Source organism: Oenanthe melanoleuca, chromosome 7, assembly GCF_029582105.1.
Source record: "Oenanthe melanoleuca isolate GR-GAL-2019-014 chromosome 7, OMel1.0, whole genome shotgun sequence".
Taxonomy (NCBI): domain Eukaryota; kingdom Metazoa; phylum Chordata; class Aves; order Passeriformes; family Muscicapidae; genus Oenanthe; species Oenanthe melanoleuca.
The window spans coordinates 35169565-35223250 of NC_079341.1; the positions used below are offsets into that span (position 1 = coordinate 35169565).

Sequence of the window (53686 nt, forward strand, 5' to 3'; positions counted from 1 at the left end):
CACTTTAAATTTATCTCCCAGCAGAGCCGACCCCGAGGGACGCTGTATTTCTGCTAAAATGAGGAAATTCGGTAGCACGGGATGAAGATCCCCGGTGGTCACCTGGATGCGCTCCGATGGAAAACCGACGCGTGGGTGGCGGGGAGGGGGTGTGGGGGTGGTTTGGGTTTCAGGGAGCCCCGGGAGGTTCGGGAAGCTCCCCCTGGCTCCCCACAGGTGTCCGGGTCCCGCCCTGCCCGCAGGTGCCACCGCCCCGGGGCGGGCACGGCGTGTCCGAGCCGCCCGCTCCGCCCCGGCGCCTGCCGCGCCCGCCCCGCCGCACGGCCGGGGAGCAGCCCGCTGTCCTGTGTCCTGCTGTCCTGTGTCCTGCTGTCCTTCTGCTCCTGTGTCCCCCTGTCCCGGTGTCCCGGCACGGAGGGTGAGTGCGGGAAGGGTCCGGGAGGGGAACGCGGAGCGGGCTCGGGGTGATGCTGAGCCCCGGCGGGAGCGGGCACGGGGAGGTGGCGCCAAAATCTGTGTCCCCAGCCCCACTGGGAGAGCAAATTGGCACCAAAATCTGGGTGTCCGCAGCCTCAGAGGGAGAGCAAAGCGGCACCAAAATCTGGGTGTCCCCAGCCACACAGGGAGAGGGAGGTGGCACCAAAATCAGTGTGTCCCCAGCCACACCGGAGGGTGAAGTGACACCACAATCTGGGTGTCCCCAGCCACACCGGAGGGCGAAGTGACACTAAAATCTGGGTGTCCCCAGCCACACCGGAGGGTGAAGTGACACCAAAATCTGAGTGTCCTCAGCCACACCGGAGGGCGAAGTGACACCAAAATCTGGGTGTCCCCAGCCACACCGGAGGGTGAAGTGACACCAAAATCTGGGTGTCCCCAGCCACACCGGAGGGCGAAGTGACACTAAAATCTGGGTGTCCTCAGCCACACCGGAGGGCGAAGTGACACCAAAATCTGGGTGTCCCCAGCCACACCGGAGGGCGAAGTGACACTAAAATCTGGGTGTCCCCAGCCACACCGGAGGGTGAAGTGGCTCTGAAATCTGGGTGTCCCCAGCCCCACAGGGAGTGGGAGGTGGCACAGGAATCTGGGTGTCCCCAGCCCCACGGGGAGAGGGAAGTGGCATCAAAATTTGGGTGTCCGCAGCCCCGCCAGAGGGAAAAGTGGCTCTGAAATCTGGGGGTCCGCAGCTACACCGGAGGGCGGAATGACAACAAAATCAGAGTGTCCCCAGCCCCACGGGGAGAGGGAAGTGGCACCAAAATCTGGGTGTCCCCAGCCCCACGGAGAGTGGAAAGTGTCGCTGAAATCAGGATGTCTCCAGCCCCAGCGCTTTTGGGGAGTGCAATGTGGCACCAAAAGAGGGTGTCCCCAGTCCTGCTGGTTTTGGGGAACAGGAGGGAGCACCAAAATCAGGGTGTCTCCAGCCCTGGCTGTTTTTGGGGAGCAGAACATGGCACGTAAACCCAGGTGTCCTCAGCCACTCAGGAAGCAGGAGGTGTCACCAAAATCAGGATGTCCCCAGCGCTGTGGCACTGGCAGGAGGAGCCAGGCTGTGGGAAGAGCTGGGTGTGCAGCGTCAGGTGCCTGGGACCCGATTCCCAGGCTGTGTTTAACAGTTCCCTCGTAAAAGTGCAGTTATTACACAGCTCCTGATGATTATAGAGCTGTAAAAAGAGCTGGGCTCCGTGTTCCACAGGTGTGGACGCCAACCTCGGGCTCTTTAGCAGTGGGGCTTCAGCGTAGGAAGTGACAGAGCACCACAAAAATGTACTTAGTGCAGCAAAAACTGAGTGGGAAATACAAGCTGCCCACCGTGAAGGCTGCAGAGGGGTTTTGGATAAGGGCAGGGCTACATGGGGTACTGGGATGGAATTCCTGGCTGGGAGGGTGGGGGATCCCTGGAAGTGTCCAAGGCCAGGTTGGATGGGGTGTGGAGCAGCCTGGGCTAGTGGGAGGTGCCATGATGTGCCATGTCCATGGCTGGGACATGTTTCAGGTCCCTCCCAACCCAAACCATCCTGTGATCCTATAAAAGCACATCAGCAGGTGCTGGGCTGGCCCTGGCAGGGTGGAAAAGTGCTGATTTCAGCGTGGTGTTTTTCTTCAGAGTGGACACAGGCTCCTGGAACCTATTCCAGATATCCAGCTGCATATCCTTGTGCTGGATCAGGCTGTAAATCCCTTGGGACAACAAGCAGCAGTGTTCTGGGGGATTTTGGGGGTCCTGGGCACTGAGGGCTCAGTTCTGTGTGAGGCTCTGGGTGCTCTGCCGATGCAGGGAATGAAAACAGTGCTGGGCTTGAGGAGTGCACGTGGTTGATGCAGATAGAAGGTTTGCAGGAGCCAGCTGGTTGATTCCTGAGGGCAGTCTCAGGAAAATGGACTGTGTGATTTCTCATCTGTCAGAGGGTAAGGCGGGCAGAGATCACAGCAGTTGCAGAGCCATGTGCTGCAGCCTCCTCCAGAAATGCCCTGCTGCTAATCCCAGATGCTCAGAGAATGAGTCAAGTTTCTCTCCCTCAGTAAACACGTTTTTGTTTAAAATCATAAAATATTAAGTGTTGAGATCTCTGTTTCTCAGGTCAGTTTTGAACCTCTAAGTTTTGACGTTTCCCCCGTGACTTGTCACACCTCTGCTTGGATGAGCTTTTAAGAAAAGGACAAAAAAATGAAAATATTTGTGCTGACAGAGAGCAAAGTTTGAGAACAGATAGATCAGCTCAGAGGAGGAGAACTCAGAGCTGGCTGTGTCCCTGTTTTGTGTGCCTGTGTACCCTGTACCTGCAGTGCAGGTGAATTCCAGAGGTAATTGCACAGGGATGTTTTATGGCACGGAGCAGGGGAGTTGTCCAGGTTGTTGCACAGCTCGGTGATTCATCAGCCTGTGCACGGTGATATTTCACTCCTGCAGCCAGCCCACAAGTGACTCAGTTAGCAGAGCTCCCCCTCTTCCCTCCCTGCCTTCCTTGCTTTAAGTCAATCAGTGCTTAGAGCGTGAGGATTGCTCTGCTGCAGCCACATGCTCTGGGTGCCCTCCCTTCCAGAGGGGACCATCTGCAGCCTCCAGCCCCCGGCAGGGCCTTTCCCTGAGCTTTGACATCTGAGTGATGTTCACTGCCAGCAGCTGGGAGATCCCATAATCAGCTTACATGGATCCCAGCTTGATCCTGGGGACACTTGGGATGAATTCCCTTTGTCTGGAGGCCAAGGTGGGGGGATGTGGTCTCTGGGTCAGGCAGGTGATTGCCATTGGCACCCTGAGGTGCTGCAAGGAAAAAAAAAATCCATTTTAGGCACCTTTTCCTGCACCCTTGGGAGCTCTACAGGGGAGACACCTCAAGGTTGAGGCAGGTTATCCCAACCTCTTGCTGCTTGGTTTTCCATTTTCCCAAATTTCAGGTGTGAGAGAAGAGAGAGGGAATATTTCCTTGTATCCTGTTTTTATGGTTGTGGTAATTACATTGGAGAACCTGTCCAGAATCAGGAGTTACAAACTCAGGGTAGAAAGCAGAAGTCACCAAGTGAAGATTCCCAACCCATGGATGATTCTCTACCCATAGAAGGGCCTTGGAAGAAGATGAACTTTAAGATCCCTTCCAACTCAAACCATTCTGTGATTAAAAATTAAAATAAAAAAAGCTGCATTAATTGTGATACTTCTGAAAATTCCCCTCTTGTTTTTTTCAAAAATCTGTGTTCCTCAATACTTAATTCCTTCCTCAGCTCCATTGGCTGGATCTTGTGGGCTCAAAGGAAAGGAATGTTTCTGTTATTCCCATGTGTGCCCCAAAGGCCTCCTGGATGAGGTGCATGTCCAACAGCTCACAAGTGCTGAAAATCCACCTCTGATGCTCCATGCCAATAAACTTCAGAGGGAATTTCAGGTGGCAGCTTTCCTGAAGGATTGAGGTGGATTGAGTGATGCATGTGATGTTGGCAGGAATATTCCCAGTAATTGCTGGGAGAATCTTTTTAGCCTAAATGAGGAGGTTTCACTTGGGCTTTGCATGTGACTTTTGGCAGATAAACATCACCAGGATGGTCATTCCCAGTGCCAAATGAGCAGCCTGGGATGGTGGAAAGTGTCCCTGTCCATAGCAGGGAGTAGAATGGGATTAGTTCAAGGTTCCTTCCACCCCAAACCATCCTGGAATTCCATGATTTTAAGTCAGTGCCTTGGCATTCCTTGTTTTCTTGCTGTGTCCATGAGCAGGGAGCACAAGCCACCATCCCACAAAATGAGATTGGGATTTCTTGCCTGAAGCCTGGGGCTTTTTGATGTGCCTGGCTTGAACTACAGGACCAAATTTGGGGTAAAATAGTTTTCATTTTGGGTTTTTGCTGGGTTTTGCTTTCTGAACTTTTGCCTGAAACCTGCTTGGAATAAACTTACAAACCCCATTGATGATATCATCTTATAGGTGTGGAAGTGGGGCAGTAAAGGATTGGAACCTGAGGTTTTGTGTTTAAAAAACCCCCAAAATCCTGGAAGAGTTTGGGTTGGAAGGGCCCTTCAAGCTCATCCCATTGCCAGAAATTCTCCTGGAATCTGTGCAGGTGGCAGAGGGAGAACCCAGTCCTGCCCTCACTGCTCTTCAGGGAAATTGTGGTTTCTTAAATTTAATGTTTCCACTCCCCAGCTCTCAATCCAGGGGAAAATCCACTCCATCCTTCATTTTAATCCTTCATTATCCTGCTTTTTTTTTATAACAGGAGTACACACTAAAAAACAAAGTGGGAAGAGATCCTTGCAACAATGGGGTGAAAGATTGGGCATACACACTGGGTATAAATAGATTGGACATTCTGCTCCTTCAAAATGTTGAAATAGAGTTGTTCTCACACTCTGAATTAATTTTGCCTGTAAATTAGTGTGTCTATGAGAAGAGTTGTCTTTCTTATGTCCAAATGTCCATGTTTTCCTGTAAAGAAATGTTTCTCTTCCTCGTAGCCCAGTTATAGGATTATTTCAAATGTTAAGGAAGCTAAGACTGAAATCTTGGTTTATATGGATTGAGAACTAAGAATAATTCTAGGAGCAGACTTGCCTTCAGTTTAAGTGCAAGATGATGTAATTTTTGTCCATTCTTTCCAATTTAACAGGCAAAAAACCTGCACAAAGCACATTTCAGTGGCATCATAATTCCTTCAGAACACCTTTCAGCCCTGAAATCCCTGCCACAGTGCAGAGGTGAAGGTGGCTGGGGTTGGAATAGCAGCAGCCATCCCAGGAGCTGCCTCTGGTGACTCCCTGCTGCTCCAGGGCACTTTTCTACCCTCCCTTCCTCAGCAGCACAGACAGACACCAGATTATCTCCCAGCCCTGGGGATGTGCCCTGGAGGGGGTGATTACCCTGCTCAGGAGTCTAAACACGCAGATGGGAGCACTTAGCACTTCGAGTCATCTAATCCTTTTTTTTTTTTTTTTTTTTTTTTTTTTGGAGGGGGGAAAAATGCTGCCCCGGTTTTGTCCTGATGTGAAGAAACCTGTTCTGGCAAATTGCACTAATTCAGAGCTCAGCTTAACTCACTGAAATGGAGCTAAAAGCTTTGGAGAGAAGCACAGGCAGGAGCCTCGAGTGCCCCCAGAGTGCCTCAAACTTCGTTTCCAGGGGCTGGTTCAGCTGAAATGTCATTTAAGGCTGGACTTGAGGCGTTTTGGTGCTTTGGGTATGGGGTGTGAGGTGTGGGCTTGGAGTGTGTGGCAGCTAAGGAAATCCATTTTATGGAATATCAGAGCTGGAAGGGACCCACAGGATCATGGGTCTGACTCCTGGTGCTGCACAGACACCCCAAAATCCCACCCTGGGAGTGGTGTCCAAACACTCCTGGAGCTCTGGCAGCTTTTCCCATTCCCTGGGCAGCCCCAGCACCCTCTGGGGGAAGAGCCTTTCCCTGAAATCCACCCTAAAATTCCATGGCCCAGCTGCAGCTGTTCTTCCTCTGCTGTCCCTCTGGAGGAAGCTCCAGACTGGGATCCCCCCCCTCAGTTTTTTCTCCAGGCTGGACACACCAAATGACCCTGTCTGTTTTTGTTTTTCTGGCCATATTTTCATTGGCTTTTAGTTTCAGATCACCAGGTCCCAGCACTGTTTTCTGGCTGGGATCATCCTTTTTCCTTGGAAGTTCACTGTCTCCATCTGTTGTGCCTGGCTGGAGTGAAAACATCTTCCCAGGCTCATCCTTGTTTCTGTAATTCCTGCAGGATAATCCCCTCCCTGGCTGTTTCAGGACTGAGCATTTTCAGCTGCAGCATCCCAGCTGGCCAGGGAAACGTGGCTGCTCCAAAACTGGAGTTTGCTCCCAGGACAGATCCTGTGCCCATCCTTTCAAACTAACCCTACACATCAAAAATCCCAAAATTAAGATTACAGTGGTGCCTCACTCTTTGGGAAGGTTCAGGGCATCTCATCTGCTTCACATGGATGTAGAGACAAATCAGAGGGTGTTTATATAAATATACAAAAATGAATTTCAGGTTTATTAATGAGACCCAAGAGCAGGGATTCTGCAGAAGTCCAGGAAGCAGAATGTCCAGGCAAACCCAGGGGGTGCTGGCCCTGCAGCTGCTCCTCTGGGATGTCAGGTTTTTACACCATGTGGGTGTAAGGGCTGGGGAATCTCCCCGTGCTCAGCTAACTCCAGCCTGGGGCTGCTTTCTGTTCCTCATAATTATTTTATTTTTCTGACATTATTGCAACACTGCCTGATATCAATCTAGTCTGATAACATTCAAAATACACAGCACAGAAGGGAAAAATTCTTTAAGTTTCAAGGAGGACTTTTGCTGTGGGCTTTTATGTTTTGTTTTCTTGTTTCTTTATTTCAGCTTTTATTTATTTGTGTGTGTGTATATATATATATATATATATATATATATATATATATATATATATATAAACTGTCTCTATAACATTTCAGTATTGACTATTTGGCTTCTTTCCCTTTCCCTTTCCCTTTCCCTTTCCCTTTCCCTTTCCCTTTCCCTTTCCTTTCCTTTCTCTTTCCTTTCTCTTTCTCTTTCCTTTCCTTTCTTCTCACATTTGGAGAGATCATGGCTGAAAAACTGACATTGGCACTGTTGTTCTCTAGTGGAGAAAACCCTAAAATAAGTTGTTTATAAAATTCATGAGGTATCAAGGAGCTGCAGAGTTCCAGCTGATCTGCACAGACTTGAAAATGTCTTTTCAGTGAAGCAATAAATGAAGTTAATAATTACAGCACAATTAGACAGGAGGGTGCTGTGAGGAGGATTTCTCCTTCACTGGTTGCAGGAAATGAGAGATTTGGGGTGCAGGGCTGGGACAGTCCTTTGACCTGCACTCTGCTGCTGGTGGGTAAAATCTCAGAGTAGTAAGGTTTTGGTTGAACCAACCTGCTAGTTTAGCTAAAATCTGCATTTTTTTTCCTTTTATGGGGCAGAGGTGAAGGGCTGTCACTGCCTGAGTGCCCCAGGCTCTGTGAGCTCTGTGCTGAATCAAACTGGAATTTGGGGCATTCCCACCTGGAAGGGACCTTAAAGCTGATCCCATCCCTCCCCTGCCATGGGCAGGGACACTTTCCACCATCCCAGGTTATTCCAGCCTGGCCTTGGACACTCCCAGGGATCCAGGGGCAGCCACAGCTGCTCTGGGAATTCCATCCCACCCATCCTGAAGCCATTCCCTGTGTCCTGTCCCTCCATCCCTTGTAAATCATCTCTCTCCAGGATGAACATTCCCAACTCCCTCAGCCTTTCCTTGTGGATCCCTTCAAACTCAGGATATTGTTCCCAAACAGATGAAATGTTCAAAATCAGGACACAGCAATTTATATAATTTATGGATTTGTAGAGAATCAAACAACTCCTTTTGTTTTTATTGTTTTTTATCCCAGCTGCAGTCACTCCTGATTGTTTTGTACCAACTCCTCAAATTTATTTATCCCTCCCACCTGCCAGCACTGGGAACCTCAGTTCCTGAGCTGTTGTGAATTCCCAGGGAATGCTGGAGCAGCCTTGAATCCCTGACTCAGAAATGCCCTGGTGGTTTAACAACTGGTGGCAAAGTCTTGTTTGCTGTGCTCTGAAACCAGATTTCAGAGGTAGAGAGAAATACATCATTTCAAATCCCCAGAAAGGCCTTTGCTCACATATTTCAGTGCCACAGGATTTATTTTTCCCTGGCAGAACTCAGTGAGCCCCCCAGGCTCTGTGAAAGGATAATATGAGATGTGGATTTTTGATACAGAGAAGTTTCTTTCCTCTTCTTTTTTACCAAAAGGCACACAGGGTAACTGAAGTCACATCAAATACTTGAAATGCATTTTTGCTGGGTTATGTAACATATGAAAGGAGCAGAGTTTGTCTTTCTGCATCAGAATTCTGTGCATTGACTGCAGCCAGCTGGGACAGAGATCTGATCTGATCAAAGGCATTTTCCACTTCATTTCCAAGCCTTATCACATCTCCCTCAGCAATAAAACCTGAGGGTTTGGTCTTTCCAAAGAGGGTTTTGGTCAGGCTGGTGGGAGAAGGTGAGTGATAGCTTTTGCATTATTTATTAAACTGCCTTTTCTCTTTGTTTTATTTTAAATAAAGCATTTTTTAAAGGCGCATTCTGCATCGGACATCCCATAATTGATCACCTGAACCTCTCACTTGGGTTTTCAAACCTCAAACTCTCACCCCTTCCTTGCAAGAGAAGCCTTTAGGAGTTGCAGCTGTGGGGTGGGACTGCCCTGGGATTGAAAGGAGCCGTGTTTTCCCTCCTTTTTCCAAAATCCCAGGGCAAACACTGCTCCTCTTTTCATTCCATAAAAACTGCCCCAGGAGCTGCAGCCTGGCTCAGGTTTGAACCCCAGGTCAGCAGCTGAAGTCAGAGCTTTGTAAAATCCGTGCAGGAATAGAAAGGGAGGGGAAGCACAAAGGAGCAGCCCCACTTAGAACTGGTTTTAAGGGTTGTTCTGCCTTAAAAAAAAACCTGTCCTGTGCTGTCCAAACACCTAAAAATGTCACTGGACACGTGGATTCCTTTGTGTGCTGGGGTGTTGCAGTTGGTTATCAGGTTGTGTTTAATCCAAAAATCCAGGATGTTTCAGGCTCTGTCTGGGTAATCACTCAGATTTGTTCATAATGTTGCTAAACTGCTTTTTTTTTTTTTTTTTCTGATTCTGTGAATGGTGTTAATATCCCACCTGGGTATTTTAATTGTGGAATTCTGTGGGTTCTTGATGGCTTTTCAGAATAGATGATGTCATTTTTAAGGTTTGGGGATTTTAAACCCATATCCAAATTTTCTTTAGTGTTGCCTCTGTGAGGATGAGAAAATTCAATTTGTAGCTCTCTTCCCACAGAAAGTTTTCTTTATTCTGTGTGGATAGAAACCTTTTTATTTTTCTCAGTTAATATCCACCAAGTGCAAAGTATGTATTTATTAAAAATACATTTCTCCACGTGGCTTTGGGAGTAGTTTGACCACCACAGAGAACCAATTTCACAATAAACTCTTTTAAAAAGAGCATTTAATTGCAGAAGGAATTTTTCCTTGTGTGCTTAGCTGCCAGAATAAAGGGAGCTGAGATCTTCTCTGAATTGTCAGGATTGTCTTCACTGGTAAAATCCATGTTTACAACCTTGCCTGTGGTTAACCACCCCCAGATAAGATCATGGACTGTCTCCTTGTGAGTGTAACAGGGGTTGATGCTGCAATTCAAGCACAAATAAATTGTGCTTTATTTTTATTTTTTTTTCCTCTGTGGCTTTGAGAGTGACTTGCAACGTTTCCAGTTTATGAAGTGTTTCTCCAGATAATCCATGGTGGCTGGGGAGGGGATGATTTGCCTTCCCTGACACTGCAATGCCCCATTTTCCTGCAGTGCTTCCATAAAAAAAAAAAAAATAAAAAAATAAAAAAAAAGCTCTGGTGGTTGGGGATAATGTGCTAAACCACATGTCTGGACACATTGGAGAGGTGAAACCTGAAACTTGGCACTTCAGACACTTCTTAAGTCAACACAGCTAAAAGCAGCCACAGCACAACTCTTGCACTGTTCCTGTTCCTTAGACAGAAAAGCAGAAAAAATTTCATCCAAGCACCACTTTAACCCCAGCTGTTACTGTAAGGATTCCTCAGTTTCCTCTGGGGTTTGTCAGGTAAAAGTGAGATTTGAGCTGGAGCAGTTGGGTTTTGTCACCAGGGTCGTGTTTTAGTGCTACTTGTTTTACACCAGCTGTGTCTGCAGACTGAAATGTTGTTTAAAATTGGTACAGAAGTTGAGTATAAAATCTGTTAAAAATCAATTCCCAGGAGGCAGATTGGGGGGGGACATAAGAAAATTGTCCTCCACCAGGATGGAGCCCACTGCAACTTGTTCTGCAGAAGAAATCTGAACAAATAATAAACTTTGCAAGCCTGGAGTAAAGTTCTGGTGTATTTCCATTTCAGACTGGGCATTTAAATCAAGGATTTTGCTCTGGGATTTGATCATCCCCCCAAACCATGGCAGGAATAGGAATTGTGTGGATTGTGGCAAGTGTCCTTCATTTCCATCTCCCCACCTGCTCGTAGCTTTTTGATGTTTTCTTGATGTGCTTTGCCAGATCATTTGATTCAGGCTGAGCACAGGATTTACATTGCTTTGGTCAGCAGCTGATTCCTGGGCAGAGGAGGAACAGCTGGGCTGGGATCTGTTCCATAACCCCTGGATGGAGAATGCTCCCAGTGGGATGGGAATTCTCTTTATTTTTAAAAGTGACCACTGGATTCTGCCCCAGCTTCAGACATGCAGAAAATTGACTTATTTGGGGCTACTGAAGGAGGAGGCTCAACTCTCCTGGCTGAAACAAAACTGATTTATTTCTGTGTTAATATGGGATAAAGCAATCCAAAAACCACAAATCTTGTGAGGAGCAGATGGGGGAATCTTTTTCCTCTCTGGAATTCCCTGAAGGAGGGGACAGCCAGGGGAATTTGGGATTTGCTCCCAGGGAACAGGGACAGGAGGAGAGGGAACAGCCTCAAACTTCACCAGCAAAGGTTTAAATTGGATTTTGGGACAATTCCTTCATGAAAAAGGTGCTCAGGTGGAGTCCCCATCCCTGCAGGGATGTAAAACCCTGGGGATGTGACACTTGGGGACTCGATGGTCTGAGAGAGATTTTCCATCCTTAACCCTTCTAATCTTTATTCCACATCCCCAAAAAAAAACCCTGGATTTCCTGGAGCACCATTCCCTCAGTGGCTCCTCTGCTGTGCCTTATTCCCATCCTGTTTTATTTCTCCCCATGATGGGTTTGGACCCGATCCTTGTGGGATTTGGCTTCCTGATGGGAGATGCTTGGCAACAATTCCAGCTGCTGCTGTTCCCACAGCCAACCTGGAAATGGGTGGGGCTGAGGAGAACAGATTGCCTGCTGGAATGGCAGCTCATCAAAGGCCAGGGAAATCTATAAAATCAGCCATAAAGTTCCTTTGAAAGCTTCAGGTTTGCTGGTTTTACTACTGCAGGGAGATGCAATGTAAAACACGGGTTTGTGTGGGGAAAATGGGATTTATTTTAAAGGAGATAAGGGGAAATCCCTTCAGGATCTTTCTAACAACTCCTACAAATGGGTTCTTTTCTTCTGGGAGAATTTGAAAACTCTTGTTTATGTGGGTTTCTTTACCTGAATTGTTTCCTTGCTGTATCAAGGATGCAGTGGTTAATCAACTTCTGAGTCTGACTGGAGGGGAGTTAATTGTTAATCAGTGTCAGAAGTGCCTGAACTCTTGGTGAAGTGAATTTTCCCTGCATGTCTTCCCCAATCTGCCCTGATAACCATTGATTATCCAACTCTGAATCCATGAAAGCAGCCCTTAAAATAGCAGTGAAATCCAGGAAATGCCAGTGGAGCCCTAAAATCATATTTTGGATTTCTGACTGATAGAAGGGAATTCACAGCAGCTGCCTGGGGCTGTGGGGAGGGAGGAGAGGGAAACAACCTTTAAAACCTCCATTCTCCTGGAAATAGGGAGCTTTATTCTGGTTTACCAGAGGCTTGGTGTTCACTGGGAATGCAGAACCTTTTATGTGCCAAAATCACCGGGTTAAAGCCAAAAAGAGCTTTATTTAAATAAATAAAAAAATAAAGATATTTATTTGCATATAACTTATATATGCACTTATATACACTACACTTATGTAGGGTAATTAGTGTAAAACAGAATAGAAAAGGTTTATTGCTTTAAGGAGGGAACACTTTTTCTGAAAACATGTTTTTCGTAAAAAAAAAAAATTTGTAAGAAAATATTACTTTTTTATGTCTTTAATAGATGTTTAATCATTGTTTTATTTTCTTGTCCATGAGCAGCCTGAGGAACTTGAGGCTTCAAGGCTGATTTTTCCCTGGCTCCCAGCAGTATCCAACAAGTGTGGGGCTTTTTGGGGTGTGTGTGTGTATTTTTCTGTGAATGGTGTTTTTCTGGGAGTCTGGGTGTGAGTGTGAAATATTTTTTGGGATGTGTGTGAAGCCTTTCTGTGTGTTTTTTTTCTGTAAATGTGTTTTTCTGTGTGTGCAGGAAATTATGTGTGAGTTTAGAATCTTTTTGGGGGTGTGTGTTTCTCTGTGTATCTTTCTGGAATTTTTTGTGTTGTGTGTGTGAGTCTGGAGAGTTTTTTGGGTGTGTGGAGTGTTTTTGAGGGTGTATGTGAGTCTGTGTGTGAGTGGAGAGTTTTTTGGGGGTGTGTGGAGTGTTTTTGGGAGTGTGAGTCTGTGAGTGGGGAGTTTTTTGGAGGATGTGAAGTCTGTGTGAGTGTGAATCTTTCAGTCTTTGTGTCTTTCTGTCTGTGTCAGTTTTTCTGCACGTGTGACTCTTTTTGTGTGTGTCTCTTTTTGTTCCTGTGACTTTTGGGTGGTTTTGTGCCTTTCTCTGTGTGTTTTTCTCAGTGGGGCTTTGTGTGGATCAGTGCTTGGACTCCATGGTTCTGAGAGGGATTTTCCATCCTTAACAATTCCAATTTTTATTCCACATCCCCAAAATTAGCCTGGAGCACATTCTCTGCTGTATCTCATTCCCATCTCTGTGTTTCTCTCTGCCTGAATATTTTGTGTGTATTTTTGTGTGACTTTCTGTGTGTGTCTTTTTGCACAAATCTTCCTCTGTCTGAGATTTCTGGGCTTTTCCTGTCTTCAGGATGGATCTTTGTGGTTCCAAAGTTGTCTCACTTCCCATTTTAAATAAACCCATGGTGACAGAACACTTCCTTGGAGAGCAGATCCAGCAGGAATTGCCCACATCTCCACCCCTGGGTGTTGTTTAACTCCTTTGAGTGGAGCTCCCAGTTATTCCCTCCCCTCCAAACTGGGATTTGTCCCACGGGGATGGAGCCTGTGAGTACAAGAGTGAGGCTGAGCTGGGAGAGGAGGTTAAAGCTGCTCAGACCTGCCAGGTCTGGGTGTGCCCCAGAGCTGGATTTGGTGTGATTACAGCATGGAAAACTTGGGGGTGCCTGGGGAATCCTGGTAGCAGCTGAGAGGGTGAAGGTGAAATTTGCACTTACTCATTGCTCTGATTTTTTTTTCCTGTTTTTTTTTTTTTTATAAACATAAATTCGTAAATTGTGGTTAATAAATTCATTTTGTGGATATATAAAATCAAGTGCTTGGAAGAAATTGCTGTTTAATATCTGTAAAAAAAAGCCCATCATGTCAGTTTGGGCCATTCACTTAGAGTTAGTCTTGATGATCCTGGCAGGTCCCTTCCAGCTCAGAATATTCTGTGATCTCAAGATCAGCTCCACTCTGCAAGGTCCAACCCCAGGAATGATTTCTGAGGTGGATTTATGTGTGGCAATGCCATGGAGCTCATGACTCACATCAGGAATGGCTCCACTGGAGTTTGGTTTAGGTTTTTTTTTTTTCTCTGTTGGTGGAGAAGGACTGAAATTGGAAAGATTGGAAGGTTGTGTATGTGCTTTTTTACACCCTGGGTGTGAAAGAAACACCCAAATCCTTTCCCAGTGACCAGTGCTTTGGAGAGCTGGGATTTTTATTTTCTGCCTGGGGCTGTGAATTTGCATTGCGCTGCAACCCCCCAAACACAGGCAGAGAAAATTCCCTGTGCCTGTGGCTACATCAGGATGTTAAATACCAGGGTTATTAATCTTTCCTCACCTCAGCAGCTCTTAGGCCAGGCATTAATGTGTTTTTGTGTGAGATTTAATTGCTCAGGCTTGTAACAACTCCAAGCCCTAAGATCCTGTTTCCCCCTGTGACTTCAGCACTGGGAAATTGGCTCTCTGGAAAAAGCAGCAGAAGTTGTTTGGATTGTGTTCCATTTTTCCATGGCATATGGAGGCTCATCTGTGGGTTATGGATCAGTGGAGAGCAAGGCTCAGACTGGGGCAGGGATTTTCCAAAAGTAAACAGCAGCCAGGAGTGATGCTGGGAAGGGAATTCCAAAGTCAGGGCTTGCTGCACTGAGCTTGGATCGTGTCAGCACCAAATTTGCTTAGAGAAATTACCACAATGAAACACCTGGATGTTTATATTAACTTAATAAAAAAAAAGGTGTTCCTATAAATAAAACATGAATAAACTCATGAAATAAGAAATAAGAGTTGCTAAATAAGCCTCAGATGAAGGCCAAGTGTGTCTTCTATTCCATTCACATTGCATAAGCAGCCAAGCTTATTTTAAAGAGTTTAAAAAAAAAAAAAAAATAAATAGTTGGGAAAAAATGTAAAAGGTCTTGACATTCAATCTGTCATCATTGTCTTCTCAAGAATGCACACGTTCAACAAAGCAGGCAAAAGGTTTTGCTGAGTGACATTGATCTTTGGAGTTCTTGTTTGGTTTTCTGCTCATTAAGCTCCTGACATGGAAACAGACTTGAAAAGGCCAAGAGCTGTGACACTGGATGCAGATTTTAGCATGTCAGCAGGTCTGGCAATAAAATATACCCTGAACTTGATTTTATTACCTTTTCTTTTAACAGCAGGAGCCAACATTTGGAAATGATAGACCTGAGTGCAGTGATGGGAGAGACAGCAAAGGAGACATAAATCAAAAAATCTGTATTTTCCTGCTTAAAAAGGGCTCTTTTGGAATTATTTATTAGGGATTCTATTTGTGAATTCCAGGCCTTAATTTATATTATGGGCATGGGAGCAAATTGGGGCAATTAAAATATTTTAAATGTGCTTATTATTTTTGGAGGGCAGGGAAAAAAGCCCAACTCAAACCACCACAACCTTTTTGTTTGGAAATCTTTACCAGAAATTAAATTCCAGATTTTTTTTTCTTTAATAGAGTGAGACCCAGCCAATGTGTTTGTAGTGAAACTTAAATTTGAGTGCAGAGGAAGGACCAGGAGAATTCCCTGGAAGTTGCCAAGGAGCCTCAGCAGGTGCCTGGATGGAGACTGGGAAATCTGAGAACAGGAGAGGTTGAAACCCTTTTTTTAAAAATTAACTTGTACCAAGTGCAAGGTTCAGACCATGTTTGAAGCAGAATTTTCGTTTTGGTTATAAATCCAAGCATAGCAGCTTCTGGGGAAAAAAAAACAAAAAATCCAGAACAGTCCCAGTGCAATCCTGCTTGGATCTGCTGATGCTTTTTTTTAGCTTTCTGTTAATCTCAACATGTTTTCCTCTTGCTTTCATCACTTTCAAACCCACTTTTAAACTTCTTTTTTCTAGGTAGCACTTTCAGAAATGCCTTTTTTATTTTTTTTCCTCCACTTCAAAACATGGTTCCCCTTTTGAAACCCAAAGCAATCTTTCCCTAGGGATTAGCTCTGCTCCAAGGACTTCTCCCATTCTTTAATCTGCAGTTTCTATTCTCTTGAAGTGTCAGGAATTGATGTGGAGCATGGATTTGTTTATTGTCTCTGTCATCAAGAAATAGAGGAGTTGTTTATTTTAAAGTGTGGGGTTTTCTCCAGTTGTTTGCCTGCAGTGAGCATTAAAACCCCATAAAACAAGTCTGTGGTGTCTTCCACTGCACAAAGGGAAACAATTCCTCTTGAATTCTCATTATATCCTCCTTGTTTCTAAATACACCCCATGCACTTGCTCAGAATGTTCCCCAATTAAAATTAAAATGGGCTTCAAATGAGATTTTTAAGTGGGGAAAAAAAAAAAAATAAATAAAGAGGAGCCTTGGATGTGCTTGGGGTGCAAAGTGTGACCTCCAGGTGTGGAACACAGAAATTCCCTTGGCTCCAGGCCATGGAATCAGCCACCCTGCTTTCCCCAGGCTGGGAAAATTGCAAATTCCAGCCTGGAGTCTCCTTGGCACTCAGGAGTTTCTCAAAGTCCTTTTGTTCATCATCAGCTGTGCCAGGAGTTTATCAGCTCCTGTGCAATCAGCCCCCTTGTCCTTGGGATTATGACAATTATGGACTTTCATCCTGTGGCTGTCACCTCAAAAGGGGGAAAAAAACCTCGATTTTTAATGGTTTTAATTGTTGAGTGGGAGCACAGTCATTAAATGGTCAAAAATTAAATTCTCACCCTGGGTGTTGCATTTCCCAAGGGGTTGGGGGTTTTTGGTTTTCTCAGCACTGCAGGGATGAGCTTGGTAAGAAAATGGATCTGGTTAAAAAACAGAAAAAAAAAAATGGTTACACTTTGAGACACCCAATTCACTCAAAATCTTGGAAATCTCATGTAATTTTGTCAGTGTGGGCAATCTCTGAAAGCTGATTAAAAATCTGAATTTCTAAACTGAGCACACCCTGGGCAGGGAGACAGAAATAGCAGAAATTGCCATTTGGAAGGATCCAGCCATGCCACCATCCCCTTGAGGTGCTGTTTGCATCAAGCCTTTTCCCAGCCTTAAACTGAATTTTTAAATTATTCTAATTTATTTATTTATTTATTTATTTATTTATTTATTTATTTATTTATTTATTTAATGCTTGCCTGGGATTGAGGGATTTTTTGGATCCTTTCAAATGGCAATTTCTGCTCTTTCTGCCTCCCTGCCCAGGGTGTGCTGAGTTTAGAAATTAGATTTTTTTTTTTTATCAGCTTTCAACAGGATTACAAGAAATTTCCAAGATTCTGAGTGAATTTGGCATCTCTTCCTGAAGTGTAACAATTCACTTTTCTCAGATTTGCTCTGTTTTCTCTAAAATGCAGCAGAAGAGAATTTCAAGTCCTTATTTGAGGCTCTGGTGTAGGGGAATTAATTTTAACCCCAAACCATTCTGGGATTTCTTTAAAAACCCATCTTGAAAATTATTTTTGATTTCCTATAAGAAACATTATTTAGGAGTCTTCAAAATTGCTGTATTTTGCTGTGAAAATTCCTTAATTTATTTATTAAAAGGAGATAGGAGGGGATTAGAGAAGATAAAACACAACCAAGCAACCTTTGTATCCACTTGGAAAAATATTTGAACTTGTAGATCCTTTCAGGGAAACCCTGATTAATGTCTCCTGAGCAAAGAAAATTAATCTAGAGTGATAAAAACCTCATTGGTCACATCACCTCTCTTAATTCCTGTTAAAACCAGAGCTGGGCTGCAGCAAGGGAGGGCTCAGCTGGATGTCCAGGGCTGTGCTGGTTTTGTTGGCAAACTGGGAATTGCAGAATTTCTTACCCCAGCAGTGCTCCAAGCTTTGTTCTTCCCAAATTCCCTTCTCCTGAGGCACAGCCTCTCCTCTTGGATTTTTTCACGTGGTTTTTCCAAATCTTTGAGTTCCTGAATTGTTTGATTGCTCTGTCCCTCACCTTTTCCTTTGTCTACAGACAATCAGGTTTGGGTTGGGAAGGACATTGAAGATCTGCTGATTCCAGCTCTTCCATGGGCTGGGATATCCCAGGGTGTTCCAGGGTCTATCCTGGGACACTCCCAGCATCCAGGAGCAGCCACAGCTTCTCTGGGAATTCCCAATTCCCAAAATCTCTTCCATCCCTGAAGCCATTCCCTGTCTCTCCATCCCTCTCCTGGAATGTGTCAACAGCAGAACCAGGTCAAACCCAGCAGCCTGTGCCTCCCAAAACTGGATTTTTTTTGGGACAGATCCCCACCCTGGTTGCATTTTGGCTGTAGGAGGGGCAGAAAAGATAATGCAACAAAGTTCTTTGTGTAATGGAGAAGCAAAAGAGAGAGAGAACTTTATTTAAATAAACACCACACTTATACAGGGCAGTGCCATACAGAATAGAAAAGGCTCGTTGGTCCAGGAAGGCAACACCTTTTTGAAATCATGCTTTGTGCCAAACATCCCATCTCCAGCAGGTGTTTAACCATTCTTGCAATGAAATTATAATTCTTATGAGCAGCCTGAGGAACCCTGCCACCTTCCCCCCAAAGCTTTTCCCACTCCTCAGACCCCCCCTGCCCCAAATCCTTTGGGAATGTTAATTGCTGCATCAGTGCTTCAGCTGTGCCCTAAATAATTCCCCATCCTGCCACTTTTTAGGCAAAAAAATTCCTTGTGCAGATCTTTGGGAATTTGTGTGGATTCAGTTCTTGCATTTCCTGTGGGAAAAGCTTGGGGTTCTGCCCCTGCACTGCAGAAATGTTAAAAGTGTGGTGTAAGGACAGAGATTTTGGATTTTTTTTTTTTTCTTTCTATCTTTTTCCCAAATCATGGAACACTTTGGGTTAAAGGGAACTCCTGGATCCTCTTATTTGAACCCCCTGCCATGAGCAGGGACACTTCCCACTATCCCAGGGTGCTCCAACCTGGGACAATTCCAGGTCACAGCTTCTCTGGGCACCTTTCCTCACATTAAATAATTCATATCATTCATATTTTAATTTGTTAGAAAATGCAACACAAGAACCATGTGCTGTTTGTTAAGACACATCAAATAAAAAGTAAAACCCCAAAAAATGGTGATGACATTTGTGGGAATATTGAGAGTTTCTAAGGGATTTTTGTACAGGGATTGGGGGAAAAAAAAAACAAACCCTTTTCAGCACTAATGGGAGGAAATGTCAGACACACAGCACAGATTCTGATTTTTCACTGAGTGTCAAGCCTGAATAAGCAAAGACTGATGAGGTAGAGCAGGTTTTATGTTTTACATCCAAGATTAAGACAATGGAAGGATGTGTCCCTGAAAGAGAAATTTTTCATAAAGCCCCACAAGGTTTGGGATCCAGCAGCAGAAATCTGGTGAAACCAGATTTTTGTTTTGTCTCAAAAAAAAAAGTGAGAATATTTTTTCTTACCTCCTGTGTGAATTGTGCAGAACTCCAATTGTCACATTTTGTGATTTCAAAAACTTCTAGAATATTCCAGTGTCTTCACTCAAGCAACAGTGGCTTTCAATTAAATAAAAAAAATCGAATAAAGGTTATTTTTTTGTTTATTTACACTTCTATCACAGTGGTCAGCTTAGCACTTTATTATTGTTATTTGTGACAATTTTCAGTGTTGGAATAGCAGTTGACATTTCAAGGAGTAAGTTAATTTTTTTTTTTTTTTTTTTAAAGTAAATGCAGCTTTGTGCAGCACCTTTAGCTGCTCCTGTGTTTTGTAGAGTGGCTGCAGTGATCTTTGCTCTTTATTCCATGGTCCATTTATTAATTTATTCTCTTCCTGCTGAGGTGTCAGGGGTCACACTAAACCTGAGGGGGGAATTTAGATGGAGTGGGAATAGGGAATTAGAAAATCAGATTTTTTTGCAGCTCAGAAAAAAAAAATAAAAAAGGAAATAGGCAACACAAAAAAATTCCTGGATTTCCAGGGATGTCTAGGAGAGCTTTTTGTTCAGGAGATCTTGAAGAATTCTATTTAAAGACATTTCTGCTGTGAGAAATGTAATTTCATTTCAAATTTCAAATTTCATTTGTTCTCTGGAGGCTCACCTTGGGTTTTCCACCCCTGATTTCTGCTCCTTCCTCTCACTGTTTCTTAAAGGAGAAGGCAAAGATCTGACAATAATAATGAGGAGAATAAAAATAAATTATGGATGACCCCAAAAAACCACAAATCAGGTAAGAAAGGGAGGAAATTTTTTTTTTGGATGACACTTCCATCTCCCTGTTTTATTCCAGAACCTCCAAGCTGGAGCAAAATAACCCAAAATTCCCCCAGCTGGGTGAAGAGGAACATTCCAGCTCCTCCTGGTGCCAGAAATTCCTGTCCCAGCTTTCTGAGCCTGGGGGGTGCTTGTGGCACAAGGCAGGAGAATTTCACGTGGATGGGATTCTGCAGCTCTATTCATAATTAAATTGGGATTTTTTTTTTTTTTTTTTTTTTTTTTTTTTTTTTTTTTTTTTTTTTTTTTTTTTTTTTTTTTTTTTTTCCACCCCACCCTGTTTTTCCCCACCCTGCCCTTCCAAACCTTTGAAGAGAGGCCAGATGGCTGCAAAGGCTGTCAGAGTTCTGGTTCTGGAGCCATTCCAGGGCCAGGGAATTCTGCCAGCTCAGAGGAATTCATCCAATAGGGCCAGGAGATGATGACAACAACAGAATTGCTGCTTGTTGGGGTGTCACAGTGAGGGGAGTTGTGGAGATGGCACTTATTTTCTAAATTTTTAATTTTTTTTTTTTATATATATGGTTGTAAAGAAGGAGAAAGAACCTTGTTTTGGTTTACACCTTGGTTTGCATCCAGTCCTAACTGAAGTTCATCCTGGTTTATCCTGATTTATCATCACCTGGATGCTTTTCCTTCTGCTCTGCAGGAATTCTTAATTTTTCATGGACAAAAAAAATTCCTTTTTCCTTTAATTTCAGCACTGAGTGGATAAATCCTGGCTGTTTCTGTTCTTTAGGAATGGGCATAATCCCACTAAGTTGTATATTGGCTTTTGAAATGGGGCTGGTATTTAACTTTTTTTTTAACTCCTTCTTTTGAGTTATCAACTATAAAATTTAATGTGTGTCTATAAAATCACAACATTTCTGGCTGCCAGCAAACACCTCCTAGTCTGGCACGGATTAAATATGATTAATATGTGCTATTATTACTTAATATGGAAAAATATTGGAAAAATGGGAAAAATTGGAAAAATGGGAAGGCTGGGACTTGCTTTTCATGGGGGATGTTTGCAAGTGGGAAATTTGGCCCATCCAAATCTTAACCTGGTAATAAATGGACTTTTCCCCTTCCTTATTGACATTTTGGAGAGCACTTAAACCTTATTATGAATAATGACAATCACTCATTTGCCTTTGGAATAATTTCTGTGGAAGCTCTTCCAGCAGTTAATTAATTTTTTTGTGCCTGGTTATTGATTACTCAGATTATTTTGATTAATTTGCTCTTGGTTCAGCCCTTTCCATCTCTCATCTCTTGCCTTTGCCTCACTTCTCACGTGCCCCTTTCTTGTCTCCAAATCTGGTTTTATTCTGGAGGGTTTGAGCTGTAAAACCTTGAGTTAACTTTTTGACCCCATTTTTGATAAGAGCAGCCACCCTCAGCAGATGGAGAACTTTATCTTGCTGCTGTTTTTATCAGTGTCTGATAAGAGCTGGAGGAATTCCACCCAGGCCAAATTGCTATTTTTATGGCTGCAAAAATCACAATATACATGAATTTTTAAAATTCCAGATGCATTCTTTGTCCTGTGAGGGAAAAGCAGAATTTTTTATTCTCTTTTGGTCAATGAGTTTATTTTTTTTACCTAAAAATCCTTCCTGCCACAATTATTTATTGTGGTGGTGCAGAGTGTGATTTGAGTTCTTTGGAACAAGCTGGTGAATATTTTAATGGGATTTTTGCTGTCAGGACTGTTCTAAATCCATTAGATGAGCATAAGTTTGATACTAGATTTTATTATTCATATAATTATGGATTTTATTCTTCATCCTGCTGTAGGTTTTTATAGGGAGAAGTGAAGGATGGGTGTGGAGCTGGTGGGGTAATAATTGCTGTGTTTTCACAGCTGAATTTTGCAAATTGAATTTTTTCTTTTGCATAAAACTTGCAGAAATTTGGGATTTGCCTGGAAATGTCCAAGGCCAGGTCCAGGGATGTCCAGGATGAGCTTTAAGGTCCCTCTCAACCCAAATTCCATCATTTACAGGACAAACCTAGAGGAGGAAATTCCCAATTTTTTCCCAAACCCTGTTGTGTTTTCCTAAAGGAATCCTTGGAATTCCCAACCTCCATCCTCATCATGAATAATTCAGATTAAAGGTCAGGCTGCCACACCCAGTTTTTGGGGTGGAGCTGCTATTTTTGGTTGAATTCCAAGCTCTGGAATATCCAAGAGGTTTTCCAGATCCCTGAATCCTGAGAGTTTTGAACTTTTCTCTTAAAAAAAAACAACTTTGACTTCAGGCCTTGGGGAAGGCTTCCAAAATTGAGTGGTAAAATTAGAATCACTGGTGTGATTAGTTAGAATAAAAGTGTAATTTCACATGGTGAAGGGTTTTGAATTTGGGATTTTAGAATATAATATTGGGTATGGAACAAAATGGATGTTTGGGTGTTGTCTTTTCTTCCTTCTTGTTCTTTCTTTTTCATGATTTCAGGTTGTAATTTTTGAATTAGAAAAATGCAGTGCAGGTCACAGGTGTTTAGTTATTGAATCAAAAGTATAAATAATATAGATGTTAGTTTTTAATTAAATAATTAGCCTCATAACTAGCAAGATACACTTCCATTTTCTCACTTTTAACTGAAAGTGCTACAGAGCTCTCTGTACTTTAAATAAAATTTAATAAACAACCCAGTCCAAACAAAAAAATCTCTTTCTCAAGCATTCAATCCTGACTGTGCAAAAACAAAAAAATAAAAATCAACTGAGCACTGTCAGTGTGGATCCAAACTGGGAATGAGCATCGTGCTCTTGGCCCCTTCTGGCACCTTTTTGGTCCAAGCTGGGAGGGTTGGGGGACATTCAGCATTTCACACATCCTGGATAATTCTGATTTATTTATTTTATTATGTGTTTAACCCCTGATCTCCCTTTGCATTCCAGACATCACCCCCTTTATCTCCTTGTTCATTGAATGCCCTGAAGCCACCAAGGATTTGGGGAGATGATGAGGGAGGGAGACAGGGCAGGATGAATTAATAACTTAAATTATCTTTTAAAAGATGGAATTCTGTCCTGGCAGAGGGAGGGACCGGATGCACAATTCTCCAATCTGTCCCCTCCATCCATTTCTTTGTAGGTGCTACAATATTTAGAATATTTTTAGAATATTCTTAGAATATTTTCAGAATATTTTGAATATTTTTAGGCTATTTAGAATATTTTAAGATTCTTTCTGCAGGCACTGAGGAGGTGTTTTTTTGGCTTTTTTTTGGAGCAGCATCCCTTTATCCTGACAATTCAAGTGGTGAAACAGCACCTGAATTGCTCAGGAATGTTGGCTCTGTTTTTTTTTTTTCCCTTTTCAGTCCCCAGTTTCATTCATGCTGGATAAGTGAGAGCCCAGAATTGCAGCATCAACTTCTCTTATTTCAAAAGGTTGTTAAAGTTCTTTTTTTTTTTTTTTTTTCCCCTCTGTAATAAACTTTATTGCTTCCTCTATCTTTCTCTCCATTGTGGAAGGGGGAGCTTTCCTCTGCCTGGCTAATTTTGTTCTGTAGAATCCTCCAGGCTTAAAAAACCCTGAAAAAAAAAAAAAAAAAAAAATCTAAAATGTGCTGATTCAGCTCTTTTTTTTTTTTTTTTTTTTTTATTTTATTCTCCATTAATTAATTTATCCCAGCCCTTGTGTCCATATTTTTATTTAATTGTCCCATGGATCCAGCCCATCCTGCTTTTCTCTTCCCTGTTTTCCCTCCTCAGTGCTCACCTCTAATTTTCAGTGCAGGAATAATTAAAGATTTTTTCAAGTATGTTTTTCTTTTTTTGTTTTTGAACCTTTCCATGTTTGGAGGATTTCATCCAGTAGCTCAGACTCAAAATTTTGCTCCAGGCTGACCCTTGGGATTGATGAATTTGGGAATTTTTTTGTTTATGTGCTCTCCTGGAAGGAGAGAATTGATGTTGTGTTTTGGTTTTATGTTTGGAAAACCCATCCATTCACAATGAGGGATTCAGAATTTTAACCTAATTATCAATTTGAGCTGAGGAAGGAATAATAAACTTTTCATTCCATGTTTTCTCCTGGCAAATCCTTCACTGCAGTGATGCTTCCTGTAATAGTGGTGGGAGTTTTATTTTATTTTATTTTATTTTATTTTATTTTATTTTATTTTATTTTATTTTATTTTATTTTATTTTATTTTATTTTATTTTATTTTATTTTATTTTATTTTATTTTATTATTATTTTATTCTATTTTGTTCTATTCTATTCTATTCTATTTATTCTATTCTATTCTATTCTATTCTATTCTGTTTTGTTTTGTTTTGTTTTGTTTTATTTTATTTTATTTTATTTTAATTTTTATTTATTTTATTTTAATATTTATTTTATTTTTTATTTCATGTATTTTATTTTTTGTTATTTTATTTTGTTTTGTTTTGTTTTTACTTAAGAGTTAGGATTAACAAAAATTAGATGGATTTTTTTGTGTTGGGTTTGGTTGTTTATTAAATTTTATTTCAAAGTACAGAGTGTTTGACAGCACTACTGCTAGTTCAACAGTTTAATAGAGAATTAACACTTCTATTATTTATTTTTTTATTAATAACTAGATTTTATGACTTTTAGTTTGAGTGACTAGAAACTATAACTTAAAATTTATGAAGAAGAAGGAAGATGAACACTGAGACAAAATTTTTTTATGGTTTTATATTTATTATTATAGTATAAAAACTTTAAATTTAAAACTCATTATCATGTGAAAATACACTTTTATTTTACCATACACTTGTGATTTTAACTTCAATATTTAAATTTAGCAGCTGTTCTTAAGGCTTTAAGTGTTTTTTAGGGGCTGAGCGATGTTGTACTTTATTTTTACAAGATCTCAGATAAAAAATTTCGTAATTTCTTGTAATTAAGGCCAAATTTCATTCCACAAGTGGTGCAGCCAAAGGAAATGTGTTTAAAATGTGGATGATGAGCTCAGTTTGATTCTGTCACTGTTACTCCTGTAATCCAAAAATCCAATTTTCTGGGGTGTGTTGTGCTGACAGTAACTTGTTGTGTGGTAAAAAGTGAAAAAATAGAGACTTAACTCAGCAGGGGGGAAAAAAAAATAAAAATTTCCATAGCAAAGAGTTTTAAATTTGTAGATCTGCAATAATTTTTTTTTTTATTAAAATACTTCCTTTTCCCCCATTTTTTGATTTTAAATAAAAACAAAATAAACACATGATTTGAAATGTATCTGCTTGTTTCCTAAAGAAAATTATTTTTAAAAAATTTCTTCTGTCCACTTCTTCACTGGCTGAGTTTTGCAGGAATTAAATGCAGGAATTAAAACATGAGAATGGGGCAGCCAAGGAGCTTTTTTTGCCCTTTTTAGCCAAATTGAATTTCCTTTTTGGCCTTTGGGATTTGTGGTGCTGTCAGAAAATACTTTTCTGTGTCCTCACCTTTGCAGGAGTGGAAATTGGAATTTAATATGGCTCTGGAGAAAAGAGATTACAGCAATAAGCAGCTTTTTTTTTTAATTCCTTCAGATTTGGTTTCCACCATATTAAATGCACAGAATATTTTTTTTTAACAGTATTAAATGTACAGAATATTTAGGTTTAACTATATTAAATATACAGAATATTTTAACAGTATTAAATTTACAGAATATTTAAGTTTAACAGTATTAAATGTGCAGAATATTTAGATTTAACAGTATTAAATGTACAGAATATTTAGGTTTAATTATATTAAATTTACAGAATATTTTAACAGTATTAAATGTACAGAATATTTAGGTTTAACAGTATTAAATGTACAGAATATCTAGGTTTAACTATATTAAATTTACAGAATGTTGAGGTTTAACTATATTAAATTTACAGAATATTTAGGTTTAATAGTATTAAATGTACAGAATATTTAGGTTTAACTATATTAAATTTACAGAATATTTAATAAAATAGTTCAGTGGATCTGGCCATTAGTAGCCAGTGAGTGAACACCCAGCAGAGGAGAGAAAATTCCCAAATTCCCAAAGTGCTTTTTAACAAGCTTGACAGAAGCATTTGCAATTATCCAATAGCACCAGAAAACTGCTCCCTAAATGACAGCAGGAAGTTTCATTTGCATTCCATATCTGATGTTCAATCTGCTAATCCTCCTCTGGAGCCTGCCAGGAAAAACAGCACAGACAGACTCGAGTTTTATTAAAATTTTGGTGGTTTTTTTTTTTTTTTTTTTTTTTTTTTGGATTGTGTTGCCTCCCCCAGGAAAGCTGGAGCTCCCTGTTTGCTCCTGTTTATATAAGTTAAATTTCCATGCTGTGACAGATTTCCCTCCTGGTTAATGAGAGCTCCTAATTGGACCTAATGAAACATTTACCCACTGCTAGATAATATTATCTGTGAGCAACAGCAGAGATAAGGAGGAAAATAAGCTTTTTGAAAGGTTCTGGGTGAGATACAAAAGAGATTTTTGGGGCCAATATTTCCCTGTTTGGTCCTGGTGGTGCAGCTGTGTAACCAAGCCCATGGCAAACAACATCCATTATTTATTGGCAAACAAGGACACCTTTGACTACATCAGATTGGGAGGTCGATTTGCTGAGCCTCCCCCCCAGCCAGAGTGGCTTTTTGTCTTTATATTCCCTAAAATTTTCCATTTGGCACAAGGGAGAGCTGTAGGAAGCTGGGAGGGGGGAGCCTGGGTCTGTAGCAAACTGGCAAAAGTGGAGTTGTGCCTTTTTTTTTTTTTTTTTTTTTGCTGTCCAGGTGCTCCAGATCCAGTTACAGCCCATAAAGGCAGAGTTTCCTTAGGCCAGCAGCAAATTCAGGGCAAGGGAGAGAAGTCTTGGAAAAATGGAAATGGAAATAATTTAAAAATGCTGGAAATGCAGTGAAATTTTGTGAAATTCTTGATCACAGCTGGGTTGCTTGAGTTATTCCAAGGATGTGTCCCCCAGGTTGGAAAGATTGGAGCAAGGTGAAGGTGTGGAGGTGGATGAGCTTTAAATTCCCTCCCAACCCATCCTGGAATTCCAGGAAAAACAGTTATTTGTTAGGAGAGTGATGACTTGAGGCACAAAAAAAGACTTTTCTCACCTTGTTACCAACATCACTCACCCAGGGTGGATGAAGGAGCCAAAAAAACTGGATTAAATTAAGCTCCAAGAAAACTGGAGAACAGGGGCATGAGGATGAGGTAATTAGGATCAGGAGTGAGCAACTGTGGAAATTAATTGGAATTCCAGGAGTTGCATCAACTCCACACATGGGGGGGAACCTGTTTGTTCATCTCATTGGGAAGCTGTGGTTTTATTCTTTGCTGCTGATTTTTGCTTCTGTTTTGGGCAGAGCTCATGGAAAGTTGGGATATCTCTGGAATGGGAATATTCACTCGTGTGGTCCCACCCAGGGCATTCCCTCAGTAATGGTTTTCCTGGAGAAACCTAATTTTTATCTTAATTCAATGCTAATTTATTTCTTGACAGCAGAATTTTGATGATCTGTTGCTGTTTGTTCTCCACAGATTCTTCTGCCTAAATCCTTCTTTGGATCCTGGGCTGCAGCCAGGAGAAATCTGGACCATCCTGTGGAAAACAGTGTTGGAAGCACACAGGGAGCAGAGGTAGGTTGTGATTTTGGAATATCTCCTGAAATGTATCCAGGTTTTAATAAGCAGATCTTAAGCAGTGTGGTTAAATTCACAATAAAATTCCCAATTCCTGAAATTCTGTTGTGTGCTTGGCTGGCTAAACAATCTCCACTGGAAAAGGAAAAACCCAAACCAACCCAAAAAAATAGGGAAAAGAGAGAATTTCCTGGATTTCTCTGCTGATTTTCAGGGTGTGCCTGGAAATTTGGAGGGGATGCCTTTGGCTCTGGTTTGGCAGGAGCTTCCACTCCAGCTTGTTTGTCCTGCTGGGAATTTGCATGGGAGGAGTGAGGTTGTGATTTTTAATCTCTGAACCAAGCTCCAGGGTCACTGGAATTTGCCACAATTCCCTGAGTCTGTCTGGAGGTGTGGGAATCTAAATAGCAACCTGAGCAAAATGTTCTGATCTTCTCTCTAAAGCCTTGGCAGAGCAGCCAGAGGGCCCGAAATAAATAAAATTTTGGGTGATTGAATCTCATCCCTCTGAACTTTCCACCCAAAACATCTGTGCCATCCCCAGGCATCTTCCTTAGAGTTCCCTTGGGATCCACTTAAGAAATAAACTGAATTTACACTTGGAAATTTTAGTGCTGTGATGTTGGGTGCAAAGTGCACTTAAAATTCAGATGATGCAGCTTGTCTGAATTTAAATTTATTTCTCTCAGGTAAGGGGTTGGTTGTTGGTGTTAAAATTGAGATTTCTCTAGTTTTCTTCCTTAGTGCTGCTTATTCCAGATTGTTTCCAGTTGGGTCTAAAGCACCTCAACCTCCTTGTTTATTTATGGGAATCCTTTCAAGGAATTTTTAGGATTCCCATTGCTCAGGAGGACAAACAGCTTGAATTATTTATTTATTTTTTTTTTTTTGGCAGTTCAAGCCCTGTGTGAGGGATTCTGGCCAGCAGAAGGCACCACCAGCTCAGCTTTGCGCCGCTCGCCGGCATTCCCGGCTGGATTCCCACCCTTCCAGCAGGAAATTTATCATCCTGCACCTCAGCTTCTCGGGATTCCCGCTGGATCATGAATTCCCTTGTTTTTCCAGGCGTGAGGAGGCTGGAATTCCATGAGCAGTGACGGCCAGGATGGGGCTGCTCCGGCGGGCGCTGGCCGCAGCCGTTCTCCCGCTCCTCGTCCTGCCAGGAATTTGGGTTTCAGCTGAGAACATCAACTTCCACAACATCAGGCCTCCCCTGGACCGTGAGTAGCGATTTTATGGAATTCTGACCTTTTCTGTACCAAATCCTGGCTTAAAATTTTATATTTGCCCCATCCTCCCAGTCCTTTGGGTTCCAGCTGTTGTTTGTCCCCACGGAAACTTTAAAATAAATATTCTTCTTCTCAGCCCACAGCACTTTATCCTTAATACTTGACAAGTTGACAGTTGCCAAATTAAAGGGTGCAGGAGGACTTTGGCATTTTAAGGGATTTTCTTTATATTTTTTTTCTGTCTCCCTGCAGAGGGAATTATGCAGTGTAAATAACCCAGAACAGGTGGTTTTGGTCTTTTATCTTGTTGGGGGTTTTGTAAGGGGAGGAATAGGTGTTGCTGCATGCAATTAATTCAGTCTGAAGGTAATTAAAAACCTCGTGGGACCTGTGAAGCCAGTTGGCACTAATGGCATAATTTATTTACTTTTTTTTTTTCCTCTTATCTGGCATCACCAGTGTTCCATCCCTTCATTTGCATTATCTGCATCATTAAAGCAGCCAGGATATAGTAGCTGGATATAATATCTGCCCCTAATGAACCCTGCACATCCCAATAATTCATTTAAATAATGGAAATAAGATTTTCAAAGAGTCCTCTGGGCCCTTTTGTTTGAAGGATCCAACTCCTCCTTCCAAGTGGAAGGAAAATGTAGATTTATGTTTGCTGTGCAAAGTTCCATCAGGGGGGAGATAAACTCTTCCCTCTTTCCTGCTCTTCCCACCACTACCTCAATTTTGGATTCTGAGAGTGAAAACATGTATTTTCACTCTGATAATGCAAAATATTTTAAGGATCTATTTCAAGTTCAAGCCTAGAGGGGAAAATAAAAAAAGCTTTCTGCCAAACTTGTTTTATTTGACAGCGAAAAGATGTAAATACACATAATTTATTTTTATAAACACACGCGTTTACAAGCACAATTTTGAACATTTTCAATTTATTTTTTTTTTTACTTTCCAACTGAATGCATTTTAATATTTTTTTTTTTAACCCTTTCCAAGCCACTCCATTCCCAAACAGCTTCAAGTGCTTTACCTGTGACAACGCTGTGGACAACTACAACTGCAACAGATGGGCTGAGGACAGGTGGTGTCCTGCAAGTGAGTAAGGCTGGGCTGAGGAGATCCTTGGGGGTATTTCACCTTGAAATATTGATATTTTCAACATTCAGCTGCCTGACTCACCCCCTTGGAGAAGTCTGGCTGGTTCATGGAATTCATGGGCCAGCACAATTTTGTTGTTGGTAATGCTGAGTCAGAGAATTTCTGCTGGCGTGACAGTTTTGGCCATTCCAGGGTGTAAAGCAACTCTGAAAATGAAAAATTATTTATCTCTATTTTATATCATATAAAACAATAAAATAATAATAGACAAACAGCTAGCTGAGTAATATATCAATATTAATCACCTATATATATTTATCTGTGTATATATCTAATTATGTGCTTCCCAGGAGTTAATTTTAAAGATATTGATTAAAAAACCTGAAAAATTTCCTCTGTAGCTTTATTAGCTTCAGGGTGTAAAGCAGCAGTGAAAAATTTATCTCAATCTATCTCAGTTTTACATAATATATAACAATGAAATATTAACAACAAACAGATTTCTGAATAATATATCAATATTAATTACCTATATATGTTTCTCTGTGTATATATATTATGATGTGCTTCCCAGGAGTTAATTTTAAAGATATTGATTAAAAAACCTGAAAAATTTCCTCTGTAACTTTATTAACTTCAGGGTGTAAAGCAGCAGTGAAAATTTAATTTTCTCTATCTCTCTCGGTTTTATATAATATATAACAACAAAATATTGACAACAAAGAGATTTCTGAATAATATATCAATATTATCTAATCATACATGTTATCTGTGTATATGTCTAATGATTTGGTTCCCAAGAGTTAAAGATCTTGTTTAAAAACCTGAAAAATTTCCAGAGTGTAAACCAACAGTGAAAATTTAGTTTTCTCCATCTCTCTGTTTTATATAATACATAACAAGAAAATAATAATAACAAACAGATTTCTGAATAATTTATTAATATGAATTAACTATATGTGTTTCTCTTGTATATATTTATGTATTTCCAAAGAGTTAAAGATATTGTTTAAAAACCTGAAATATTAATATACAAACAGATTTCTGAATAGTTTATCAATAGTAATTAACCATATATATGTTTCTCTGTATATATATATATATATATATATATATATATATATTTAATTATGTGCTTCCCAAGAGTTAATTTAAAGATTAAATTAACTTTAAAGTTAAAACTTCAAAGTTTAAACCCTAAAAAACCTGGAGGATTTCCTCTGTAGCTTTATTCTCTTCCCTTTGGATCCCATCCCAAAACTGAAAGTTTCTTTGAGAGCAGCAGGACGTGACTGACTGAGGCTCACACCTGTGCTGAGGAGGATAAAACACTGAAAAAAATGGAAATATTTCCTCGGTTTTTTTCCTGGTGACATTCCCAGGAATGGTGGGAAAGGGGAAGAAGCAAAGCAGAGGAATGAGGAAACAAACCTGGAACCACGCAGGAGCGTGCTGCCAAAAAGAGAACTGGGGAGAGATGTGTAAATGATGGTGCTAATTAGTAATTTAAATTAAAACATTTCTGGAGCTTTGAAGGGTCAGCAAAGATCTCACACTAATTAATTTCTTGCTAAATGCTCTTTTGATCAAATTGCAAATATTTCTGTGGAGCGTTCTCTGGGGATATTTTCCTGAGCTGCGCGTAGATCTGAACCCCAGAGGTTTGGTTTCTGGGCTGAACGTTGGGATTTTCCCTGTGCAGGCGCTCGGTACTGCCTGACTGTTCACCTGTTCACAGCCCGGGGCGAGAGCACCTCGGTCACCAAGAAATGTGCCACGGGCGAGGAGTGTCACCTGGTGGGCTGCCACCGCCTCGGGGACGGCGGCCACACGGTGAGCGCGGGGCGGGACACGGGGCCCTGGGAGCTTACTCCTGATTTACTCCTGGTTTAGTCCTGACCTACTCCTATTTACGCCTGACCTACTCCTGGTTTACTCCTGATGTACTCCTGACCTACTCCTGGTTTACTCCTGATTTAATCCTGGTTTACTCCTGCTTTACTCCTGATTTACTCCTGATGTACTCCTGACCTACTCCTGGTTTACTCCTGACCTGCTCCTGATTTACTCCTGACTTACTCCTGGTTTACTCCTGCTTTACTCCTGACCTAGGGGACAGCGGCCACACGGTGAGCGCGTGGCGGGACACGGGGCCGTGGGAACTTACTCCTGATTTACTCCTGACCTAGTCCTGATTTACTCCTGGTTTACTCCTGATTTACGCCTGACCTGCTCCTGATTTACTCCTGATTTACTCCTGACCTGCTCCTGATTTACTCCTGGTTTACTCCTGACCTAGGGGACAGCGGCCACACGGTGAGCGTGGGCGGGGTGGGACACTGGGCGGTCAGAACTTACTCCTGCTTACTCCTGATTTACTCCTGACTTACTCCTGACCTGCTCCTGATTTACTCCTGACTTACTCCTGTTTTACTCCTGTCTTAATCCTGCTTTACTCCTGGCTTACTCCTGGTTTACTTTTGCCTTACTACTGCTTTATTCCTGCCTTAATCCTGGTTTATTCCTGTCCTGCTCCTGCCTTAGTCATGCCTTACTCCTGTTTTAATCCTCCTTTACTTCTGACTTACTACTGCTTTACTCCTGTCTTAAGCCTGGTTTATTCCTGCAGTCCTCCTGCCTTAGTCCTGCCTTACTGCTGTCTTAGTCCTGCTTTATTCCTGCTTTACTCCTGGCTTACTCCTGTTTTACTCCAGGTTTATTCCTGCCTTATTCCTGCACAGTCCCCCCCAGGAGTGTGTTTCCTGCTGTGAAGGCACGATCTGCAGTGTGGAGATCCCCACCAATGCAGTGTTTGCTGTGCTGCAGGATGGCCAAGGGGCAGCTGGGCAGTGCCCAGCCTGGCACTGCTGGTTATTAATTAATCACCCTGAGTTAATTAATTCCCTTTTCTCCCCCAGGAGTGTGTTTCTTGCTGTGAGGGCATGATCTTCAATGTGGAGATCCCCACCAACGCCACCAACGCGGTGCTGGCCGTGCTGCAGGATGGCCAAGGGGCAGCTGGGCAGTGTCCAGTGTAATGCTGGTGTGAATTAATGAATCACCCTGAGTTAATTAATTCCCCTGAGTTAATTAATTCCCTTTTCTCCCCCCAGGAGGGTGTTTCCTGCTGTGAGGGCATGATCTGCAACGTGGAGATCCCCACCAATGCAGTGTTTGCTGTTCTGCAGGCGCTCAGGATGGCCAAGGGGCAGCTGGGCAGTGCCCATCCTGGCTCTGCTGGTTATTAATTAATCACCCTGAGTTAATTAATTCCCTTTTCTCCCCCAGGAGTGTGTTTCCTGCTGTGAGGGCATGATCTGCAACGTGGAGATCCCCACCAACGCCACCAACGCGGTGCTGGCCGTGCTGCAGGATGGCCAAGGGGCAGCTGGGCAGTGTCCAGTGTAATGCTGGTGTGAATTAATGAATCACCCTGAGTTAATTAATTATTCTTTTCTCCCACCCAGGAGGGTGTTTCCTGCTGTGAAGGAATGATCTGCAATGTGCAGATCCCCACCAATGCGTTCACTGTCCTGCAGGCGCTCAGGATGGCCAAGGGGCAGCTGGGCAGTGCCCAGCCTGGCTCTGCTGGTTATTAATGAATCACCCTGAGTTAATTAATTCCCTTTTCTCCCCCAGGAGTGTGTTTCCTGCTGTGAGGGCATGATCTTCAACGTGGAGATCCCCACCAACGCCACCAACGCGGTGCTGGCCGTGCTGCAGGATGGCCAAGGGGCAGCTGGGCAGTGTCCAGCCTGGCACTGCTGGTGTGAATTAATGAATCACCCTGAGTTAATTAATTCCCCTGAGTTAATTAATTCCCTTTTCTCCCCCCAGGAGTGTGTTTCCTGCTGTGAGGGCATGATCTGCAACATGGAGATCCCCACCAACGCCACCAACGCGGTGCTGGCCGTGCTGCAGGATGGCCAAGGGGCAGCTGGGCAGTGTCCAGTGTAATGCTGGTGTGAATTAATTAATCACCCTGAGTTAATTAATTATTCTTTTCTCCCCCAGGAGTGTGTTTCCTGCTGTGAGGGCATGATCTGCAACGTGGAGATCCCCACCAACGCCACCAACGCCGTGCTGGCCGTGCTGCAGGATGGCCAAGGGGCAGCTGGGCAGTGTCCAGTGTAATGCTGGTGTGAATTAATGAATCACCCTGAGTTAATTAATTATTCTTTTCTCCCACCCAGGAGGGTGTTTCCTGCTGTGAAGGAATGATCTGCAATGTGCAGATCCCCACCAATGCGTTCACTGTCCTGCAGGCGCTCAGGATGGCCAAGGGGCAGCTGGGCAGTGCCCATCCTGGCTCTGCTGGTTATTAATTAATCACCCTGAGTTAATTAGTTCCCTTTTCTCCCCCAGGAGTGTGTTTCCTGCTGTGAGGGCATGATCTGCAACGTGGAGATCCCCACCAACGCCACCAACGCGGTGCTGGCCGTGCTGCAGGCGCGCCGGGCCGGGGGCGGCCGGGCCCTGCCCAGCCTGGCCCTGCCCAGCCTGGCCCTGCTGGTGGCAGCGGTGACAGTGGCACTGTCCTGACCCAGCAGCCCCAGGCAGAGCTGCTGGCACTGTCCCCGAGCCCCCAGGATCTCCAGGGGGAAGCCACGGACGTTCCTCCATGGCGGCGCGTCCTCAGCTCCGTGGATATTTTAATGGGAATCCTTCCCTGTCAGGGTTGGAAATCCACCCCACAAAAACCCTCTGCTGGGCTGGGTGGGGCTCAAGTCTTCATCTCCTGTTTTCTGAGGAAAATACACGTTCTCTTGGTTTTTTGGACAGAGCTGTGACAACCACGGTCAAAAGGAGCTTCGGATGGATGATGCGGGAAGGTGGAAAGTGGATTTCAACTTCTTACGTGCAGAAACAACACAAAGTTTATTTTCTTAGCAAAATGTGTTTGAGCTTTTCTTGATTTCATAGAGAACACCTCTGGTTTTCATAGAGGTTGGCTTTTTTCTGCTTGATCACAGCTCTCATTTATCCTGGCCATAATACAAAATTAAATATTTTCTTTCTCCCATTTTAAACTTAAAAATCCCGTCGGAGCACCCAGAGCAGAATTCCTGATCTTCCAAACCTGAGGGATTATTTCCTTGCAATTGAGTCACACTTCAGAATATCAGAAAAATATCATTTTTGAGATATCACAACTTTGAAATCACAGCTATACTCAAGCAGCTTCATTATCCTAAAAATTCCTAAATAAGAGATTCACTCTTGATTTGCACAGGTTTTTCCCAGAAATATTATTTTCCTGATGGATGTTTTCATGAAGGATGGATCACTTAAACTGACTCAAAAAACAGATTTGGAACCATTCCCTAAAAAATTGAAATAACTACAGATTTGGCTTCTTTTACATCAATATTTTCGTAATCATTTGCTGGTTTATGTCACTAATTATATTTAGCTGTAAAACAGATTTTGAAATATTTCCAGGCTTGTTGACATTGCAGAATTTCCTCCACAATATTCTTAGAAAGCAAGTTTTAATCGTTTGGATTTGCTATTGCAAATTTGGGATTATTTTTAATGGGCAGTTGAATATGCAAATGTTAATGCAAGGCACAAAGAGGCACTTGGTAGAAAAAATATGGAATTTAAGAGGGAATATCAATTTTTCCCCTTGCTCCATCCTTTTTTTTATGGAAAACCCTGCTTGGATTTGATGTTAAATGCTGATTTTGTAGGAAAAAAGCATTAAAAATCATCATATTTTTGGTATGTTTTGTACAGAAATCTGACCTTAACTTATGGCAGAATTTTTACATTAAATATTTCCAGGTATCAGCTGAACTTTCTGTTCAGGTCTCTGTCTAAAGAAATTTAAAAAGTATTATTGGGTTGGATAAAACCAATTTTCAGTGATGTCTTTATGGCAATTTCGGTTCAGATGTTGTCATTTAAATGCAGATCTGTAATTTAAATTCCTGATGCTGTAATTTGAATATATATTCAACTTTTCATTTGATAAAACCAATTTCCAGTGATTTTTTTTTAAATCTCAGTTTGGGTTCAGATGTTGTAATTTAAATTACAGATGTTGCAATTTAAATATATTGAACTTTTGATTTGATAAAACCAATTTTCAGTGATGTCTTTATGGCAATTTGGGTTTGGATATTGTCATTTAAATACAAATTTGTAATTTAAATTCCAGATGTTGTACTTTAAATATACTCAACTTCTCATTTAATAAAACAAATTTCCTGTGTTTTTTAAATCTCAGTTTGGGTTCAGATGTTGTAATTTAAATTACAGATGTTGTAATTTAAATATATTCAACTTTTCATTTGATAAAACCAATTTTCAGTGATGTCTTTATCTCAGTTTGGGTTCACAGATATAATTGAAACATGTTCCAATTTTCATTTGATAAAACCAATTTCTATGATGTTTTTATTTCAGTTTATGTTCACTGATGTTGTAATTTAAATATACTCACCCCAGAACTTTGGGAATGACATTTCTGTAAATCCATAAATTTTTGAACCTGAAAATAATTCAGAAATAATGGTAAATCCACCCACTTGTGCAGATAAATTTATTTTTTATGATATAAATTTGTGTAATATGATTTTTATTTGCATTGCACTGGACAGCCTACAGTAGGTTTATTTTTAAATCTTAAATCTTGGTAAATTCTTGATTATTCATTTCTTATTGCTGTGTAACTGCTTTCAACCTTCTCCAGAAATGGCACTTTTAATAAAAAATATTCAAATTTTTTTTTGGTGGAGAATGTTTCTGCTGACAAATATTCCTTGGTAAAATCTTGTAATATTATTCTTGTAATCCAGATATGAGGAGATAATAAAATTAATCAGAATTAGATGGAGAATAATGAGATTAAAAGATTTTGGGGAACCCCTGGTCATAATTTTCATGTCGGTGAGAGAAATGTCCATCCCTCCTGACTTCCTTCTGTTCAGTCAGAAAATGCTGGGACTAATCCAGGTTTAAGTTTGACTAGTCCAGGTTTAAAATTTTGACAAATCCAGGTTTAAAAATTTGGCTAATCAAAGTTTAAAAGTTTGGCTAATCCAGATTTAAATATTTTACAAATCCAAGTTTAAAAATTTGGCTATTCCAGGTTTAAAAATTTGACTAATCCAGATTTGAAAATCTGACAAATCCTAGTTTAAAAATTTGGCTAATCCAGATTTAAAAATTTGACAAATCCAAATTTTAAAAGTTTGACAAATCCACGTTTAAAAGTTTGACTAATCCAGGTTTGACAATTTGACAAACCCACGTTTAAAAATTTGGCTGATCCAGGTTTAAAAGTTTGGTTAATCCAGATTTAAAAGTTTTACAAATCCAAATTTAGAAGTTTGACTAATTCAGGTCTAAAAAGTTGACTAATTGAGGTCTGGAAGTTTGGCTATTCCAGATTTGAAAACTGGACAAATCCAAGTTTAAAAATTTGACAAATCCAGGTCTGAAAATTTGACAAATCCAGGTTTGAAAATCTGACAAATCCAGATTTAAAAGTTGGCCACTCCAGATTTAAAAATTTGGCCAATCCAAGTTTAAAAGTTTGACAAATCCAAGTTCAAAGTTTGACAATTCCAGGTTTAAAGTCTGACTAATCCAGGTTTAAAATTTCTCTTGAGTGACTCCAGCCCTAAATGTCAAAGCTGAGCTCTGCCAGAGGCTCCAGCTGAGTGACACTGGCTCAGAATTTATTCCTGTCTGGAATTAATTTATTTCTGTCTGGAATTAATTTATTCCTTTCTGGAATTTATTCCTTTCTGGGGTGAATTATTTCCCTTTTGCTGCTGCAGCCATAAATAATCACTGCAGTCACACCAAACCTGGCTCCTGGCACTCAGCAATTCCACTTTTCTTCACGGGGAAGAAAAGATTTCTATTAATAGCTCCTAATGACTGAGGGCTCTAAATCACAGCTGGAATGTTCAGTCCTAAAACTGAAACCTTTCACAACAGGAATATCCAAAAATATCCCAGACCATAATATCCCAGAGTGGGTTGGGTTGGGTTGGGTTGGGTTGGAGGGACCTTAAAACTAATTTTATTTCACCCTTTCCAGGGCAGGGACACCTTCACAATCCCCAAAAATTTATTAATTTTAAGCAAAATATTCAGGAATTTTAAAATATTATTCCTGTTCTAATTTGTGGCAGGCCAGGCCATCAGGTTTCTTTGCCTCCAGCAGCTCTGTATCAATTTTATTTAAATTTCCAAAATCTCCTGAGATCTCCCCTAAGAATTCCTGAAAAATTTTGGGTTCAGCTGAAATGTCACCACCAAAGACCTTTGTAATTTCATTTCATGGGCTTTATATCTTTAATTCAAATATTCTATTTTCTTATTCTTATTTTTGATTCAAATGTTTTGTTTTCTAATAATCCATTTTCTTAATAGCAATTTGTATTAAACTTTTTTCAGGCCAGACAGAATTTTAAAATATCACCAGAAAAATATTTGATTTACATTTTTGCATCAAAAATTGGTGTTGGGCTGTGGCTGTAAATGAAAGGCCTGTGGGCTTTAAAGGAGACTGAAACAGATTTTTTTTTAATGGAAAGAAGGAAGAGTTTTTTTGTTTTTTTTTTGTTTTTTTTTTTTTTTGCACATCCCAGTTTAAGATCTGGGTTTGAAGGTCTCAGTTTAGGATCTGAATTTGCACATCCCAATTTGGGATCTGAATTTGCCCATCCCAGTTTGGATCAGAGTTTCCACATCCCAGTTTGGATCAGAGTTTCCACATCCCAGTTTAAGATCCAATTTTGCCCATCCCAGTTTGGGATCTGAGTGAGTTTGCCCAGTTTGGGATCTGAATTTGCACATCCCAATTTGGGATCTGGATTTTCACATCCCAATTTGGGATCTGAGTTTCCCCACTCCAGTTTGGATCTGGCTTTGCCCATCCCAGTTTGGGATATGAATTTGCACATCCCAGTTTGGGATCTGAGTTTCCCCATCCCAGTTTGGGATCTGGGTTTGAAGGTCCCAATTTGGGATCTGAGTTTGCCCATCCCAATTTGGGATCTGGCATTGCCCATCCCAGTTTGGGATCTGGGTTTGAAGGTCCCAGTTTGGATCAGAGTTTCCACATCCCACTTTAAGATCCAAGTTGGCCAATCCCATTTTGGGATCTGGTTTTGTACATCCCAATTTGAGGCCTGAGTTTCCCCATCCCAGTTTGGGATCTGGCTTTGCCTGTCCCAGTTTGGGATCAGAGTTTCCCCATCCCAGTTTGGGACCTGGCTTTGCCTGTTCCAGTTCCTCTGACCTCAGAGGAGCCCAGGGTGCAGCTGGAGCTGCTCCCAGAGACACTTTAGCTCCAGAAAACCTTTCTGCAGTGGAATTGCTGCTGTGCAGCTGTGCTGGCCCTGCACAGGACAATCCCCACCCATTCCAGTTTGGGATCTGAGTGAGTTTGCCCAGTTTGGGATCTGAATTTGCACATCCCAATTTGTGATCTGGATTTTCACATCCCAGTTTGGGATCTGAGTTTGCACATCCTAGTCTGAAATCTGAATTTGCCCATCCCAGTTTGGATCTGAGTTTCCACATCCCAGTTTAAGATCCAAGTTGGCCAATCCCATTTTGGGATCTGGTTTTGTACATCCCAATTTGAGGCCTGAGTTTCCCCATCCCAGTTTGGGATCCGAGTTTCCCCATCCCAGTTTGGGATCTGGCTTTGCCCATCCCAGTTTGGGATCTGGGTTTGAAGGTCCCAATTTGGGATCTGAGTTTGCCCATCCCAGTTTGGGATCTGGGTTTGAAGGTCCCAGTTTGGATCAGTTTCCCCATCCCAGTCTGGGATCTGGCTTTGCCCATCCCAGTTTGGGATCAGAGTTTCCCCATCCCAGTTTGGGATCTGGCTTTGCCCATCCCAGTTCCTCTGACCTCAGAGGAGCCCAGGGTGCAGCTGGAGCTGCTCCCAGAGACACTTTAGCTGCAGAAAACCTTTCTGCAGTGGAATTGCTGCTGTGCAATGCACAGGGAGCAGGACAATCCCCACCCATCCCAGCCCACCCAGGGCTGTCCTCACCCCAGCCCTGTGGAATTTCCTGGGGTGAGGAATTTCACAGGTGAGGAATTTTCCCCTCTGTGACCTGGCTGCCACAGCCTGGAATCTCTCTGCCCTCAACCCTGCACTGCCAGATGATTTTGGAGATAGTATAAGTCAGCCACTTTTATTTCAGTGGTTTTGGTTTTTTTAAAATTTAATTCAATTTTTTTTTTTTTTTTTTTTAAAGAGGTGGGGTGTAACTCTTTGGAGAAGGATATCAGTGGTTTGGATAAAAGGATAATCTGATGGATACAAAAAGAAAAAGCTGCCATAAATATCCAGAGCCTAAACACCATTCCAGGCATCTCCAGGTCCATGTGGGTCTCACCCCAGAGCTGCTCCAGGGGCTGGTGTGGGGCTGGTGGAGGCTCCAGAGCTCTGCTTGTCTTCATTCCCTCCATTCCTGCCCCTCATTCCCATGGGTTGAGTGATTATTCCAATTTTTTATATTATTTTTTTTTTTAGTTGTGATCTGCTTGCCTTCATTCCTGCCCCTCATTCCCATGGGTTGATTGATTATTCCAATTTTTTATATTATTTTTTTTTTAGTTGTGATCTGCTTGCCTTCATTCCCTTCATTTCTGATTTCTGCCCCTCATTCCCATGCCTTGATTGAATATTCCAATTTATTTTTTTATTTTTTTTTATTGTGGTGAGGCTGGAGGCTCCTTTGAAACCCAGCAGAAATCCTTGCAGGATCTTTCCAGTTTGTTTTTTTTTTTTTTTTTTTTTTTTTTTTGGGGGCTCTTTTTGGGCTCTTTTAATGCCCTTTTCAGGCCCTTTTAAGGCTCTTTTCTGGTTCTTTTCAGGCTCTTTTTTATGCCCTTTCTAGGCTATTTTCAGGCTTTTTTAGGTTCTTTTTAGACTCCTCTTAGGCACATTTCCAGGCTCTTTTCAGACTCTTTTCATGCCCTTTTAAGGCACTTTTAAAGGCACTTTTAAAGCTCTTTTTGGGCACCTTTTAGACTCTTTCCCAGGCTCTTTTTATGCCCTTTTCAGTCCTTTCGAAGGCACTTTTAAGGGCCTTTTTATTTTTTTTTCTAGACCCTTTTTAGACTCTTTCTAGTCTCTTTTTAGGCTGCTTTTCAGGCCCTTTTTAGGCTCTTTCCAGGTTTTTTATAAAGCTCTTTTCAGCCTCTTTTTAAACTCTTTTTATGCCTTTTTTAGGCTCTTTCTAGGCTGTTTTCAGGCTCTTTTAATGCCCTTTTCAGCCTCTTTTTAGGCTCTTTTCCAGGTTCTTTTTATGCCCATTTTATACCCTTTTTATGCCCTTTTCAGCCTCTTTTTAGGCTCTTTTCAGGCCCTTTTAATGTTCTTTTTATGCCCTTTTCAGCCTCTTTTTAGGTTCTTTTTATGCTCTTTTCAGACTCTTTTATCTAGGCCCTTTTAAGGTTATTTTTTAGGTTTTCTGGGCTCTGTTTCCCAAATCCCAGACCATACATCCAAACAAGCTTTATCTGCTTTTTTCCCTGGCCAAAAGCTGGAGGCCAACATCTCTCAAAAAGGGGAAGAATTAATGTGGGGCCTCAGGCTGAAAACTCTCAGGTTTCCTTCTCCCTCACAAAGTGAAGAAAAAGGATCCATCTGCCCAAAAAAAAAAAAAAAAAAATAAAAAACCAACTCAAACTTCAGAAAATAAACTGGGAATAAATTTGTAAATAAAACCACTGTGGAAGGAGAAAAAAAAATCTGTTTTTGTTTTATTCTCATGGTTTTTCACCAGGAAGTGCCTCTGCATTCATTAAAATAGAATGTTTTTTTAAATCCCATTTGTTGCTCCAAGTTGCAAGTCCTGGTGTTATTTTGTGCCTCTTTTATGGGATTTTTTTAGGTCCATTTAATCAGATTTCACCAGAGCTAATGACACCAAACCTTTTCTTGCCCTGATGTCCAGATCCAGCTTTTTAAATCCCTGATACTCCCAAGGATTAAGCAGTAATTGAACCTCTGGAAAATCTTCTCCTCATAAAGATTTTGTGGGGAAAAAAAACCCTAAAAGGAGTGGTTTGAATACCTGGGTAATTTTAATTCTTCTCCTGCAGTTTCACTGTCTATATTTGTTCTCTCTAAAATAATATTTATGTGTCAGAAGGGATATATTAAAAGCAATTAACCTGGTTTAATTAGCAATTAATAAATGTAATTTTATGTTAACAGTGTTAAAAACATTAATAAAGAATGGTGTTTAAATATTATAAATATATATATATAATATATATATATTATATAATATATATAATATATTAATATATTAATATATTAATATATTAATATATATTATATATATAATATTTAAGCAAGTAGATAAATATAAGACTTATTTTATACCTAAGAATATAAAATAACTATAATAGGTATAAAAGAGATAATAATATATACATAGAACATAGAAATCATCTATAAATAAAGATAAAATAAATAATAACGATAAAATAAATAATGGTGTTTAAAATGTTAATAAATTTTCAGATAATTAAGCCAGGGGTCAGAATAAATTGGATGTGTTTGTCATCCCAGCCAGTTTTGTGTCACTCCTGGCATTAAAGATTTAAATTGTGGCACATTAAAATCCCAAAATATCCTCTGTGAACTAAAGGGAGGGGGTGACTAAAATTCTCACTTTCAATCACAAACAGGGTTGAATTTTGAAGTTGCTGCATTTTATATTTTACAGTAACCTTAAAAACCCCCCAAAATACCAAATTCATTTTTCCACACTCTGTAAATCAGGGGAAAAATTGGAAATGTTGCCCAGAGAGAATAAAAACCATCCTGATTTCTATTAATCCTTTTTTTTTTTTATTGCTGAGGCTGCCAGGGGTGCATTAGGAGCAGATTCTGGAGAGGTTTAAGCTGATGACTGATCCTGCCTGGGTTCAAAGGGGACAACCAGCAGCAACACGAAATTCCTGCCAAATAATCCCAGAGCAATTTGTCTCACCTGAAAATCTTGGCTGGATTTGTCCTCCTGCCTCTGATTGTCCCCAGCCACGAGTTTCACCCCAAAATCCAATAAAAATCTACAGAGAGGATGATGAATTTGATTTTTTTTTAATTTTTTTTAATTTTTTTTTTTTTTTTTTTTTCAGTTGCAATCCAAGGTGAATCCCTGGGATGATCCACAGGGAATTGTGGTTTTCCTCCTGCAAATCCACATTTTCAGTTCTAATTAGATTTAATATTTTTTTCCATATTTTTTTATATCCTGAAATGCTTTAAACCTCCCAGAGCTGCTCCTGGTGAGGAGGGATGATTTCCCAAAGTGGTGTAACCCAGCAGGAACACGAAATTCCTGGCAAATAATCCCAGAGCAATTTGTCTCACCTGAAAATCTTGGCTGGATTTGTCCTCCTGCCTCTGATTGTCCCCAGCCACGAGTTTCACCCCAAAATCCAATAAAAACCTACAGAGAGAGCGATGAATTTGAATTTTTTTAAATTTTTGTTTTAATTTTTTCAGTTCCAATCCAAGGGGAATCCCTGGGATGATCCACAGGGAATTGTGGTTTTCCTCCTGCAAATCCACATTTTCAGTTCTAATTAGAGATTTAATATTGTTTTCCATATTTATTTATATCCTGAAATGCCTTTAAACCCCTCAGAGCTGCTCCTGGTGAGGAGGGGTGATCCCAAATTCCCAGAGTGGTGTAACCCTAGCACTGGGCACTGATAGGGGCAACAATGGGGTTATTCATGCTGGGGGAGGGACTGAAAATGAGTTTGGAAATGATGAAAGGCTTGGGGGAATCAGGGCTGGGCTCTGCTCCACAAGTGTAGAGGAAAAGGGATTTTGGGGAGGGGGAAATGGCATTTTTCATTCCAGAGATAAGCAGTTTCTGAAGTGAAAATCAGATATATTAAATATATTTCTGTGGTTATTAATATTCTGGACCAATACATGTTGGTGTTAATCCTTTCTGCTTCCAAGCAGCTTTTCCCTCCAGTTTGGGATCTGATTCTTTGGTTTCATTTGGGATGATGGCAGCACCTCTGCCCTCCCTCACCTCAAAATCCAGGCTGGATCCTGAAGGGATGAGTTCCAAAAATCCATGGAATGAAAATTTCCTTTCTGTTTGCAGGTCTGGGGCTCAAACACCTGGAGGGGGGGGAACATCCTCCCCATGGAATTCCTTGCCACAGGAATTTGGGTTTAGTTTAGAGCAGCTTTGCACAAATGTGGTTTGGCCAGAGCCTAAATTACAATGTAAAGGGAATAATATAAATTATATTTATTTTTATTTTTTATATTATATATTAACATAGACTATAAAGGGAATAATAAAACCCCCTCTTTGGCAATTCAGGGTTTGCAGGAGATTTTTGGAATAAAGGTTTTTCAACACTCACTAAACCCTTCACCTATAAATCAGCTGAGGCTGAGGGGAGGATTTTTTATTTGAAAATGTGAGCAGTGTTTGCTTATGGGACAACCTCTCCCTCTCTTAAAATCCCCCTCCACTTGAGGTCCAGGAAAACAGGATTGACTCCTAAATCTTGCAAAAATACTTCCATAAATCCCCCCACTAATATAATAAATCTTTTTGCATGAGCAAATTGCTCTTGAAGGCATTTTGTTTCATGCTCCCCTTCCCCCCTCCAGTCTCTGCTATCAATCTTTAAGACAGTGATCTCTTTCCAGCCTTTCAGATTAACAAGATAAATTATTCACTAATGTGTTGGAAAAACAAGCTGGAACTCCCAGACACTGCTTGGAGTGTCCTGCACCCCTGGAAAAGGGCTGGGATTGCTGATCCCTGTGGAGGTGCTGCCCAGGCCTGGTTTTGGGGTTTTGGGAGTGTCCCAGGCCAGGCTGGATGGGGTTTGGAGGATCCCATTCCATGGATCTGCTGTTCCCAGGCTGGATTGATTATCCCTTAAAGTTCCTTTAAGGAATTTTCACTCTGACTCTGTCAGGAAATGTCCTGGGTTGAGCAGCTCCCACCCCTGGAGTTTGATGCTGTGAGGTTTGAGCTCTGCTCTTTCTTCCTCCTCCCTCTGGTGTTTTTCTCCTCTGCTGCTCTTCTCTCTGTCTCTTTCCTGCCCTGTTTTTCCAGAAACACCAAATCCTGGGTGCTCTTTGCTTCAGCAAAGGTTTAAATGGGATTAAAACTAGCAGAAAGCTTTTTAAAAAAGGATACAGCAAAATTTCTTTTTGTCAGACGTGTTTTATTTGATGCTGATAGTCCTAAATCCATGATGTGGGAGGATGTGGGTGTCCTCTGGGAAGGTGGAGCACAGGGAAAAGAATGTGAGGCTGAAGGAGCTGGGGACGATCAGGATGACCAGAGCTTTTCTCCCTTTCCAATGAGTCTGTTCCAGTTGCCAGCTGGACTGAACTGGACTGAATCCTAATTTAAAACCACGCTGGGAACATGGAACGGGTTGGCTTGGGAGGGACCTGAAAATCCATCCCATCCCACCCTGCCATGGCAGGGACACTTCCACTGGGTGCTCCCACCTGGCCTTGGACACTTCCAGGGGACCTGGGAAACTTCATCTCATTCCCATCCTGATTAAAATCCTTGATTTCCCCATTCCTGAGCCACCAGCTGCTGCTGTTTGCCAGAGCATTAATGATCCTTGAACAGGGGATTTTTTATTTTTTTTTTTTTTTTTTTCATCCATTTGAAGTCATCTCAGTGATGAAAATTTTTCTGGGATGAAAATCATCTGGAGAAAATGAGTTTCCACTGTGCTATTTTAGGAACAGAATCATTCAAGTGGCAGCTAATGAGCTTGACAATGTGCCAAAAAAAAATAAATTATCAGCAGGAAAAAGTGCAAAAAGGTGTTTGACTCCCCCAGGTTTCCACTTCCAAGGAAGCAATAAATCACATTCACCATTTGAGATTTGAAGATTTGGAAAAAAAAATAAAAATAAAAAAAAAAATCTGAATTTTTAATACTCCGGCAAGAACCTCAAAAGGTTTTTTTTAAAGATATTTTTGCATTCAAAGGCAGGGGAAAAAATTGGGAAAGCAGCACTTTTGGAAATGCTCTGCAGGGCAAGGCTGGATTTCAGTGGGGTGTGCAGCTTGGAGGGTTGAGTGTTGCTCAGTTACTATCGGGGAGCGTTTGTGGGAGATCTCATCTGGCATTCCTGCCTCTCCTCTGCATCCCTGCTTCTCCCAGGTGAGGGATTTCTCTTTGCCCTGCTGCAATTTTGCAGCTCCTCTGGTTTCTGTGAGGAGCAGACAGCTCGGCTCCGTGCCTGGGATACCAAAAAGGGACCTGGGGAGGGAGCAGAGAGGAGAAATTCTGTTTATCCTTCGTTATAAATCCTTCCAAATGTTGCCTGCTGGCCTGGTGGATGAGAGGATTCCTTGGAACAGCTGCAATGCCAAAACTCTCATTTGAAATTCCCTGGAAATTGCTATTAATTTAGGGAAAAAAAGGTAAAGTTGTTGTTATAAATATAGTTTATGTATTATATAATATTGTATATATAGAAGAGGTGGAGGGAAAGGACACAGGGAATGGCTTCACACTGGGAAAGGAGAGATTTGGGTGGGATGGCCAAGGAACCAGAAGGTAACTCAGCCTGGATTGCATCCATTAAATCACAGAATCCTTCAGGCTGGAAAAACCCTCTGGGGTCACCAAGTCCAGCCATTCAGGCCACCCTTGACCCTGTCCCCAAGTGCCACATCCCTGTGGCTCCGTGTGATGGTTTTGAAAGCAAAACCAGTGAGAGACCCCAAGTCAGAAATACAATTTAATAGGAAAAAAAGGAGAAAAATACAATACATGCAATAGTACAAAAGAAAAATCACTGACAGAGTCAGAACACAACCTGACACCCTGCTGGTTGGGGTGGTGGCAGCAGTGCAGAGGAAGTGGGGATGCTGTAGAAAGGTTTGGTAGCTCTTGTCCTCTGGGATCCAGTGGCAAAGGCTGCTCTGCTGTTGCAAATCTCAGTTTTTATCTGGGTAGGAAAGGCTTGGCTCCTCCCCTGGCTGGAGCATCTCCCATGGGATGATGGAATTTTATCAGTCATGCCCTGGGACTCAGTGGCCATGAACAGGAGATATCTCCTGGAGGGAGGATGGGCTGTGGGAAGATAAAGAACATTTCCCAATCTGGTGTTTAACAGCTGGCCCATTAACAGGAGATATCTCCCACAGAGATCAGGGTCACTGCCCCAGCTGGTTTAACAGATACAAACTTTTGGGCACATTTTACATTTACATTGTATCCTGGGACACTGAAATCCCTGCAGGGATGGGAACTCCACCACTCCTGGGTCACTGACACTGAATTTGTGTAATGGGGGTGGTGTTTTGTGCTACTTAATTAGTGGTTTGTTTGAAGGTTGTTTTTTTTTTTGTTTGTTTTTAATTCAGAGTTAGAATTTAAAAATACACAAAGGAAACTAATTTTTTCATGTTTGGGCTTGGTTGTTTATTAAATTGTATTTAAAGTACAGGAAGTTCAGTAGCACTTCTAGCCATCAGCTAGAAGTGAGCAAAATGGAGAGAGATCCAGCTGCTACAAGGTTTCTTAAAGCTAAACAGCCCAATAGAGAAATAACTCCTATATTATTTATACTTTTAACCTAAAAACCAAATTTTTGTGACTTTTAGTGCAGCACTGACTGTCCAACTAGAAACTACTGCTTGAAACCATGAAGAAGGAAAAAGAACATTAAAAAAGACACCACCCAAAATTCTCCATCTTGTCCCACACCTATTACTACATTATAAAAACCTCAGATTAAAAACCCTTCACCACGTGAAATCACACGCTTCTATTTAACTACACACCTGTGATTTCAAACTTGGAAGGTTCTCCAAGACCTCAAATTAAAAAAAAAAAACAATATTCTCCAAAAAATCAATACCAAAAAACACAAAAAAAAATCCAACAAATTTGTATCCCAAGAACTCTTTGCTCATCCCAAAAAATGCAGGGAGAAAACAGCTCTGCCACAGTCAGTTCTCACCATGAGAGTGAAATAACTGCATCAAATCTGCCCAGGCCAGCTTTGCCTCCCAATTCCCAAAGTTTATCTCATCCTCTCTCATAAAGATTCCTTTTCAGCCAGCTTGGGAGCAGCTGAAAGGAAAATGAAGGAAACAAAGATGGGATCTTGGAGTGGCATCTCTTAATGAGACCTCTGAGGCTCTCCAACTTTCTCATTAACTCACAGACATCCAAAATTGCACAAGGATTTTCTCCCCCAGCCCATAAATAGTCTGTGCTTAGGGTCCCCCCACTTTGTCTCCATTTTCTTGGCTTCTTCCCAAAGCAGCTTCTTTTGGCAGGCTGGAGCTGATGGGAATGATCTTGTAGGAAGAACAAAGTGCATTTTTGATCCAAAGGAAATAATAAATCTGCTGTGGACTTTCAAAGCCAGCTGACATCATCAGCCAGGGAGGGTTTTTTATGGATTTTGGGAATGTAGGAAGAGCACAGGTGTCAGTTGGGACCAGTCACATCTTAACTCTAAAGATGTGCAATGATTTCCCAATGGATTTTCCTCTTTCTTTTGTTTATTCTATTATTTTTTAAATTAAGCTAAAAAATAATTGATGGAATTTAATTATAGGGAAAAAATAAATATATTTATTTTATTTTCACAGCATCCCAGGATGGTTTAGGGTGGAAGGGAAGTTAAAGCTGATCTCATTCTGCCATGGGCAGGGACACTTTCCACTGTTCCAGCTTCTCCAATCCTGGCCTTGGACTCTTCCAGGGATGGAACATCCACAGCTGTGCTTGAGGATAAATGAATTTTAATGCTGGAGTACTTCAATTCCAGGTGGGAAAAGGAAAAACAGCAAGAAATCCTCAAAAGTTGTCCAAAACTCCTTAGGATCTCTCTGGTGTTCACATTTTCCTGCCAATCTGAGAGGAAGAGTGACTGGAATACAGAACCATCAGCTTCATTCCCAATTTTCCACCAGAAATTCCACAAAGCCTCCAACCCCACCTCTCCTCAGGCTCCTGATTAGTTTTCACTCTAGGAATTCATATCCTGGTGCTCCTGGCAGGTAATCAGAGGCAAACTTTCATTCCTGTCATTTGTCTCCCTTCTTCAGCAAAAAAAAAAAAAAATAAGATTGTGGGAAAAAATTAACCCTTTTTTACAACATTAATTATCTTCTTTTTTTATTCTTTATTCCATGTTTTTTTCCAGCTGATCCAGAAGTGTTCCTTCTCTGGAGCATTTTCCATCCAGCCAAAAGTCTCCCAGCTGGAGTTTCTACACTCAGTCCCTGCCTCTGGAATTTTCTTCCTGGCCCAGGAAATCCTGGCAGAGCAGGAAAAACACCCACATTAAAAGTGGAGTTTAGAAATTGTGGGGTGTTGTTCAAACAGACCACACACCTCCAAATCTCCTTCAACATTTCCACATTCCCACATTTTCTTTGGGCAACCTGGAATTGTTTCTCCATGTTATGTTGCCCCTGCTGCCCTTGAAATATTCTGATTTTTCCCCTCCAACTTTCCTTCACCTGCCCATCTTTCTTACCTAACTCTTCCCTGGAATATTCCTTTTTTTTTTTTTTTTTTTTTTTTTTTTTTAATAAATTGAACTAAAGATGTGTTAAGTTTTGTTCTCTCACAGTTTCTCTCACAGGGATGTCCAAGAGGAATTGTATTTAGGAATTATCATTGATGGAATTCAATTATAGGGAAAAAATAGAGATATTTATTTTATTTTCTGAATATGGGTGTTGTGCTGAATTCCTTTTATTTTTGCTGGTTGGGGTGTTAAGCTAGATAGAATTAGAATTCATAATTATCAGATTTTTTCTCTCTATTCAAATGACTCTTAAACCAGGAAGCCTGAAGTGAAAGGAGGGAGACAGGAATTCCCAGTTTATCCCGTTCTTCCTAAAATGGATTTAATAATGTGTTTCCAGTTTTACTGCTGGGAAAGCAGTCAAATGCTGGAGACCACGGATTTTTTTCCTTTTATTCCTTCTGCAGGACTGGAAAATTCAGTCTTGAAGCTGCTTCTTCTGGCCCTGAGTCTCTGTTGGAGGTTATTAAATGTTGTTAATTATGTCACTAATTCCAGGTGAAACCCAGGACTGTTCAGGCATGCAGGAACCTCAACCCCACCTTGGCAATTTCCCTGTAAAACACCAAAAGCTTGGGATTCATCTCCAAGGGGTGTTGGAATCTTCTCCCAGAGGATTTCATTTGGTGGAGCTCCAAGTGTCCAAATCCAATATTTTCATGGTGTTCCTTGGATGTGAATTTTAATATTTTGCTGTTGATTTTGGGCTTGATCTTGCAGGCACTGCTGGGTTTTGGTGATGATCCCTGGGGTCAGCACACAAACACCTCAATTCCTGAGGTTTGGGGGAATTTGGGGACACCTGGAGGGTCAAAATCTGGGAAAACTCAGGATACAGCTCTAGGATTTCTGGGACTCCAGAAATATCCATCTTCTTATCCACCAAATCCTTTTCCAACACCCAGCTCCAATTCTACCAACCCAAAGGAGATTTATCCTCCAAAATCTTGTTTTAAATCCAAAAATTAATCCCTCTTCAAGGATTACCTGCAATAACCAAACTGTTTTTCCAGAAACAACAAATGCTGGATGCTCTTTGCTTCATCAAATATTTAAATGGGATAAAAACTGGCAGAAGGCTTTAAAAAAAAAAAAAAAAAAAAAAGGATACAGCAAAATTTCATTCAGTCAGACAAGTTTTATTTGATGCTGATAGTGGAGAGCTATAAATAGGAATAATAAGTTATACTTAACAGCAGAATTGCTGATGTGAGACACAGATAAAGCCCAGCTTTGTGCTAGACTAGACTAGGTCTGGTGAACACAGAGAATGAAATTATTGCAGTCCCAGTTTAGCTCTTTCCCCAGTGTTTATGGGGAATTTGAGGAATCCTTTCCTAAAAAAATCAGCTTTCATCTCCCTCAGCCATGAGCTGAGCATTCATGGGCCACGAATAAAATGAATAAAAGTCATTGAGAGCCAAGGGCTGAGCTGAGGCCCTGTGAGACACTGATGGGGCTCATTCCTAGCCAGTTAGGGAGTGTCTGAAGAGGTGTGAAAATCAAAATCTATTTTTGCTGAGTGCCCAAAGCCCTCAAAGCCATCCCTGTCCCCAAGCAGGAGGAAAACCCCAGGATCTGTTATCAGCAGAGCTGGAGTTGCCCTCTCTGAGCACAAATTCTTTCATGCAATACTTTAAATTGATAATTATTGTTAATAACTGGCTTTTGATGCTCCAGAATTACCCAGTTTGGCTTGGTTTGAGCCAAGGGTAATTCTGCCCCAAATATCCCAAATCAGGGCTCTCATCCTCTGGAGAAGAGAGAAATCTTTCCCAAAGAATCACCAACCTTTTTTATTTATTTTTTTTTTTCAATGCCTGACATCAATCACTCCTTTAATCCTCACCCCTGCATGGAAAGCCTCCCAATTTCTCTCCTGACTGACGTGGTTTTATGAGTTATTTTCACAGTGGGGCTTCACACAAAGGTTGGAAATCTCTGTGCAGGCACACACAGGCAGGGAGGGGTTCACCCTCTGGATCCTGATGGAATAAATTGATTCATCTAAACCCTTTCTCATTCTGACCTCCTAATCTCCCTGCAGGAACACAAGGCTTTTCCCCAAGACTTCTAATCCTGATTCTGGGCCGGGATTTTCTTGATTTCTGTCAAACTTTTCATCCTCCTGATGCTGTCCCAGAGCCTGGCTGCTCCTTTTCTCTCCTTGTTTTGTTAGGATTGATTGGTGGGGATGATTCACAGGCTCTGAGAGCAGCAGACAGATTGTTCTGATCTGTCCACAGGATCTGTGGGGATAAATATGGAAATAATTAGGGTGTGTTGTTAAATCCCACGTGTCAGGTGAGGGTTTTGGGTCTGATGATTTGAGCTGAGTCAGGAAGGGTGTCCACCCTCTGTTAGCAATGCTCAGGGTCTGTTCCACTCTCCTAATCTCTAAAGGGAGATTTCTTTCTCTGCCCATCTATTTTTGGCCACCTCCCTCTGTAGAGAACCACTGAATATTTGCTGTGCCTCAGCCACTTCTGCAGCTGCCACCTGATAAAACCCAGGCAATGCTTCCTTCAGCTGAAAGAGGGGAGGTTAAATGGGATTTTAGGAATTAATCCTTCCCTGTGAGAGGGGTGAGGCCCTGGCACAGGCTGCCCAGAGCAGCTGTGGATCTCCTGGATCCCTGGAAGTGCCCAAGTCAGGTTGGAATAACCTGGGATGGTGGGAGGTGTCCCTGCCATGGCAGGGGTGGGATGGGATGAGCTTTAAGGTCCCTTCCAACCCCACCCAGTCTGGATTCTGGAATTCTTAGCCCAAGCAATGCCCTGTCCCTTTTTCAGGCTGCCATGGCCTCATTCCCACGAGGAATTCCCAGCTCCTCTCCATCAGTGCCTGAACTCCTGGCCTCCACACCCAGCCCTGACTCAGCCCTGACACCCAGATCTGCCTCCCAAATCTCCTGCCCGAGCAGTTCAGGGTCCAGAGCCAGCCCAAGGGCAGGGATCACTCCCTGCCCACACACAGATTTCTCCCTCCCTCCCTCAAAGGTTTTCCCAAACCTCTTTATCCATTGCCTGTTCTTCTAGCCCCCCTCTGTAATTTTTTCAAATTCTCCTCCAGCTTTTATCTAAATTTTCGCATACAGTGATCTGAGGAGGTCACTCCTTGACCCTGACTCAGTGCTCAACTCTACAGCATTTTTCGTGCAAAAGCCAAAGAAAATTTTAAAATTAATATTTATGCTTTAGTAACCCTGAGAGAAAAACATGGACATCTCTGAGATGCTGTGTAGGTAAATAATGAGTGATGAATTCCAGATTCGGGTCAGACTTTGCAGCTTTTTCAGGGAGTGATCAACATTTATGAGCAACTTCTAGTAAAAGGTTCTTCCTCCAGAAGGTTTTGGGGCACTGGAACTGCTCCCCAGGGAATGGGCACGTTGCCAGAGCTCCAGGAATGTTTGGACAACGCTCTCAGGAAGGATTTTTGGGGTTGGACTGGATGATCCTTGTGGATCCCTTCCAGCTCAGGGTGTTTTGGGTTTATAAATGGAATTATGCAGAGGAGAGGACGCGTGGCAGAGCTCAAAACCCAGAGGTCAGGAGCTCCCAGGGAGGCTCCCTTTGGGAATTGCTCTTGCCATCAGCACTGGAAGAGGAAACAGGAGCAGGAAAAACCAGTGGAGCCCCTGATTTGTGTGCTGGGAGTGAGGATGGCAGTGGGAGAGAGCTGGTGGAGCTTCTCCCAAGAGCATTCCTGCTTCCAGAGCAGCGTTCAGCTGGCAGCCAGCGCTGATTCCATAGTCAGGCTTTTTATGGATTGCTGCTTAGGCTGCTTTGAATATTTTCTGTTTTGAATACTTTCTGTTTTGAATACTTTCTGTTTTGAATATTTTCTATTTTGAATATTTTCTGTTTTGAATGCTTTCTCTTTTGAATGCTTTCTGTTTTGAATATTTTCTGCATGACTAATTAATGTCCCGAAATGAATGAAGCCGTGCTGTTAAACTTCAGCCCGTGTGTACAAACATCCCTTCTCCAGCGTTTTATCTCGGAATTCTCAGCGAGGGGGCATCGCCTGTTATCTAAAAGCCACTTAGCCGAGCTGAGATGTGATGTCACGGTCTGGAAATACGTGGGGATTTTTTTTTTTGGTTGTTTTTGAGCTCAGCCTGCCGAGACACAGACGTGACTCCGGTGTGATATAAACCTCATTAGCGTCCTTAAAAGCTGCGAGCAGCAGAGATAACAAACCCCGCTGGAAGCTGGCAG

The 53686-nt window shown here is 41.7% G+C and overlaps 1 protein-coding gene across 2 annotated transcripts; it reads left to right on the forward strand.

Moving 5' to 3' along the window:
* The first annotated feature begins 304 nt into the window (after nt 1-304).
* Nucleotides 305-36623, forward strand: LYPD6B (LY6/PLAUR domain containing 6B). Of its 2 annotated transcripts, none has more exons than XM_056496359.1 (6): nt 305-418; nt 27450-27548; nt 28617-28771; nt 29786-29884; nt 31590-31720; nt 34253-36623. In XM_056496359.1, the coding sequence occupies exons 3-6, from the start codon at nt 28657-28659 to the stop codon at nt 34427-34429; spliced, it is 522 nt and encodes a 173-aa protein (XP_056352334.1). In that variant the 5' UTR covers nt 305-418; nt 27450-27548; nt 28617-28656; the 3' UTR covers nt 34430-36623. The 2 variants fall into 2 exon arrangements, with proteins under 2 accessions (XP_056352334.1, XP_056352335.1); XM_056496360.1 differs by having other exon boundaries at nt 31626-31720; nt 34253-36617.
* Nucleotides 36624-53686: the final 17063 nt, after the last annotated feature.

Bases quoted from the DNA above. Each gene is read 5' to 3' on its own strand.
- LYPD6B (XM_056496359.1), top strand. From the start codon at position 28,657: ATGGGGCTGCTCCGGCGGGCGCTGGCCGCAGCCGTTCTCCCGCTCCTC. The intron at 29,885-31,589 runs GTGAGTAAGGCT...TTCCCTGTGCAG, and splicing joins GGACAGGTGGTGTCCTGCAA to GCGCTCGGTACTGCCTGACT. The intron at 31,721-34,252 runs GTGAGCGCGGGG...TTTCTCCCCCAG, and splicing joins TCGGGGACGGCGGCCACACG to GAGTGTGTTTCCTGCTGTGA.